This window comes from Spinacia oleracea, chromosome 6 (assembly GCF_020520425.1).
Source record: "Spinacia oleracea cultivar Varoflay chromosome 6, BTI_SOV_V1, whole genome shotgun sequence".
Classification (NCBI taxonomy): Eukaryota; Viridiplantae; Streptophyta; class Magnoliopsida; order Caryophyllales; family Amaranthaceae; genus Spinacia; species Spinacia oleracea.
The window spans coordinates 75,179,575-75,251,663 of record NC_079492.1 but is presented as its reverse complement, the minus strand read 5'-3'; positions in this window follow the sequence as shown (position 1 = coordinate 75,251,663).

Below are 72,089 nucleotides of genomic sequence, written 5' to 3'. Positions count from 1 at the left end.
GGTTATGATACATATAAATCTTATATATTTCATGCGGAAAAACCATAAAGCCATGAATCCAAATTAATTGCCACATAACAATTAGCATAATTTAGGATGCATACTCTTTGTAGCGTGCCCTCCCTAGCTGCTCCGAAGCGAACAAGAACAAGTTTAGGACTCCAAGTGTCGTCCCTCCGTAGATAGTCCACAGCACGTTCGGATCCGCCTTAGATTTAATTAACTAGAATTCCACCTAAGGTATTATGTTTTATTCGAATATTTGAAGCAATATTAACGTTAGTTTTAATCCTTAAAACTATGTGAATACTTGAAATTATGCATATATAAATTGTGAATGCCATCACATATTTATATAGTAGGAATAATGGAATTAGAAGTCTACTAGGTTTCAAGTAATCTAATTCTATTAGAATTAGACTTTAATTAAAACTAGTAACTTTAGGAAATTAATCTTTTATTCTAATCCTAATTGCTTAAGGATTTGATGCATGCACGGACTTCAACACACACACGCGCACGGCCCACAAGGGGCGCAGGCCATGCGCGCGCGCGGAGAAGCCCACACGCTGCTCGCAGCCCATGGCTTACTCGCAGCCCATGGGCGCGCTGGGCCTGGCCTTGCGTGCCTTTGGCTGCAGCTGCGTTTTGCCTTGCGCGCTGGGCTTGCTAGGCGTGGGCCTGGCTTCGTGTTGGGCCTTGCGTCTAGCAAGCTCCTCCGATGTTTATTTCGTACGACGCGCTTCCGATTAATTTTCTGATTCCGGAATTCATTTCCGATTCGAACAATATTTAATATTTCCGATTCCGGAATTAATTTCCGTTTCGAACAAATATTTAATATTTCCGATTTTGGAATTATTTTCCGATTCCGATAATATTTCCGATTCTGACAATATTTCCGTTTCCGGCAATATTTCCGATTCCGGCAATATTTCCATTTCCGATAATATTTTCCGATACGTACCATGTTTCCGTTTCCGGCAACATCTACAACTTGGATAATTTTTATATTTCCGATACGATCAATATTTCCGTTTCCGGCAATATCATCGTTTTCGGAGTATTCATAATTTTCCTTTGACGATTTCAGCTCGCACTAGAACCGAGATCCGTCGATTCCGATTATCCATAAATGGAGTATTTATTTCCTTTAAATACTTGATCCGTTCACGTACTATTTGTGTGACCCTACGGGTTCAGTCAAGAGTAAGCTGTGGATTGATATTATTAATTCCACTTGAACTGAAGCGGCCTCTAGCTAGGCATACAGTTCACTTGATCTCACTGAATTATTAACTTGTATAATTAATACTGAACCGCATTTATGAGCATTAAATGCATACTTGGACCAAGGGCATTATTTCCTTCAGTCTCCCACTTGTCCTTAGGGACAAGTGTGCATTTCCTAATTCCTTTGTCCCTTGATGCTTGCTCTTGAACATAAGGTAAGAGTTGTCATCCTTATTATGTCCAGAGGTGTTTCTCGATTTCAGAGTTCAACTGATCAAATTAACAGATAATCATAGCCTATGATTCATCTGAGCACGACCATGCATTTTACAGTTTCTAGCTCTCCGAGTGGCCTTGTACAACTTTCAGCATCTCATCCTGATTTATGGGAGGACAATCCCAATCTTGCGATCTTGAGATTAGACTTCGTTTGATAGGTGATTACCCAAGCGTTGCCTTTATAGCCTCCTTTTACGGTGCGACGGTTGAAAACGTCAAAGTAACCAGTTTTCAAACAAGTAATCTCAAATCACACAGGTATTGAGGATTAGTGTCTAATAATTTTAATGAAATTTACTTATGACAGATTTTGATCTCTTACAGTAAAGTTTCATAGGTCTGTCCGATACTAGTCTTCCCAAAGTAAGTATCTATGCAAATGATTACGACATTGCCAAGTCCACATAGTTCAAGAAACAGAACTACTAGTCATCTTGCATTCTAGTCGTTTAACGTTTTCTATGCGTCCATCTTTATAGAAAACTCCGACCAGGGACCATTTTCAACTTTTGACATTCAAGTTCACTTGATAGACATTTCTTAGTCACAGGACTGGTCCTGACAGTCTATCTTGAATATATCGTCAATTTGAAGGGACTCATCATTTAATAAACCACAAATTAAATGGAAAAATGAATTCTATTAATTAATGTGAATGGTTAACCAATAACGGTTTACAAAGTATTAAACTCTAAAACTTTAAAACATTAAATAAGGACATCAAAGCCATTCTCCTATATGTTTGATTCCCATAGCTGCAATGTGCGAGTTGTGCTTCGCCTGCGGCAGAGGTTTAGTTAATGGATCTGAGATGTTGTCGTCAGTTCCAATCTTGCTTATCTTGAATTCTTTTTTTTCAACGAACTCTCGTAGAAGGTGAAATCTACGAAGTACATGCTTGACTCTCTGGTGGTGTCTAGGCTCCTTTGCCTGTGAAATAGCTCCGTTATTATCACAATATAGAGCTATTGGTCCTTTAATGGAGGGGACTACACCAAGTTCACCTATGAACTTCCTTAGCCAAATATCTTCCTTTGCTTCTTCATGTGCAGCAATGTACTCCACTTCAGTTGTAGAATCCGCAATGGTGCTTTGCTTAGCACTTTTCCAGCTTACCGCACCTCCGTTAAGGCAGAAGACAAACCCAAACTGTGATTTGAAATCATCTTTATCGGTTTGGAAACTTGCGTCCGTATAGCCATTAATAATTAATTCATCATCTCCACCATAGACCAGGAAATCATCTTTGTACCTTTTCAGGTACTTCAGAATATTCTTGGCAGCAGTCCAATGTGCCTCTCCTGGGTCTGACTAGGATCTGCTCGTAGCACTGAGTCCGTACGAAACATCCGGGCGTGTAAATATCATAGCATACATTATTGAACCAATCAATGATGCATATGGAATCCCACTGATTCGTCTACGCTCATCCAGTGTTTTTGGGCACTGAGTCTTGCTCAGAGTCATTCCATAAGACATGGGTAGGTAGCCTCGCTTGGAGTCTGCCATATTGGCACCTAATTGATATAAGTGCTTTGACTGAGTCCAATCATCTTCTTAGATCTATCTCTGTAAATCTTGATGCCAAGTATGTATTGTGCTTCTCCTAGATCCTTCATCGAAAAACATTTCCCAAGACAAATCTTGATAGAGTTCAACATAGGAATGTCATTTCCGATAAGTAATATGTCGTCGACATATAATACTAGAAAAGCAATTTTTCTCCCACTGACCTTCTTGTATACACAAGATTCGTCTGCGTTCTTGATGAAACCAAAGTCACTGACTGCTTCATCAAAATGTATATTCCAGCTCCTTGATGCTTGCTTCAATCCGTAGATTGATTTCATAAGCTTGCATACCTTTTTAGCATTCTTTGGATCCCCAAAACCCTCAGGCTGTGTCATAAACACAGTTTCTGTTAAAACGCCATTTAAGAAAGCGGTTTTGACATCCATCTGCCATATTTCGTAATTGTAATATGCAGCGATTGCTAACATTATCCGAATAGACTTTAGCATTGCAACTGGTGAAAAGCTTTCATCGTAATCCACACCGTGGACTTGCCTGGAACCTTTTGCGACCAATCTCGCTTTGAAAACTTCTAGTTTTCCATCCTTGTCCTTTTTCACTTTGAAAACCCATTTGCTTCCTATGGCTTGGTAGCCATCTGGCAAATCGACCAAATCCCAAACTTGGTTTTCAGACATGGAGTCTAATTCAGATTGCATGGATTCTTGCCATTGCTTGGAGCTAGTGCTCGTCATAGCTTGTTTGTAAGTCCCAGGTTCATCACTTTTAAGTAATATAACCTCATAGCTCTCGTTCGTCAAAATACCTAAGTACCTTTCCAGTTGAGACCTATATCTCTGCGATCTACGCGGGGTTACATTTCTAGATGGTCCTTGATTCTCACCAGATTCTTCTAAATATCTCTGAGTTTCATCCTGCATATCATCTTGAGCATTCTCTAGAGTTTGTTGTTCGACTCGAATTTCTTCGAGGTCTACTTTTCTCCCACTAGTCATTTTGGAAATGTGATCTCTTTCCAAAAAGATACCATCTCGAGCAACAAACACCTTGTTTTCAGATGTATTTTAGAAGTAATACCCCTTTGTTTCTTTTGGGTAGCCCACAAGGATACATTTGTGAGATTTTGGTTGAAGTTTGTCTGAAATTAATCGTTTGACGTATACTTCACAACCCCAAATCTTAAGAAAAGACACATTTGGAGGATTTCCAAACCATAACTGATATGGAGTCTTTTCGACAGCTTTAGACGGAGCTCTATTTATAGTGAGTGCAGCTGTATTTAGTGCATGTCCCCAAAATTCTATTCCAAGTTCGACCTGACCCATCGTTGATCTAACCATGTCTAGCAAGGTTCTATTCCTCCGTTCTGACACACCGTTCCATTGAGGTGTTCCGGGAGGAGTCAATTCTGATAGAATTCCACATTCTTTCAGATGGTCATCAAATTTATAGATCAGATATTCACCGCCTCTATCAGACCGCAGTGCCTTAATCTTCTTGCCTAATTGATTCTCTACTTCACTCTGAAATTCCTTGAATTTGTCAAAGGATTCAGACTTATGCTTCATTAGGTAGACATAACCATATCTACTGAAGTCATTAGTGAAAGTGATAAAGTAGCTGAAACCACCTCTAGCATTTGTACTCATTGGTCCACATACATCTGTATGGATTAAACCCAATAGTTCAGTTGCTCTTTCTCCAACTTTAGAGAAATTTTGCTTTGTCATTTTGCCAAGTAAACATGATTCGCACTTACCATAATCCCCTAAGTCAAATGGTTCTAGAATTCCTTCCTTTTGAAGTCTTTCTATGCGTTTGAAGTTAATATGGCCCAATCGACAATGCCACAGATAGGTGGGATCTGAATCATCCTTTTTGTCCTTTTTGGTAATTATGTTATAAACTTGTTTGTCGTGATCTAATAAATAAAGTCCATTGACTAATCTAGCAGATCCATAAAACATCTCTTTAAAATAAAATGAGCAACTATTGTCTTTTATTAAAAAGGAAAATCCCTTAGCATCTAAGCAAGAAACATAAATGATGTTTTTAGTAAGACTTGGACATGGAAACATTCTTCAAATTCCAAAACTACCCCAGAGGGCAACGACAAATAATAAGTTCCTACAGCTAATGCAGCAATCCGTGCTCCATTTCCCACTCGTATGTCGACTTCACCCTTGCTTAGCCTTCTACTTCTTCTTATTCCCTGCGAATAGGAACATAAGTGTGAGCCACAACCTGTATCTAATACCCAAGAAGTTGAATTAGCAAGTATACAATCTATAACGAAAATACCTGAAGATGGAACAACTTTTCCGTTCTTCTGATCTTCCTTAAGCTTCAAGCAATCTCTCTTCCAATGCCCCTTCTTTTTGCAGTAGAAGCATTCAGATTCAGAAGTGGGTTGGCTCACCTTCTTCTTTTCAGACTTGGTGCCGCTAGATTGATTAGTCGGGCTGGCCTTCTTGCCACCTTTCTTAGCATTCCTCTTCTTTCCAGAATTCTTGAACTTGCCCCCACGCACCATAAGCACATCTGGCTTATCACTTTTGAGCTTCTTTGCAGCGGTCTTCAGCATACCGTGAAGCTCAGTGAGCGTTTTATCCAGACTATTCATACTGTAGTTCAGCTTGAACTGATCATACCCGCTATGATGGGAATGGAGGATGCTGTCTACAGCCAGTTCCTAAGAGAATTGTTGATCCAGCCGACTCATATTCTCAATGAGTCCAATCATTTTGAGAACATGTGGACTTACGGGCTCGCCATTCTTAAGCTTAGTCTCAAGAATTTGCCTATGAGTCTCGAATCTTTCGACTCGAGCCAGATCTTGGAACATGTTCTTTAACTCACTGATGATCGTGAAAGCATCTGAGTTGATGAACTATTTCTGTAGATCTGCACTCATGGTTGCAAGCATTAAACATTTTACATCCTTGTTGGCATCAATCCAATGATTGAGGGTTGCCTGAGTGACCCCGTCGCCTACGGCTTCGGGCATCGCCTCTTCCAGGACATACTCCTTTTCTTCCTGCATAAGAACTATTTGAAAGTTCCTTTGCCAATCAAGGAAGTTTTTCCCGCTCAGCTTCTCCTTTTCGAGAATTGATCGGATGGTGAATGAATTGTTGTTTGCCATAGTAAAAACTGCAATTGAAAAAGAATAAACAAATAAATAAGCATTCACAGTTTCTCTTAATAAACTTAAATTCTAGCATACATGCATAATTTATCATTTATTAAGCATTTTATTCAAGTTATGTGTTCCGGCAGGTGTGAATAAAATGATTCCAAGATCCTTAAATTATTGAAGAATTAAGCACATTTTGTATTTAGACTTAATTCTAAAATATTTTAGGTAGGCAAAGTGTTAGAATCCAACCTTCCTTTACTTGTATTTCTCCTTTCTATTGCTTTCTAGGATCTTTCTAATAGTTTTCTAGGCTTTAGGAAGAATTATTATGTTACTGTAATTCCAGTGTTCACTGGGCAGATTTAGCTAATTCAAAATAAACCTCTATGAGGGGTATGAACCAATACCTCTCATCAGAAGTTGCCTTTGCTTAATTCATGTGTTGTTGCTAGCCTTTATAGATATTGTGCTGTCGCATGCTTTTAAGCTTTCCAAGACCCATCAAAATCCCTTGCAAAACAGATACACTCCCGTCGTCGGTCCCGCTTGTGCCTGCTGTGCGCACACAAGCGCCTCGATCGACCCTCGACTCTCGCTCTTGTCGCCAATAGGCAAGAGTGCCCATTCTAAAGCAGACGTCCGCTCGTGCCCCAAGCCTTGATATTCACTTTCCGCACAAGGCTTGCGCCCTTGCCGCCCCATAGGCAAGAGCGCGCCGCACGGATCCGGTGTCAAAACACTCGGACCGTGACAGTTGGTATCAGAGCCAGGTTCAAACCCAGGCATCGAGAGACCCAAGCAAGCAATTTGAGATGGAAACGATCGAAGAAAGACTAGCCTGGCTTGAAGGCAAGTCTGAGAGCTGGACCCGACTCGAGGAAATTGTGATTGGCCAAGCCAAAGAGATAGAAAGACTCGAGGGTGCGGTCGATGAGCTCATGCAAGAGAAAGAAGCGCTTCAGGAACAACTCAACTTTGTCCAGAAGCAAGCTGAAGATGCCCAAGATAAATGCGCGACACTGATGCGCGCTGCAAGGACCGACTCGAATGGAGGTGGTGCGATGAAGATCAAACCTCCAAAGCCTCGAGACTATAGTGGGGCTAGAGACTCAAAGGAAGTTGATAACTTCCTCTTCGACATGGAGCAGTATTTCAGAATTTGTCAACTGAGTGACAATCTAAAGGTGGATACCGCGACCATGCACTTGTCGGATGATGCGAAGCTGTGGTGGCGCACCAAGCACGCCGACATCGAAGAAGGGAAAGTAAAGATAGACACCTGGGAAGAGTTCAAGAAGGAACTCAAAGATCAATTCTATCCCGAGAACACCGAGTTTGTTGCAAGAATGAAGCTACAGGAGATCCGCCACAAGGGCTCCATACGCGACTATGCGAAGGAATACTCGGCCTGCATGTTGGACATCCGAGACATGAATGAGAAAGATCGGTTGTTCAACTTTGTTCACGGGCTGCAAGAATGGGCGCAGCGTGAAGTATTGAGGGCGAAAGTGGACACGCTTTCGGCCGCTATGACTGCTGCAGAGCGATTGATGGACTACTCCGCGGGAAGGGGTCATCGCTCGGAAGAAGGAACAAGGGGGACGCCTACAAGCTCGGAGGGCCCGACTCCAAGCTCACCCAAGAGTGCGAGAAGTGACTCAAGGGTGTCGTCCAGCTCAGTCGGGGGATTCAAGAAAGGAAATGGGGGAGGAGATTCACAGAAATCCTGGTCATCACCTTCCGTATCAACAAAGGAATCCAAGATCAGCACGCCCTCGGGAAACATCAGTAGACTCAACTGCTTGCTATGTCGAGGCCCACACAAATGGTGGGAGTGCAAACACAAAGGGGAGATCGACAACCTACAGAGGAAGTTGTCGGCCATGTCCGTGGAGGAAACCCCAAAAGAGACAGAAGAAGAAGCATGCCATGAGGACGAAGAACCCCGCAGGATGAGTTCCGTCTATATGATGTATGCAATGGGGAAAGAGGGCCCGAAGACAAGAGAGGAACCCACAAACATGATGTACGTGGACCTCGTGGTAAATGGGAGGAATGCTCGAGCCATGGTAGACACCGGCGCCTCTCATAACTTTGTGACCGAAGCAGAAGCCCGAAGATTGGGGTTAGTGCTCAAGAAAGGAGGCGGTAGCATGAAATCCGTCAACTCTAAAGCCAAGCCGATCCTCGGTGTGGCAGAACAGGTGGAAGCAAAGTTGGGAGACTGGGAAGGAAAAATGAACTTCACTGCCGTCAACATGGACGACTTCAACCTTGTGCTTGGATTGGAGTTCCTCCGCACCAGCAAAGCAGTTGTAATGCCTCACTTGAATTCTTTGCTTGTAGCAGGTGGACAAACTTGTCTAGTTCGAAGTACAAGTACTCCCACAAAGACAAAAGAGAAGGGCCGATACCTTTCGGCAATGCGAGTGATGGAGCCACTCAGAAAGGCGACATCTCAGATACCCCCTCGCATCAGAAACAAGAGACAAGATGCAAGCTCAAGCCAAGCCGCTCCGAGCCAGAAACCAAAAACAAGGAAGACTTGGATTCACAAGACTCACCAGCCTATCAAGACACAACAAGATTCAAGAAGACTCCAGCAACCGCCATCAACCACCGGCGCAGAGAGGACTACAGAGTTTAGAATAGGAGCTTTTTCTTTCATCTTTTGTAACTCTTGTAAGTCGACGAGGGCGTCGACAGCTTAAGTGGGGGAGGATGTTAGAATCCAACCTTCCTTTACTTGTATTTCTCCTTTCTATTGCTTTCTAGGATCTTTCTAATAGTTTTCTAGGCTTTAGGAAGAATTATTATGTTACTGTAATTCCAGTGTTCACTGGGCAGATTTAGCTAATTCAAAATAAACCTCTATGAGGGGTATGAACCAATACCTCTCATCAGAAGTTGCCTTTGCTTAATTCATGTGTTGTTGCTAGCCTTTATAGATATTGTGCTGTCGCATGCTTTTAAGCTTTCCAAGACCCATCAAAATCCCTTGCAAAACAGATACACTCCCGTCGTCGGTCCCGCTTGTGCCTGCTGTGCGCACACAAGCGCCTCGATCGACCCTCGACTCTCGCTCTTGTCGCCAATAGGCAAGAGTGCCCATTCTAAAGCAGACGTCCGCTCGTGCCCCAAGCCTTGATATTCACTTTCCGCACAAGGCTTGCGCCCTTGCCGCCCCATAGGCAAGAGCGCGCCGCACGGATCCGGTGTCAAAACACTCGGACCGTGACACAAAGCCTTTGCTAATAGTCTAGAAACTACTCTTGGTTAATAGGTACGTCTAAGAACTTATTAGGTAAACCTATTTTATTTGCCACGACATAAAAGGACTCCTTACTTATATCGTTGAGTGTCACCAAAACTATCATGTACTCACAATTATTTGTGTACCTTACCCCTTTAGGATCAATATGTAACACCTCGCTTAGGCAGAAAACTATTACTAAGATTGATGTAAAGGTTATCCAAGTAAGTGTTATTTTGGCATGGCACCTTTTAACTCAATTTTTTTTAAAGTTTGGAACTTAAGGCTCTTACTATGTTGGTTAGATTTTAAGTGAACTAAAATCCGTAATCATGCAACATAATCAAGCCACAATCTCATGCATAATTAAGACATATTTAAAGAAATAAATAACTTAAAGCATGCATAAGATATAATTGTGATCTAGTATGGCCCGACTTCATCTTGAAGCTTCAACTTCAAACTCCGTCTTGAAAATTGATTGGAAACTCCGTATTGAATTTCATTATAGGATGCGCCATTTTCTTCAAATAGGATAAACTATAATTGAAACTAATTACAACTATTTGATGGTACGCAGACCATATTTAAATTAAAAACTTTGGTGCATTAGACCAATTTTACATTCAAATTAATGGTACGCATACCATATTTTCTATCCTATTTGGGCCATACTAGTCACTTTCCATAACCTGCAAAGCCGTACATTTACAATATACCATTCACCCATTCATTTATCAATGAATGGCCCACATAGCTGGTTAGTAGAACATATTATGCATCACATAAATATTTGCATCAATTAATCAAGGGTTCCAAAAATCTACCAATTATTCAATCCTTATTAATTCTAATCAAGTTGTTTTAACCTTAAAGGAATGTAGACCGAATCAAGAGTTTATGACTAAAACCACTTGAACCTAGAAATTTACATGCTTTACTAATTTTAAACATAAAATTGTATTTCCTAGTCTAACCGGAAACATACAAATTTAATTAAAATTTAAAGCTCATATAAGTTATTATTTGAATCCTTTAATTTATTTTCAGTTTATTAAATTAATTAATTTAAATTTAATCAAGGTTTTAATTTTAGTAGAATAATTAGTATAAATAAAATTTATAATAATTAAATTATTCAAAATTAAATTCCGAGAAAAAATTAAATTACGAATTTAAAAATTGATTAAAATCGTTTTTCCAACTGAAAATCAAAATTAAATTAAAGCTTATCAATCTGGTCAAGACGAGGCCATGGGCTTGCGCCCATGCCCCGTCGAGTCCACGAGGCAGCATCGCCCCACTCGAGTGATCGGACAGCAAGGCACGAGCAGCCACGCGTAGACGCAGCAAGCCGAGCCACGCCTACGCGCAGCAGCAGCTCGCTCGCTGTGGGCGAGGCATCCCTCGCTGGGCGAGGCAGCGCTCGATGGTGCGGGGCAGCGCTCGCTGGTCGAGCCAGCTCTCGCTCCCCCGCGCGCGCGCCTCTGCTTGCTTGCCTTGCTTCTTCGCCCCACCAGCCCACTCGTCGCATCACTCGACGCAAGGCAGGGCTACTGCCTTGTGCTCGTGTGCCACATGCTTGCTCGCTGCATTTGTACAGCATGGGTGACGAACTCCCTTGCTCGTCGTCGCATGCCCGCACTATACAACACCCCATAAGGGTTACACTTAGCGTCCATTGGTTTGTGCGTGCAAGATTCGGGAGCGGATTTTATAAAAATCAAAACTTAATAATTTAAATTTATCGACGAATTAATAAATCATATTAATTTCATAAATTTAGGGCGAAAAATCGAAACTTTATTATTCAAATTAATTTCCGATCTAGTTTATTTTCATGGATTCAAATCTAGGTCATAAAATTTTAAAATTTACCAAATTTTAAAAAAAATTATGGTGGTTTTTAATCATGGAATCCTAATTAAATTGTCAATTAATTATGAAAATCAAATCAAATTCTAAATTATTCGAATTTCAACAAATTAATTACAATTACAAATTAGGTTGTATAATTAACAAGATTAGGCATTAAATTTGTTAAATATATACAGTAGGTCAATCATAGATTCAAGATTTACAAACAAGGATCGCAAATATTTAATTTAATATCTTAAAAATTACAAATTTTGCGTTCGAAAAACTAAAACCTCCAAAAAGTCATAGTTAGGCTTCGAATTTGGGAATTTTGGGTTCGGCATCAAATCTTTGATTTTAGTCAAAATTTTAAAACGCTGTTTACATGCGAAATTCACTATAACATTATACCATTAGTGACTAAACTGCCGAAAATTCTGCGAACATATAATTAAATAATCGCACGAATTTGCAATTAATTACAAAAAACGAAATTGATCACCCCTTTAATTCATTGCAAATTTATAAAATTTAACCATGTTAACTATAATTTATTATGGAATTAATTAGAGGTTCGTAATACCACTGTTAGGTTATGATACGTATAAAGCATATATATTTCATGCGGAAAAACCATAAAGCCAGGAATCCAAATTAATTGCCACATAACAATTAGCATAATTTAGGATGCATACATTTGTAGCGTGACCTCCCTAGCTGCTCCCGAACCGAACAAGAACAAGTTTAGGACTCCAAGTGTAGTCCCTCCGTAGATAGTCCACAGCACATTTGGATCCGCCTTAGATTTAATTAACTAGAATTAAACCTAAGGTTTTCAGTTATTCGAATATAATTTGTGGAAAATTATTAGCTTTAGTTTTAACCTTAAAACTTATATGAATACTTGAATTGGGTGATTATAAATTGTGAATGCCATCGCCTATTTATAGGGTTGGATTATTGGAACTAGAAGCCTACTAGGTTTCAATTAATCTAATCCTATTAGAATTAGACATTAATTAAAACTAATAAGTTAATGTTTAATTCAACAACTAACTCTAGTAACTTTAGGAAATTAATCTTTAATCTAATCCTAATCGCTTAGGGATTCGATGCATGCACGAACTCAACGCACACACGCACGCACAGCCCACGAGGGGCGTAGGGCATGCGCGTGCGGAGAGGGCTCGACCCAGCAGCGCTACAGCCCACGAGTGGGCGTGCCAGCCTGCTGGCCTCGCTGGGCCTGGCCTTGCGCTTTGCTTGGCTGGGCCTTGCGATTGCTGGCGGGCTGCCTTGCTGCCTTTGCGCGCATGGGATTGCTAGGTGCAGGCCTGGCTTCGTGCTGGGCCTTGCGTCTAGCAAGCTCGTCCGATGTTTATTTCGTACGGCGCGCTTCCGATTAATTTTCCGATTCCGGAATTCATTTCCGATTAGAACAATATTTATATTTCCGATTCCGGAATTAATTTCCGTTTGGAACAAATATTTAATGTTTCCGATTCCGGAAATATTTTCCGATTCCAATAATATTTCCGATCCCGACAATATTTCGGTTTCTGACAATATTTCTGATTCCGGCAATATCATCGTTTCCGGAGTATTCATAATTTGCCTTTGACGATTTCAGCTCCCAGTGGAACCGAGATCCGTCGATTCCGAATATTCATAAATGGAGTATTTAATTCACTTAAATACTTGATCCGTTCACGTACTATATGTGTGACCCTACGGGTTCAGTCAAGAATAAGCTGTGGATTAATATTATTAATTCTACTTGAACTAAAGCGGCCTCTAGCTAGGCATACAGTTCACTTGATCTCACTGAATTATTAACTTGTATAATTAATTAATACTGAACCGCATTTATTAGACTTATCATTGAATGCATACTTGGACCAAGGGCATTATTTCCTTCAGTACGTACCTAGAATACCCAAGTTCGGGGGCCACTGTGCGAATCCCGACTCACTAGAAATCAATTCCTATAAACACAAAGGAGAAACTTAATTATTAATCATGTTTACTAAATTTCCAGCAACTATTTAAGAAACTAAAACCCTTGGTTTAATTAGAAATTAATCGTTATTCGTCAATTTAATAGTCTCAAATAGTCAACTCAAGTCCTAGCATAAAAACATTGACTCTTTAGCTTTAAAATCATTAAAATCAACTCTTTAAAGCTTAATAACAAATCTGAAAATTTAAGTTGATTCCCATAATTTAAATCGTCATGAAATTATGTGATTAAATCGCATGAACAATCGGAATTGAAATCCTACTAATAGATCATTAATAAAACCATGTTTTGACCTTGAAAATTGACACTTTAATTAACCTTTAAATCTGAAAATTATAATTCTTTTGAATAAAAAACCAAGCTCATCAATTCGAACACGAAATATTAAAACACGTTGTTCATAACTGCTCCCGGCAATTTAAATAATCCAAATAATTAAATAACATCAATTAAATAAATAAAACAATTTAAAACTGAAAAATTGAAAGGTTTGAAAGTATACAATTTGATTATCAACAATCAACAACACACACACACACGCAACAATTGATGTGTTGCGTGTGTGGGCAGCAACGATGAGGCAACAACACACGAGCATGGCACCCGCATGAGCAGCGCGCAACACAGCATCAGCACATCGCTGCGTGTGGGCGAGTGGGCGAGGGGCGCTGGGCGCTGGGTGTTGGGTGAGAGGGAGAGGGGCGCGAGGTGCGCGGTACAGCAGCAGCAGCGAGCAGCGACGAATGCTCGGCTGCGGGCTGCGAAGGCGAGGGAGAGCAGCGACGAGGGAGTGTGGGTATGCGCGTGAGGCGCGGCTGGCACACGAGCACGAGCTTGTGCCTTGTGGCTGAAGCAAAGGGCGGACGAAAGAGGAGAGAGAGGAGGAGAGAGAAAATTCAGAAATTAAGTGGGGATTTAATGAAGTGAAGGGGGTATTTATAGGTTCGCATCCCTTCATGGGCAAGGTTTTAGGTTTTAAGGTTGGGCTTGCTTACGGGCTTGTTTAAATTTAATTCCTTGCAAGCCTTGTTGGGTTTGATCATGAAATAACTGGGCTTTGATTAAATTAAATTCGTTTTCAAAATACGACCCAACAAATCCCGATTAAATAAATTCGTTGAATTTATTTAATAAAATACGGATTTCTTAAATAATTATTAATTAAATTAATTAAAATAAAAACACATTTAATTCTCATTAACTGTAATTAAATTTATAAAAATTCCTATAAATATATAATAAAATATATTTATAAATTACGAAAAATACGAGGTATTACAGTCTACCCTCCTTAAAAGAACTTTCGTCCCAAAACTTGGGCACGGAAATCACAATTTAAAATCTAGACTTGAGACTTTATGAGACTTTAGTGCGTTTCTTTGTAGAATGTTTTAGTTGTTGTACTCTTTAAGTAATTCAACATGACAATAAACAGTGAAACTTCACTGAAACAACAAATTAGGAATACCGTAAGGGGAAAATTAGGTAAATAAGGTAATTAAAAAGCGCACAATTCTACCGCACTCTACCCCACTTAAAGAAAACGAGTTACGGCCCCGTAACTCAACTAACCTCTGGATATTTATTTCTCATTTCTTCCTCGGCTTCCCAGGTGGCTTCCTCAGATTCTTGGTTAGACCATAACACTTTCATAATATTAACATCCTTAGTCTGTGTACTACGCACTTTGCTATCAAGGATTTCGACAAGTCTTTCCTCAAATGTCAAACTTTGGTCTAACTCGATGGTCTCCGGTTGCAGTACATGCGACTTGTCCGGGACGTACTTTCTCAACTGAGATACATTAAACACATTGTGCACTCTATGCAAGTCCATGGGTAAGGCTAATATATATGCTACCTTCCCTATCCTTTCTAGGATCTCATATGGGCCTATATATTTTGGGCTTAGCTTTCCTTTATTCCCAAATCTCATTACACCCTTCATTGGTGAAACCTTAAGCAACACTTTGTCGCCTATTTGGAACTCTTTATCCCTACACTTTAAGTCTACATAGCTCTTTTGGCGATCTTGCGCGGCTTGGATTTTGGATTGAATAGTCCTAATAATTCATTGTGTCCTCTATCATTTGGGGACCTAGTACAATGGTTTCACTAATGTCACTCCAACATAAGGGGCTTCTGCATTTCCGCCCATACAAGGCTTCGAATGGTGTCATTCCAATATTGGCATGATAGCTATTATTGTAGGAAAACTTAATTAGATCTAGGCTATCTTCTCATCCACCTTTAAAATCAATCACACAAGCTCTTAGCATATCCTCTAAGGTTTGGATAGTCCTTTTGGTATGTCCATCTGTGGCTGGATGGAACGATGTACTCATTTTCAATGTTGTACCAAAGTTCTTCTGCACACTCTTCCAGAAATTCGAAAGGAACCTAGAATCCCTATCTGATACGATATCCTTAGGAACTCCATGTAATCTCACTACATGTTTGATGTAAACTTTGGCAAGTTCTTCCATTTTCTAGGTTTCTTTCATTGGTATGAACACTGCCGACTTAGTCAACCTATCTACTACTACCCAAATGGTGTCATCTCCACTTTTCAACTTGGGTAAACAAGTGACAAAGTCCATTGAGATACAGTCCCACTTCCAACTCGGAATTTCTAAAGGTTGGACCTTTCCCTGAGGTCTTTTATGCTCAATCTTAACCTTCTAACAAGTCAAGCATCTTGCCACGAATTCAACCACTTCATTCTTCATTCTTGGCCACCAATAGACCTTTTTAAGATCCTTATACAGCTTATCACCTCCTGGGTGAACAGAATATGGTGTATTGTGACCTTCTCTCATCAACTTTTCTTTCAGTTCACTACACTTTTGAGGAAAGCACTATCGTCCTTTGTACCTCAAACTTCCATCATTGTGGATCTTAAAGTCCATCTCCTTTCCTTGCGAAATCTTTTCCTTAATCCGCTCTAACTTAACATCTCCACTCCGATTCTCCCTGATTTCATCAAATACCGACGGCTGGATGGTTAAGCATTCATCATTCCCTCAAGACATTCACCACTGACTATTTCTAGATTCAATCACTGCATGTCCTTACACAGCTCGTTAGCAACTACTAACGCATTCACACTATGACTTAATTTCCTGCTCAAGGCATCTGCAACTACATTTGCTTTTCCTTCATGGTATTGAATGTCCAGATCATAATCCTTGATTAATTCCAACTACCTTCGTTGGCGCATATTCAAATCCTTCTGGGTGAAAATGTATTTCAAACTCTTATGATCCGTGAATATCCTACATTTCACACCATACAGATAGTGTCTCCATATCTTCAATGCAAACACTATGGCGGCTAGCTCTAATTCATGGGTAGGGTAATTGGATTCATATAGTTTCAACTGTCTTGATGCATACGCAATCACCTTTCCTTTCTGCATCAATACACACCCTAAGCCATTCTTAGAGGCATCACTGTACACATCATAGGTACCACTCTCATCTAGTAAGGTTAACACCGGCGTGGTTGTTAATCGCCTCTTCAACGCTTGGAATGCCTCTAATACCACAACCTAGATCTATCTCTGTAAATCTTGATGCCAAGTATGTATTGTGCTTCTCCTAGATCCTTCATCGAAAAACATTGAAGGAAATAATGCCCTTGGTCCAAGTATGCATTCTATGTTAAGTCTAATAAATGCGGTTCAGTATTAATTAACAAGTTAATAATTCAGTGAGATCAAGTGAGCTGAATGCCTAGCTAGAGGCCGCTTTAGTTCAAGTGGAATTAATGATATTAATCCACAGCTTACTCTTGACTGAACCCGTAGGGTCACACAAATAGTACGTAAACGGATCAAGTATTTAATAGCATTAAATACTCCATCTATGAATATTCGGAACCGACGGATCTTGGTTTCAGTGGGAGCTAAGATCGTCACAGGCAAGAAATGAATACTCCGGAAACGATGATATTGCCGGAAACGGAAATATGGATCGTATCGGAAATATAAATATTATCCAAGTCGTAGATGTTGCCGGAAACGGAAACATGGTACGTGTCGGAAAATATTATCGGAAATGGAAATATTGCCAGAATCGGAAATATTACCGGAAACGGAAATATTGTCAGAATCGGAAATATTACCGGAATCGGAAAATAATTCCGGAAACGGAAATATTAAATATTTGTTCGAAACGGAAATTAATTCCGGAATCGGAAATATTAAATATTGTTCGTATCGGAAATGAATTCCGGAATCGGAAAATTTAATCGGAAGCGCATCGTACGAATAAGCATCGGACGAGGCCTGCCGGACGAGGCCCAGCACGAAGCCAGGCCATCGCCCAGCAAGCCAAGCGCGCCGCACAAACAGCCATGCCAGGCCCAGCGCAAGGCCAGGCCCAGCAGGCTGCGCGCAGCGCGCAGCACGCACAGCGCGCAGCGCGCAGCGCGCGCGGGCGCTGAGTGGGCTGCTGCTCGCGCGCACGCATGGGGCCATCGTGGCTGCCTTGCGTGTGTGTGCAAGTGTTTGTGTTCGTGCACGTTTCCTAAAACATGCAGAGTTCGATTAATGATTAAATTCCTAATTCTATTTGATAAATTAATTAAGTTAGAGTTCTTGTAGGATTCTAGGTTTAATTAATTTGTATCTGAATAGGATTTCGATTCCCTTTCCATACCGCTATAAATATGAGGCTAGGGCTCACAATTTATAACACAAGTTTCAAAGTATTCAAAGTGAGTTTTTGAGAGAAAAATTCAGTCACACATTTGCCTATAAAGTGCCGAAAATAATAGTACCTTAAGTGCGATTCTAGTTGGTCAATCTTAAGGCGGATCCGGACGTGCTGTGGACTATCTACGGAGGGACGACACTTGGAGTCCTAAAGACTTGTTCTTGTTCGGTTCGGGCGCAGCTAGGGAAGGCACGCAACAAAGAGTATGCATCTAATCTATGCTAAATGATTATGTGTAAATAATATGTTTTCCTGGGTTTATGGTTTTTCCGCATGATTTATGAATTGTCATATGTATCATAACCTAACAAACATTTCCCAAGACAAATCTTGATAGAGTTCAACATAGGAATGTCATTTCCGATAAGTAATATGTCGTCGACATATAATACTAGAAAAGCAATTTTTCTCCCACTGACCTTCTTGTATACACAAGATTCGTCTGCGTTCTTGATGAAACCAAAGTCACTGACTGCTTCATCAAAATGTATATTCCAGCTCCTTGATGCTTGCTTCAATCCGTAGATTGATTTCATAAGCTTGCATACCTTTTTAGCATTCTTTGGATCCCCAAAACCCTCAGGCTGTGTCATAAACACAGTTTCTGTTAAAACGCCATTTAAGAAAGCGGTTTTGACATCCATCTGCCATATTTCGTAATCGTAATATGCAGCGATTGCTAACATTATCCGAATAGACTTTAGCATTGCAACTGGTGAAAAGCTTTCATCGTAATCCACACCGTGGACTTGCCTGGAACCTTTTGCGACCAATCTCGCTTTGAAAACTTCTAGTTTTCCATCCTTGTCCTTTTTCACTTTGAAAACCCATTTGCTTCCTATGGCTTGGTAGCCATCTGGCAAATCGACCAAATCCCAAACTTGGTTTTCAGACATGGAGTCTAATTCAGATTGCATGGATTCTTGCCATTGCTTGGAGCTAGTGCTCGTCATAGCTTGTTTGTAAGTCCCAGGTTCATCACTTTTAAGTAATATAACCTCATAGCTCTCGTTCGTCAAAATACCTAAGTACCTTTCCAGTTGAGACCTATATCTCTGCGATCTACGCGGGGTTACATTTCTAGATGGTCCTTGATTCTCACCAGATTCTTCTAAATATCTCTGAGTTTCATCCTGCATATCATCTTGAGCATTCTCTAGAGTTTGTTGTTCGACTCGAATTTCTTCGAGGTCTACTTTTCTCCCACTAGTCATTTTGGAAATGTGATCTCTTTCCAAAAAGATACCATCTCGAGCAACAAACACCTTGTTTTCAGATGTATTTTAGAAGTAATACCACTTTGTTTCCTTTGGGTAGCCCACAAGGATACATTTGTTAGATTTTGGTTGAAGTTTGTCTGAAATTAATCGTTTGACGTATACTTCACAACCCCAAATCTTAAGAAAAGACACATTTGGAGGATTTCCAAACCATAACTGATATGGAGTCTTTTCGACAGCTTTAGACGGAGCTCTATTTATAGTGAGTGCAGCTGTATTTAGTGCATGTCCCCAAAATTCTATTCCAAGTTCGACCTGACCCATCGTTGATCTAACCATGTCTAGCAAGGTTCTATTCCTCCGTTCTGACACACCGTTCCATTGAGGTGTTCCGGGAGGAGTCAATTCTGATAGAATTCCACATTCTTTCAGATGGTCATCAAATTTATAGATCAGATATTCACCGCCTCTATCAGACCGCAGTGCCTTAATCTTCTTGCCTAATTGATTCTCTACTTCACTCTGAAATTCCTTGAATTTGTCAAAGGATTCAGACTTATGCTTCATTAGGTAGACATAACCATATCTACTGAAGTCATTAGTGAAAGTGATAAAGTAGCTGAAACCACCTCTAGCATTTGTACTCATTGGTCCACATACATCTGTATGGATTAAACCCAATAGTTCAGTTGCTCTTTCTCCAACTTTAGAGAAATTTTGCTTTGTCATTTTGCCAAGTAAACATGATTCGCACTTACCATAATCCCCTAAGTCAAATGGTTCTAGAATTCCTTCCTTTTGAAGTCTTTCTATGCGTTTGAAGTTAATATGGCCCAATCGACAATGCCACAGATAGGTGGGATCTGAATCATCCTTTTTGTCCTTTTTGGTAATTATGTTATAAACTTGTTTGTCGTGATCTAATAAATAAAGTCCATTGACTAATCTAGCAGATCCATAAAACATCTCTTTAAAATAAAATGAGCAACTATTGTCTTTTATTAAAAAGGAAAATCCCTTAGCATCTAAGCAAGAAACATAAATGATGTTTTTAGTAAGACTTGGACATGGAAACATTCTTCAAATTCCAAAACTACCCCAGAGGGCAACGACAAAAAATAAGTTCCTACAGCTAATGCAGCAATCCGTGCTCCATTTCCCACTCGTATGTCGACTTCACCCTTGCTTAGCCTTCTACTTCTTCTTATTCCCTGCGAATAGGAACATAAGTGTGAGCCACAACCTGTATCTAATACCCAAGAAGTTGAATTAGCAAGTATACAATCTATAACGAAAATACCTGAAGATGGAACAACTTTTCCGTTCTTCTGATCTTCCTTAAGCTTCAAGCAATCTCTCTTCCAATGCCCCTTCTTTTTGCAGTAGAAGCATTCAGATTCAGAAGTGGGTTGGCTCACCTTCTTCTTTTCAGACTTGGTGCCGCTAGATTGATTAGTCGGGCTGGCCTTCTTGCCACCTTTCTTAGCATTCCTCTTCTTTCCAGAATTCTTGAACTTGCCCCCACGCACCATAAGCACATTTGGCTTATCACTTTTGAGCTTCTTTGCAGCGGTCTTCAGCATACCGTGAAGCTCAGTGAGAGTTTTATCCAGACTATTCATACTGTAGTTCAGCTTGAACTGATCATACCCGCTATGATGGGAATGGAGGATGCTGTCTACAGCCAGTTCCTAAGAGAATTGTTGATCCAGCCGACTCATATTCTCAATGAGTCCAATCATTTTGAGAACATGTGGACTTACGGGCTCGCCATTCTTAAGCTTAGTCTCAAGAATTTGCCTATGAGTCTCGAATCTTTCGACTCGAGCCAGATCTTGGAACATGTTCTTTAACTCACTGATGATCGTGAAAGCATCTGAGTTGATGAACTATTTCTGTAGATCTGCACTCATGGTTGCAAGCATTAAACATTTTACATCCTTGTTGGCATCAATCCAATGATTGAGGGTTGCCCGAGTGACCCCGTCGCCTACGGCTTCGGGCATCGCCTCTTCCAGGACATACTCCTTTTCTTCCTGCATAAGAACTATTTGAAAGTTCCTTTGCCAATCAAGGAAGTTTTTCCCGCTCAGCTTCTCCTTTTCGAGAATTGATCGGATGGTGAATGAATTGTTGTTTGCCATAGTAAAAACTGCAATTGAAAAAGAATAAACAAATAAATAAGCATTCACAGTTTCTCTTAATAAACTTAAATTCTAGCATACATGCATAATTTATCATTTATTAAGCATTTTATTCAAGTTATGTGTTCCGGCAGGTGTGAATAAAATGATTCCAAGATCCTTAAATTATTGAAGAATTAAGCACATTTTGTATTTAGACTTAATTCTAAAATATTTTAGGTAGGCAAAGCTTTTGCTAATAGTCTAGAAACTACTCTTGGTTAATAGGTACGTCTAAGAACTTATTAGGTAAACCTATTTTATTTGCCACGACATAAAAGGACTCCTTACTTATATCGTTGAGTGTCACCAAAACTATCATGTACTCACAATTATTTGTGTACCTTACCCCTTTAGGATCAATATGTAACACCTCGCTTAGGCAGAAAACTATTACTAAGATTGATGTAAAGGTTATCCAAGTAAGTGTTATTTTGGCATGGCACCTTTTAACTCATTTTTTTTTAAAGTTTGGAACTTAAGGCTCTTACTATGTTGGTTAGATTTTAAGTGAACTAAAATCCGTAATCATGCAACATAATCAAGCCACAATCTCATGCATAATTAAGACATATTTAAAGAAATAAATAACTTAAAGCATGCATAAGATATAATTGTGATCTAGTATGGCCCGACTTCATCTTGAAGCTTCAACTTCAAACTCCGTCTTGAAAATTGATTGGAAACTCCGTATTGAATTTCACTATAGGATGCGCCATTTTCTTCAAATAGGATAAACTATAATTGAAACTAATTACAACTATTTGATGGTACGCAGACCATATTTAAATTAAAAACTTTGGTGCATTAGACCAATTTTACATTCAAATTAATGGTACGCATACCATATTTTCTATCCTATTTGGGCCATAACGGGCACTTTCCATAACCTGCAAAGCCGTACATTTACAATATACCATTCACCCATTCATTTATCAATGAATGGCCCACATAGCTGGTTAGTAGAACATATTATGCATCACATAAATATTTGCATCAATTAATCAAGGGTTCCAAAAATCTACCAATTATTCAATCCTTATTAATTCTAATCAAGTTGTTTTAACCTTAAAGGAATGTAGACCGAATCAAGAGTTTATGACTAAAACCACTTGAACCTAGAAATTTACATGCTTTACTAATTTTAAACATAAAATTGTATTTCCTAGTCTAACCGGAAACATACAAATTTAATTAAAATTTAAAGCTCATATAAGTTATTATTTGAATCCTTTAATTTATTTTCAGTTTATTAAATTAATTAATTTAAATTAAATCAAGGTTTTAATTTTAGTAGAATAATTAGTATAAATAAAATTTATAATAATTAAATTATTCAAAATTAAATTCCGAGAAAAAATTAAATTACGAATTTAAAAATTGATTAAAATCGTTTTTCCAACTGAAAATCAAATTTAAATTAAAGCTTATCAATCTGGTCAAGACGAGGCCATGGGCTTGCGCCCATGCCCCGTCGAGTCCACGAGGCAGCATCGCCCCACTCGAGTGATCGGACAGCAAGGCACGAGCAGCCACGCGTAGACGCAGCAAGCCGAGCCACGCCTACGCGCAGCAGCAGCTCGCTCGCTGTGGGCGAGGCATCCCTCGCTGGGCGAGGCAGCGCTCGATGGTGCGGGGCAGCGCTCGCTGGTCGAGCCAGCTCTCGCTCCCCCGCGCGCGCGCCTCTGCTTGCTTGCCTTGCTTCTTCGCCCCACCAGCCCACTCGTCGCATCACTCGACGCAAGGCAGGGCTACTGCCTTATGCTCGTGTGCCACATGCTTGCTCGCTGCATTTGTACAGCATGGGTGACGAACTCCCTTGCTCGTCGTCGCATGCCCGCACTATACAACACCCCATAAGGGTTACACTTAGCGTCCATTGCTTTGTGCGTGCAAGATTCGGGAGCGGATTTTATAAAAATCAAAACTTAATAATTTAAATTTATCGACGAATTAATAAATCATATTAATTTCATAAATTTAGGGCGAAAAATCGAAACTTTATTATTCAAATTAATTTCCGATCTAGTTTATTTTCATGGATTCAAATCTAGGTCATAAAATTTTAAAATTTACCAAATTTTAAAAAAAATTATGGTGGTTTTTAATCATGGAATCCTAATTAAATTGTCAATTAATTATGAAAATCAAATCAAATTCTAAATTATTCGAATTTCAACAAATTAATTACAATTACAATTTAGGTTGTATAATTAACAAGATTAGGCATTAAATTTGTTAAATATATACAGTAGGTCAATCATAGATTCAAGATTTACAAACAAGGATCGCAAATATTTAATTTAATATCTTAAAAATTACAAATTTTGCGTTCGAAAAACTAAAACCTCCGAAAAGTCATAGTTAGGCTTCGAATTTGGGAATTTTGGGTTCGGCATCAAATCTTTGATTTTAGTCAAAATTTTAAAACGCTGTTTACATGCGAAATTCACTATAACATTATACCATTAGTGACTAAACTGCCGAAAATTCTGCGAACATATAATTAAATAATCGCACGAATTTGCAATTAATTACAAAAAACGAAATTGATCACCCCTTTAATTCATTGCAAATTTATAAAATTTAACCATGTTAACTATAATTTATTATGGAATTAATTAGAGGTTCGTAATACCACTGTTAGGTTATGATACGTATAAAGCATATATATTTCATGCGGAAAAACCATAAAGCCAGGAATCCAAATTAATTGCCACATAACAATTAGCATAATTTAGGATGCATACATTTGTAGCGTGACCTCCCTAGCTGCTCCCGAACCGAACAAGAACAAGTTTAGGACTCCAAGTGTAGTCCCTCCGTAGATAGTCCACAGCACATTTGGATCCGCCTTAGATTTAATTAACTAGAATTAAACCTAAGGTTTTCAGTTATTCGAATATAATTTGTGGAAAATTATTAGCTTTAGTTTTAACCTTAAAACTTATATGAATACTTGAATTGGGTGATTATAAATTGTGAATGCCATCGCCTATTTATAGGGTTGGATTATTGGAACTAGAAACCTACTAGGTTTCAATTAATCTAATCCTATTAGAATTAGACATTAATTAAAACTAATAAGTTAATGTTTAATTCAACAACTAACTCTAGTAACTTTAGGAAATTAATCTTTAATCTAATCCTAATCGCTTAGGGATTCGATGCATGCACGAACTCAACGCACACACGCACGCACAGCCCACGAGGGGCGTAGGGCATGCGCGTGCGGAGAGGGCTCGACCCAGCAGCGCTACAGCCCACGAGTGGGCGTGCCAGCCTGCTGGCCTCGCTGGGCCTGGCCTTGCGCTTTGCTTGGATGGGCCTTGCGATTGCTGGCGGGCTGCCTTGCTGCCTTTGCGCGCATGGGATTGCTAGGTGCAGGCCTGGCTTCGTGCTGGACCTTGCGTCTAGCAAGCTCGTCCGATGTTTATTTCGTACGGCGCGCTTCCGATTAATTTTCCGATTCCGGAATTCATTTCCGATTAGAACAATATTTATATTTCCGATTCCGGAATTAATTTCCGTTTGGAACAAATATTTAATGTTTCCGATTCCGGAAATATTTTCCGATTCCAATAATATTTCCGATCCCGACAATATTTCGGTTTCTGACAATATTTCTGATTCCGGCAATATCATCGTTTCCGGAGTATTCATAATTTGCCTTTGACGATTTCAGCTCCCAGTGGAACCGAGATCCGTCGATTCCGAATATTCATAAATGGAGTATTTAATTCACTTAAATACTTGATCCGTTCACGTACTATATGTGTGACCCTACGGGTTCAGTCAAGAATAAGCTGTGGATTAATATTATTAATTCTACTTGAACTGAAGCGGCCTCTAGCTAGGCATACAGTTCACTTGATCTCACTGAATTATTAACTTGTATAATTAATTAATACTGAACCGCATTTATTAGACTTATCATTGAATGCATACTTGGACCAAGGGCATTATTTCCTTCAGTACGTACCTAGAATACCCAAGTTCGGGGGCCACTGTGCGAATCCCGACTCACTAGAAATCAATTCCTATAAACACAAAGGAGAAACTTAATTATTAATCATGTTTACTAAATTTCCAGCAACTATTTAAGAAACTAAAACCCTTGGTTTAATTAGAAATTAATCGTTATTCGTCAATTTAATAGTCTCAAATAGTCAACTCAAGTCCTAGCATAAAAACATTGACTCTTTAGCTTTAAAATCATTAAAATCAACTCTTTAAAGCTTAATAACAAATCTGAAAATTTAAGTTGATTCCCATAATTTAAATCGTCATGAAATTATGTGATTAAATCGCATGAACAATCGGAATTGAAATCCTACTAATAGATCATTAATAAAACCATGTTTTGACCTTGAAAATTGACACTTTAATTAACCTTTAAATCTGAAAATTATAATTCTTTTGAATCAAAAACCAAGCTCATCAATTCGAACACGAAATATTAAAACACGTTGTTCATAACTGCTCCCGGCAATTTAAATAATCCAAATAATTAAATAACATCAATTAAATAAATAAAACAATTTAAAACTGAAAAATTGAAAGGTTTGAAAGTATACAATTTGATTATCAACAATCAACAACACACACACACGCAACAATTGATGTGTTGCGTGTGTGGGCAGCAACGATGAGGCAACAACACACGAGCATGGCACCCGCATGAGCAGCGCGCAACACAGCATCAGCACATCGCTGCGTGTGGGCGAGTGGGCGAGGGGCGCTGGGCGCTGGGTGTTGGGTGAGAGGGAGAGGGGCGCGAGGTGCGCGGTACAGCAGCAACAGCGAGCAGCGACGAATGTCGGCTGCGGGCTGCAAAGGCGAGGGAGAGCAGCGACGAGGGAGTGTGGGTATGCGCGTGAGGCGCGGCTGGCACACGAGCACGAGCTTGTGCCTTGTGGCTGAAGCAAAGGGCGGACGAAAGAGGAGAGAGAGGAGGAGAGAGAAAATTCAGAAATTAAGTGGGGATTTAATGAAGTGAAGGGGGTATTTATAGGTTCGCATCCCTTCATGGGCAAGGTTTTAGGTTTTAAGGTTGGGCTTGCTTACGGGCTTGTTTAAATTTAATTCCTTGCAAGCCTTGTTGGGTTTGATCATGAAATAACTGGGCTTTGATTAAATTAAATTCGTTTTCAAAATACGACCCAACAAATCCCCATTAAATAAATTCGTTGAATTTATTTAATAAAATACGGATTTCTTAAATAATTATTAATTAAATTAATTAAAATAAAAACACATTTAATTCTCATTAACTGTAATTAAATTTATAAAAATTCCTATAAATATATAATAAAATATATTTATAAATTACGAAAAATACGAGGTATTACAGTCTACCCTCCTTAAAAGAACTTTCGTCCCAAAACTTGGGCACGGAAATCACAATTTAAAATCTAGACTTGAGACTTTATGAGACTTTAGTGCGTTTCTTTGTAGAATGTTTTAGTTGTTGTAATCTTTAAGTAATTCAACATGACAATAAACAGTGAAACTTCACTGAAACAACAAATTAGGAATGCCGTAAGGGGAAAATTAGGTAAATAAGGTAATTAAAAAGCGCACAATTCTACCGCACTCTACCCCACTTAAAGAAAACGAGTTACGGCCCCGTAACTCAACTAACCTCTGGATATTTATTTCTCATTTCTTCCTCGGCTTCCCAGGTGGCTTCCTCAGATTCTTGGTTAGACCATAACACTTTCATAATATTAACATCCTTAGTCTGTGTACTACGCACTTTGCTATCAAGGATTTCGACAAGTCTTTCCTCAAATGTCAAACTTTGGTCTACCTCGATGGTCTCCGGTTGCAGTACATGCGACTTGTCCGGGACGTACTTTCTCAACTGAGATACATTAAACACATTGTGCACTCTATGCAAGTCCATGGGTAAGGCTAATATATATGCTACCTTCCCTATCCTTTCTAGGATCTCATATGGGCCTATATATTTTGGGCTTAGCTTTCCTTTATTCCCAAATCTCATTACACCCTTCATTGGTGAAACCTTAAGCAACACTTTGTCGCCTATTTGGAACTCTTTATCCCTACACTTTAAGTCTACATAGCTCTTTTGGCGATCTTGCGCGGCTTGGATTTTGGATTGAATAGTCCTAATAATTCATTGTGTCCTCTATCATTTGGGGACCTAGTACAATGGTTTCACTAATGTCACTCCAACATAAGGGGCTTCTGCATTTCCGCCCATACAAGGCTTCGAATGGTGTCATTCCAATATTGGCATGATAGCTATTATTGTAGGAAAACTTAATTAGATCTAGGCTATCTTCTCATCCACCTTTAAAATCAATCACACAAGCTCTTAGCATATCCTCTAAGGTTTGGATAGTCCTTTTGGTATGTCCATCTGTGGCTGGATGGAACGATGTACTCATTTTCAATGTTGTACCAAAGTTCTTCTGCACACTCTTCCAGAAATTCGAAAGGAACCTAGAATCCCTATCTGATACGATATCCTTAGGAACTCCATGTAATCTCACTACATGTTTGATGTAAACTTTGGCAAGTTCTTCCATTTTCTAGGTTTCTTTCATTGGTATGAACACTGCCGACTTAGTCAACCTATCTACTACTACCCAAATGGTGTCATCTCCACTTTTCAACTTGGGTAAACAAGTGACAAAGTCCATTGAGATACAGTCCCACTTCCAACTCGGAATTTCTAAAGGTTGGACCTTTCCCTGAGGTCTTTTATGCTCAATCTTAACCTTCTAACAAGTCAAGCATCTTGCCACGAATTCAGCCACTTCATTCTTCATTCTTGGCCACCAATAGACCTTTTTAAGATCCTTATACAGCTTATCACCTCCTGGGTGAACAGAATATGGTGTATTGTGACCTTCTCTCATCAACTTTTCTTTCAGTTCACTACACTTTTGAGGCAAGCACTATCGTCCTTTGTACCTCAAACTTCCATCATTGTGGATCTTAAAGTCCATCTCCTTTCCTTGCGAAATCTTTTCCTTAATCCGCTCTAACTTAACATCTCCACTCCGATTCTCCCTGATTTCATCAAATACCGACGGCTGGATGGTTAAGCATTCATCATTCCCTCAAGACATTCACCACTGACTATTTCTAGATTCAATCACTGCATGTCCTTACACAGCTCGTTAGCAACTACTAACGCATTCACACTATGACTTAATTTCCTGCTCAAGGCATCTGCAACTACATTTGCTTTTCCTTCATGGTATTGAATGTCCAGATCATAATCCTTGATTAATTCCAACTACCTTCGTTGGCGCATATTCAAATCCTTCTGGGTGAAAATGTATTTCAAACTCTTATGATCCGTGAATATCCTACATTTCACACCATACAGATAGTGTCTCCATTTCTTCAATGCAAACACTATGGCGGCTAGCTCTAATTCATGGGTAGGGTAATTGGATTCATATAGTTTCAACTGTCTTGATGCATACGCAATCACCTTTCCTTTCTGCATCAATACACACCCTAAGCCATTCTTAGAGGCCTCACTGTACACATCATAGGTACCACTCTCATCTAGTAAGGTTAACACCGGCGCGGTTGTTAATCGCCTCTTCAACGCTTGGAATGCCTCTTCACACTGGTCATTCCACTCAAACTTTGGTTCCTTCTTCATCAAGGTTGTCATTGGTTTGACGATTCTAGAAAAGTCTTGCACAAAGCGTCTATAATAACCCGCTAAACCAAGAAAACTCCGAATATCGGTGACACTCTTAGGTGTAGGCCACTCACTAACAACTTTTATCTTTGCAGGGTCCACTACAACTCCTTCCTTAGACACAAAATGTCCTAAGAATGTAACTTTCTCCAGCCAGAATTCACACTTCGAGAATTTGGCGTACAACTGGTTGTCTCTCAAGGTACTCAACATTGACCTTAGGTGTTCCGCATGATTGTCTTCACTCTTGGAGTATACCAGAATATTATCTATGAAAACCACTACAAACTTGTCCAAGAATGCATGGAATACTCGATTCATTAAGTCCATAAAAATTGCAGGGGCATTGGTTAATCCAAAGGGCATAACTGTGAACTCATAATGACCGTATCTAGTCCTAAATGCAGTCTTTGGCATATCGTGCTCTACGATTCTCAACTGATGATAACCTGACCTCAAGTCAATCTTTGAAAACATTCCTTCTCTTTTCAACTAGTCAAACAGATCATCTATCCTAGGAAAAGGATACTTATTCTTGATTGTGACTTTATTGAGCTCCCTGTAGTCTATACAGAGTCTCATACTTCCGTCCTTCTTCTTCACAAACAAGATTGGCGCTCCCCAAGGCGATGCACTTGGTCTAATATAACCTTTCCCTAGTAATTCCTCAAGTTGACCTTTTAACTCACTCAATTCCGCCGGAGCCATCCGGTATGGGGCTTTCGAGATAGGTGCAGTTCCGGGTATTAGGTCTATGGTAATGTAAATGGGTCGATTGGGCGGCATTCCCGAGATCTCCTCTGGAAACACGTCCAAGAACTCATTTACCACTGCAATGTCCTCTGGTTTCTCTTTCATCACGTGTTCTAAGTCTCTTACATTGCATAAGAAGACAGGGTTCCCTTTACTTACTAACTTCACGAGCTCCATTGCTGTGATGATTCCTACACTTCTAGGTTTCCCAAAACAGCGATAGGATACAACCTTTCCTAGACTAGACTTCAAGTGGATCTTCTGCTTCTCACGGTCAATCTTGCCTTTGAACATTGCCAACCAATCCATTCCCAAAATCACATCTAAATCTCCTAACTCAAACTGAATTAGGCTAGACAAGAATATGGTTTTGGCTATGGTTAAAGGTACATTTCTATGGATCTTAATGCATTTCACTATCTCACCGGTTGGTATTACTATGGGTACTTCAATTCTTTCGGGTTCTTTCAACTCCAACTTTTCTAAGATACCCTTTGATATAAACGAATAAGTCGCACCAGAATCAAATAGTACTTTAACTAAAATAGAGTTAATAGAAAAAGTACTAGCTATGACGTCTGACGAGTTTTCAGCTTCTTGCCTAGTGATTACATTCAGCTTTCCCTGGTCAACTCCTTTGTTATAGCCACCTCCATTGGCATTTCCATTGGTATTTCGATTCCCATTTTGCTGATAGTTTCCCCCAGGCTTTCCATTACTCTGGCCATTGTTGCCATTGTTACCATTCTGGTAACCCATTTGGTTTCCACCATTGTTTCCTCCATTCCGGTTCTGGTTATTCCGGTTGTTGTTTTTGCGGTTGCCTTGGTTGGGTTTCCCATTCTTGGCCCAACACTCAAATTCTCTATTGCCTAGTTTCTCACAGAACCTACAGACAACTTGGTTTCCATTACAGTCCCGTCCTAGGTGATTATTATAGCAACGTCTACACTCATAGACTCCCGTTCCATTCCCTGCGGACTGGTTCTTATCCCCATTGTTGTTGTGGAAATTGCTTCTGCTCCCACCATGATTTCCCTTGAACTGGAAATGATTATTTCCCTTGTTTTTCTTAAAGTTCCCTTGATTCTGTTGGCCACCACCTTGGTTTTGTTTACCAACATCTTTCCTCTTTTCACCAGCTCCATTATTCCTTTACTGCAGACCATACAGATGGGAAGCTTTCCCTTATAGGGTGTCAAGAGATGTAAAGGTCTCTCCAGCAAGAATCAATTGCAAATCCATAGTTAATCAACTCTCAAATCTCTGAGCCCTAAGCTCCTCCGTTGCCACCACTTCATGTGCAAACCTTGACATTTCTACGAACTTAGAATAGTATTCAGTTACAGACATCCCCTCCATCCTTAACTCGAAGAACTCTTGGGCTTTCTGCTTTTTCAGATATGGTGGATAAAACTTGATCCTCAAGGAAACTTTGAATGATTCCCATCCAAATCCAGGTGTCGCTCTTAAAGCATTCTCACACCTTTGCCACCACAAATCATCTTCTCCCCTAAGGTAATACACAACACTATTAACCCTAAGGTTTTCTAGGAAATTCACAGCTAGGATAAGCTTATCGAACTCCCTTAGCCAATTCTCAAGTACAGTTTGATCTATTTCCCCTTGATACAAAGGAGGCTTACTCTGGGCCACCTTCTTAAACATTTCACCAGCTGGATCAAGTCCTTGATTATTTCTATTCTGTGCTAAGTTCTGCACTACTTCAGCTAGTTGCCTAAGCACATCGACAATCCCTTGGGTAGTCATGTCCCTTCTCCTGAATAAAACAGATGACTTACTTTAACAACTGGGTTTGGACACTGCCTTGCTAAAGCATTGCACTAATAAGTCACACAATTAGCACAACATGCACGAAAATTTCGGACCCTTAAGGCTAGATTGGCGCCTACTATTGGGCCAATTCCCGCTTTAATCCGTATCACAACGTTTAAGTGGTGAAGAATTGAACCACCTTGCAAGTACAATTTCATTGAAGGAATACATGAAATTCTTTTGCGATAATCGCTCAAAGAGAACGTAAAACTTAGAATTAGAGGTAAAAGAAAGAACTCAAAACTTTTATTACTTCAATGAGAAAATAATACATCCTTTGGATCGTACTTTATTCGGGAAACCAAAAAACGAACTACTAAAACCATAAATAGTAGCTTGCTACTTTATTGCTTTACTAAAATAAGCACTAGCTATTATATTAGAAAAGTCTTTAAATGCTAGATTCATCTTGACGATCGTTTCTCTCCTTGTAGTGCTCTGGGGTAAAGTCTTGATCATTAGGATCGTCAAAGTCAACCAAGTCTTCCTTCGGATCGGATTCATATTCCATATCCTCATTATTCTATTGTAGCTCACTGTTCACCTCACCACTAGTCTTAGGCTCAATTTATGTGTCGCTAGAGATCTCAATAGTAGGTTCAGGAATGATAGGATTAGGGTTTTCAAACTCAACAACATCATCATCACTATCCTCATCCATCTGGGTTTCCGTATCACTACTAAACTGTGTGTTGTGGATACTTGCCAGCATCTTACCATCCTCAAAACTATCTTCCGCCATCTCTAGAATAGTGGTCATAATCTCCATGTCATACCTCCACCTACCATATGGAGTACCATACTCAAAATAATTAAGAAGGCCACTGTCAGTACGCATATCATGAAATTGTTGCTTCAGACTTATATATGGGTTCCTATGGGGAAACCAATGAATAACCATCTCGGCCATGACTTCCTTTTCCCTTAGTTTAGGCAATTTCTTGACCATAGCAAAATAGTTGTAGGCAAACTAAATCTTTGGTACGTAAATGTACGGGGTCTCACAATCTAGCTTTTCTAGGTGTCCTAGGTTAGCAAACTTTGAAAGCAACATCTTAGTCCTGAAAGTATACAACTAAAAGTCTTATTAATGCGTTCCGAAACAAAGAAAGTTCGTGGAGCCATACAATCTCAATGCACACATACATGCTTAATCATGAATTGTGATACAATTAATCACATAAAGCAACATGAACATGATTAACTTAAGGCATAAGCATACAATCAATACTTAACACTTAGCATTTAGTCACATGCATACTCATATTAAATGCATACTCAACCTAAACATACCCTTCTTAATCTACCCTTTCTCACTTGGAAATAGGAATAATTTTCGAAATTAATTAAATAAATAACTTCAAACATACGCGAAATTATAAAATTAAAATAAGTAATCGAATAATTTAATTAATTAATTCGATTATTTTCCGAAAATAAATAAATAAACAAATAATTCGGAAATAAAAATATATTTTAATTTTTTTTTTAAATTCGGTAAATCCGAATTTATTTATTTTTGAAACATTCGAAAAAATCCGAAATTGCAAAACAAATCCGAAAAGAAAAATTTCGGAATTTTGAAAATTTAATAACACTTGATTTGAATTTGATAAATCGATAAATTTTCAAATAACTTAAAATAATTAGTATTTGACTTTTCGAAATATTGAGTACTCAAAATAGCATCTTGACTTTAGGAAAACACTTTTTAAAAATCCTAAAGTTCCGCAAATACCACTTTGTAGTATTACTACTGTTAGGTTATGATACATATGAATAAACATAAATCATGCGGAAAAACCATAAAGCCAGGAAACATATTATTAACACATAATCATTTAGCATAATTCAGATGCATACACTTTGTAGCGTGCCCTCCCTAGCTACGCCCGAACCGAACAAGAACAAGTCTTTAGGACTCCAAGTGTCGTCCCTCCATAGATAGTCCACAGCACGTCCGGATCCGCCTTAAGCTTGACCAACTAGAATCGCCCTTAAGGTAGTATGAAATTCGGCTATTATGGGGCAAGAGAGTGACTGATTTTTCTTGAAAATCTTACCTTTGAATACTTCAATTCTCGATGTAAATATGTGACCCTAGGCACCTATTTATAGAGTTATGGAAAGGGACTTGGAATCCTATTAGGATAGTAATTTATTTAATTAGAATCTTATTAAAACTCTTATTAAACAAATTCTATCTTTATTAGGATTTAGGATTTAATCATAAAACAAATTCCATTAGCTTTAGGATTTGTATTGAAACACAAACGTTGCACGAGCACGAGCATCTCACAAACCCGCGCAAGCCTTGCGGCCCACACAAGCTGGCGCTGCTCGCAGCCCACGAGCATCAGCCCGCGCGCGCGCCATGCCTTGCTGGGCCTGGCCTTGCGCTGGGCCTGGCGTGGCTGGCGTGTGTTTGTTGCGCTTCGGCGTGCTGGGCGATGGCCCGGCTTCGTGCTAGGCCTTCGTCTGGCAGGCCTCGTCCGATGCTAATTCGTACAATACGCTTCCGATTAAATTCTCGATTCCGGAATTCATTTCCTATACGAACAATATTTAATATTTCCGATTCCGGAATTAATTTCCGTTTCTAACAAATATTTAATATTTCCGTTTCCGGAATTATTTTCCGATTTCGATAATATTTCCGATTCTGACAATATTTCCGTTTCCGGCAATATTTCTGATTCCGGCAATATTTCCATTTCCAATAATATTTTCTGATACGTACTATGTTTCCGTTTCCGGCAACATCTACGATTTGGATAATATTTATATTTCAGATACAATCCATATTTCCGTTTCCGGCAATATCATCGTTTCCGGAGTATTCACTTGCTTGCCTTTGACAATCTCAGCTCCCACTGAAACCAAGATCCGTCGATTCCGAATATCCATAGATGGAGTATTTAATGCCATTAAATACTTGATCTGTTTACGTACTATTTGTGTGACCCTACGGGTTCAGTCAAGAGTAAGTTGTGGATTAATATCATTAATTCCACTTGAACTGAAGCGTCCTCTAGCTAGGCATTCAGCTCACTTGATCTCACTGAATTTATTAACTAGTCAATTATTACTGAACCGCATTTATTAGACTTCACATTATATGCATACTTGGACCAAGGGCATTATTTCCTTCAGTCTCCCACTTGTCCTTAGGGACAAGTGTGCATTTCCTAATTCCTTTGTCGCTCGATGCTTGCTCTTGAACATAAGGTAAGAGTTGGCATCCTTATTATGTCCAGAGGTATTTCTCGGTTTAAGAGTTCAACTGATCAAATAAACAGATAATCATAGCCTATGATTCATCCGAGCACGGCCATGCATTTTACAATTTCTAGCTCTCTGAGTGGCCTTGTACAACTTTTAGCATCTCATCCCGATTTATGGGAGGACAGTCCCAATCTTGCGATCTTGAGATTAGACTTCGTTTGATAGGTGATTACCTGAGCGTTGCCTTTATAGCCTCCTTTTACGGTGCGACGGTTGGTCAACGTCAAAGTGATCAGTTCTCAAACAAGTAATCTCAAATCACTCAGGTATTGAGGATTTAGTGTGAGGGGGGTCGAAAAAAGCACGAGGCTAATGCGTGACCTCGTCCCTCGTGGGTGTGACGCTTCTTTTTGTCAAATCAAGTGTAATTGGATTTCCTGTGAGTTTACACCCAATTGACTAGTAATATAGGAGTCGCCATTCAGTTTTTAACGACAATGAGAAAAATCGACAAAACCCGGTTATCGTGACATAAAGGGAGTGCAATTATGTTTGACCACGACGGCCGTAGGTTCCCTTGTGATCCCTGGTGGTGGGGATCGCTCAACGTACACCCGCAGGGTAGAGATTGAGGGTTCGGGGGACTGTAACTACCGAGAGGAGTACTCGCTCTTCGATAACTCCAGAGGCAGGATATCCTTACTAGCTCAGCATAAATAATTGAAGGGACATGCGTTAACTATTAAACTAATCTGAGTTGATTTTAATAATATGCAACATATAGTACTAGTTCTAGGGCGATTATCTGATTTAGATTGTTTTAAGGGACCTAGCATGATAATCCAATTTCCCAAATATATCATATTTATTAAGCGTGATCGAACAATCAGATTTAGTTAGTTTAACAGTTCATAAAAGGGCGAGGAAAGCAATTAAACCATGGAAAAGGGACACATTACGACGCACCCTTGAGAGGTGCGTCACGGTTCTCAGAAAAATAACCACTTTGACTTTGCTATTTCTCCTTTTATTTAACGAATCTCAAATTATGGGACAGGATATGTTCTGTTCGATTTATGGATCGATTGCGACAGAACGCGTGATCAGTTTTGCAGCGCGAGGCTTAGGCTTAGGGGTTTAGAGTCAATACTCAGAATAATAATTGTGTGTTTGTTATCCTTTCACGTCGAACTTAAGGCCCTATTTATAGAAAAGAGTTCGTGGAAAGATAGAATTGCAGAACTCTAATCCACGAGGAATTAGGAAAAAACACGTACCAGGTATTTTCAGCGCCCAGGCCTGGGCGCCGAAGATTTCGGCGCCCAGAGCCAGGCGTTAAAAATAGGATATGGGCTGTCTTTCTTAGTCAGATTCGGATTCCTAGAATCCGGAGTATTTGAGATTTAATTGAGTCTTTTAGTGCGTATTAACCTTGTGACGGGATGCGGCTGGGCCCGTTACGAACTCTAGGCTCGTTAGGATTTTAATTAATACGTGACTCTTACTTTCGAATCATATTAGGAATAGGATTCTCTAGCAATTTCTATCTCATTTAGGATTTATGTTGGAGTGCAGCACCTAATTCTGACTGGCTTCTATCTTTTATGACTTGCCACTTTTAACAACTACCCATTACGGCAATTACTTTTTTTAGCAGGTTTCCATAAATAGCAGGTTTCGGGTGAAATGAAAAGGGGTGATCGAGATTCGTTATTTTATAGGAGATGCGTTGTCAAGTGGAGATTTATGATTTCATCATCGAACCTTCCCTTTCGGGAATGGGGACAAAAGTAGGTGTCTACAGTTAGCCCCCACTTTGACTGAGTCTTGGAGTAAGACGATGGTCAAAGTATTAGACGGAGTGCGTCGCACAAGCCATGGTGGCCTGTTTTGGCTAGGGTCTCACGAGCCCCCGAGTGATAACATTTGACTTAAGGGTCATCACTTGAAGTGTTGACATATCCTTCACGTGTCATTGGGATTTGTCAACGGATAGTATAGAAACTTCCTCACTTTGTCATTGGAAGGATCTAAAGGTGCGCAGAAACTCCCTCACTTTGTCATTGGGAGTAACTACAGATGTTTTCGAAATCAAAGCTTAAAGTGTAATTGGGCCTGGCCAAGCCCAATCACGAGGTAAAAATGTTTTTAAAGGTTCTCATTTTCAGGGTTAGCTAAACGAGAAAACCCCCTTGTTTTTATGGGACGTAAAACGAAGGAAAATCCAGCACATCGCTCTTTTTTGGAAAAAACGGAAAACCAATCCTTTTAATTTTTGGAAAAGGGAAAACCAGAAAAAGTTATCGCTGCAGCATCTAAGGACCTGCGCGGTTAGTGACGCTGACCCCGCCGGCTAAAGATGGCCAGCCTGTCCGCTAAGGGTGGACGAATCTATTTTTGAAATTTGAAAATAAGGACCTACGCGGCTTGTGACGTAGACCCCGCCGGCTAAAGATGGCGAACCTGTCCGCTAAGGGTGGACACCCCGTCCGATAGAGGTGAAGGAATCTCATTCGAAATTTGTTTCGTGTTCATATTTTTTTTTAAAATAAGGACCTACGGGGTTTTGCGCCGTAGACCCCGCCGGCTGAAGATGGCGAGCCTGGTTCATTTTGAATTTTGAAAATTTCATTTTTGGAAAACTGAGGACCCGCGCAGCTAGTGACGCAGACCCCGCCCGCTGAGGGTGGGCGAACCCTGTCCGCTGAGGGTGGACGTCCCTGAATTCGTTTTTCGTTATGGAACTCGCGTGGTTCGTGATCTTTGCCAACTGAGGTGGGCAAGTTTCCTATTTTTTCATCATGATTTCTTTTTTTGAGAATTTTTGTTTATTCTTGCAAGAGAGAATTCTTTCGAGGGATGCTCGAATTTAGTTGTAACCTGAACGTGGGTTGACAACGGGTTCAGACGGACCTTTGTCTTGCGACCGTCTGCTTTCGTGGTTTTGAGCTAGTCTTTATGGCTCGATTTTTGCCACCACTTGGTCTTTGATCAGAGGACCATGTACAAGTGTCCGTGACGACCCTTTTCTGCGGTCGAACCTGTTCTTTTGAGATCATCCAAACATGGGACGCCGTATAGCGCAGTCCGGGAATGCGATTTCGATTGCGCGCTTTTTGTTGGAGTATACTTTCCGCGAGCCCCCAAGCACTTGGGCTTTGTTAGTCATTTTTCGCATACTTCATAACGTCTTTTGATCATGTTTGGGTTCGTGCTCGTATGTGCGAGCGACCTTTCATAGTGGTGTGCTATTTTTGCGAAGTCGTGGGGTGCAACCTCAGTCAGGAAATCGGCAATTTTCGAGTCGAATGGATGCGGCAAGGCCCAATAGAAGTTAGGGTCTTTTTTGAGCCTGGGTTCATTTTCGGCGCCCAGGCCTGGGCGTTGAAATAATTCACGCCCAGGTGGGGCGTTGAAAGTGTTGTTTGGGCTGGTCTTTTGATGACACAGTTGGCCTCTTGTTCATTCGTTTATTTCACTTTGGAAGTTCTATGTATTCTCTTTTCTTTTGTTTTTTTTTGTTTTTTTTTCTTTATTTTAGAACGTGATGATTTTCTCGAGAAGCCGTAGCCGATTGGTGGACTACGGTGCCTGTCGCTTTGGGGCGATTATTTGAAGGAACTGTTGCTCTTAAGGCGTACAGTTATTGCGATAGTTGGGCGAGTCTATATGGCCCGAGGAACATACCTTGAGGCGTAAGACTTTGACCGCTCTTGTTGTTGTATATTTTTCCTTTTGAACGCGTTCGTGAATGTTCGATACTTAGAATGATGATATGTATGTGCGAACAAGCGTTCATAGAATGGTCGTTGTGTGCGGTCCATTAATCAGTTTGCTTGAATCATTTTTTTTTTGAGCAATAACTGATTTTGAATACTTTGCTTAGAAGCTTGATAGGGTTCAGGCCCATTCATGAAGTGGGCTCAAACATCGTACCATTTCGATTGTTCAAACATTTGCTTCGAGATTTTTTTATTTTTCTATGGTTGTTTCTTAGCTTGGAGCCCCCAAGTATGCATGTTGGGATGCTTCCTTTTGGCGTACGATTTTTGTAGGTCCTTTCGAGACAGATGCCCTGGGGTTCCGCTCGTGTAGGTGCGAGCTATCCCTTTCGTGGTAGGTAATATTTTGCTACTTTCAATCCTTAATGTAGAAGTCGTGTGGCTTGCGTTTTGAATTTGGGCGTTAAGTAGTCTTTGCCTCTTTTACACGTGTTCTTGGTCGAGCCCGCATTAGCGCAATATGCCTTATTCTCTTTTTTTTGGACTTGTACCGTGGGATGGTTAAACTTTATGGTGCGACGTAGGCTTGTGTGGCCTAACAATATGTATTAGAACATTTCTCCATGTGTTGGGATATCATTATTATTTTTTGCATTGGAGTATTTTGTCATGCCTCATTCAGGTGTTCGAACAAGTGTAGCACCTTCCGCGTGGGTTTGCACGGCTTATTACTTCGTTCGATGCGAGGATCCATAAGTGTTTTTTTCTTATTTTTATATCTGGGCAAAACTTGGCTAGCAGAAAGATTCAGCGCCCAGGCTAGGGCGTTTAAAGATATAGGCGCCCAGCTCTAGGCGTTGAAAATGATTTCCGGGTATATTTTGACAGTTCTTATCCTTGATTTTTTTTTCTTTCGCTTTTGCTTTGGAACGAGGTAGACTGTGTAACAGGCGCTTGTAGGGCGAGCGTTATGTGCAGTAGTTTGGTCGGAGTTTTGGTGACTCGCGATTTTCAGTTACCCTTGTTAGTGGGGTGACTTTATATATTCTAAGTAGTGCTTTAGAATTTGGGAGGGGTTGTAGCCATTCTAAGGTTCGTTTTACACGATTAAAGCTTAGGATTGTGCCCCTATGACGTGTGTATAGCATTAGCGTCGAGAATTTGCGATGAAATCGTCATTTCGAGCATTTTTAGAGTGTTTTTCTCAAGCCCCCAATTGTAGCTATGGGATTGGCTTGGTGCTATAATGCTTGGCATACGTTTTTATGCATTCATGGTGACATGGATCATGAATAGTTTGAACCAGACTCGTTTAGTGCGAGGTACGTTCGAGTAGTGACCTGCTACTTCTCTTGTAAATGTCGTATTATGCGACATCGCCATGGTCAAGGTAGTAACATGTGGAAGTGTGCCTTGACCAAAAGTTAGGTGCCTTTCTTTACCCATAATCATATTTAGAAATCTTTTTTACTCACTTGCAACATCGCATACTTAGATTAAACCAACAACTCTTTATTATGTTCGAAGAACTCTTTGAAAATTATTTGGAAATTATTTAAAATCCGAATCTTACTGTGTACAGTCCGAGGTGTCCTAAGTAAGTTGACTTATAGAAGGGTTCGTACAGGATTACATGAGTGGATCAAAATACTGTTACGATTTTTGGAATGCTGTCTAAGAATTGGCCTGAAGCCAAGGTGCAGGCGTCAAAATATTACTTTTGCCCGTTTGGCATATACTTTAGGCTTTTAGGGCCATTTTTTCCAGAATTGCGGGAATATAAACCGTTTTCAAATTGACTTAGATTTACTTGGTGTATGTCTGCACAAAAGGTCAAGGTATACTTAGTTCTTTCCCTAGCTCTTTCATTTCAATTTTTAGCCCCTAGTTGCTATTATGTCCTCCCATTAATAATGCTTTTAGATTTCGATTTTAGATGCCCGTGTCATATGTCTGGGTAGGGTGAGCCTTGGTTAAGTGCCAAGTCCTATTGAAAATGCCTGATTTTTTTCAAAGGGGATTCGCGAGCATTTGAGTTACCATGAACGGGTTCCATGAGCTCGAAGGAACGATGGGGCGACGCCATAGAACAATCCTCTTTATTGCAAGCTTACTGCCTTTACTACTTGTTGGCGATTATGACTGTGTCTAGTGGTGAAAGAAGGTCTTTAAGAGAACGACTATGTCTAGTGGTGAAAGAAAGTCTTTAAGTGAGTTAGTTCACTTTAGGGAGGGTCAAGTCGAGTACTTTAGAGGTCATGGACGCTTGCGCTAGCCCCCATTCAATTGAGGCAAAGCGATCTTTTTGAGTCTTGGCTAAGTGCCTAGGAGTGTGAGTGCTCCTTCTGGCAAGGGTACGTGCCCTTATTATTTTTCGATGTGTGCTTATTTTGGCATCTTGATGACTTGGATTCTTCTTCGTGCTTTCAATTTTTCTTTCGACTTGGATTGCAAGTAATTAAATTTCAATAAGGGACTTCTATTTTTATTCTTGTTTTTATATAGGCTTTAATATTTTTGCAAATTGGTTGGACCGAATCATGGATTGCCTACGTATCTGCCTTAAATAGATTTAATTTGGAATCAGGTCTTGCGTAGTTCTTAGCCTAGAAAATGGTTTCTTAGAATGCCGATTTTAAACAAGTACGTTATGAGGTGGAAACATATTATTTGAAACGGTAGAATAAGTGAAGTTTATTATTATTTCAATCTGCTGCCTTGCCGTAAACCAAAAATTTGTTTTATATTTTTTTTTATTGAGTACATGTATTTTTTGGTGGTACGTATATCTGAATATGTGCTGTACCCCCCCAAGTGTTCGTTATTGTTCCGTGTATGTGCGGATAAAATGACGAGCACTTCTGGACAAATTTTAGCAAGCAGAGAGATTCAGCGCCCAGGCTGGGGCGCTAAAGATTTCGGCGCCCAGCTCTGGGCGCTGAAAATGATTTCTGGGCGGATCTTTTTTTGTGCGCTAAATGCTTCTTTTTCTTTTTAGACTAACTTTAGAGGCGCTTTGCAAAGTTTCTTTTTTATTATTTATTATTATTTTTTTTACGTTAAACGTAGAATGTACTTTTCATTTGTTTTTTTTTTATTTGTGACTCAAGACGGTTTGAAAGATGGGTTGAATGAGATAGGGTAATTTGTATAGGTATTGGTCAAGCATAAGGATTACATCTGCTAGGATTCACATTTTACGGCCTCAGGCTAGTGTCACGAGTTTACATCAATCAAGGCCAATGAGTAGCATAGGGACGGCTCAAGGGTATATCAACAGGACGTATCCAAACCAGTTAAATGGTCATTATGCTAATGGTGGTGTAAGAGCAAGTTTGGATTTTGGAAATGATGGGCATGACGCACGTGTCAATGGCCGTGCGTGGTTTGCGGTTGATAATAAGTTAAAAAACAAGAGTTGAGGTAATGGTTTCTTGGGTTATGGCAATGAGAACATGGATGGGTTAAATGAGCTGCACAGGGACCCCAGAGGGAAAGTGTCTAAGAGCATAAGGATTGGAAAGGGTAGACATCGTATAATTTTATGATTTGGATTGGTTGACTCAATTCTTTTCCTTCGTTTACTTGGGTAGATTTCGCACTTTGGGAGGTATGGGATAAGTATTTCATGGCTCTTTTCGCTCTCCCTTTTCTCTTTCTCTTTTTTCTTTTTGCTTGGGATTTCTCCCCAACATAAATCCTTCAATCAATTTTTGTTTGGGCTAAAAGGTAGATGGTTGTGGTCTTTGAGTCACGAGGCGAGACTGAGTGAGCCTCGTTTGGTAGGCCTATAGTGGACCTTTTATTTTAGTGGGTCTAGGGTGGACCTTTAATTTTAGTAGGCCTAGGGTGGACCTTTTAAATTGTCTTACTTTGCAAGCGTATTTAGTCGTTTCTTAACATGTGCAAATAGCGTAGATTCAAAATGTTATTTTTACCTTATTGAAATTTAACGAAAGAATTACATCGAAAACAATTTTTTTTTGCTTCTTTTCAGATTCCAGTTTTCGGGATTTAATTGGAAGTTGTGATTTAGACTCGAACTTTCATTAACTTTTCTGATTATAACCTGTGTATGAATACAAGGAGGTGGCCTAGACTCAAAATAATGACGTGGCGTAAGCCTATAATACTTGACCAAGCAACTCTCAGATTTAGGCTAATTGGACCATAACTTTCGTTGGTTGACACTTTAGATTTTAACCCTTGGGTGTTGATTTGTCATGCGCCATTTTGCTTAATGTTGGCAAGGTAGTTAATTGGGGAGATCGAATTTTTATTTTTGCAAGGCTAGAATCATTAGTGCGGCTTCTCTTTTAGTGTGTATTGCTTTACCCCAATGGTAGCCTTATGGCATGCCGATTTGGGTATTTTCATGGTTTGTCATGTTGCATTCATGGAAAATCTTTTAGTCCGTACTTAGGAGTATTTCAAGGAGCGAGTTGCTTGAGAGGACTATGATGGTCGTGACCTAATGTGATCATACGCCTTAAGGCCATTAATTTTATTTTTTGCCAATGGTATTGACGCCTTAGGTTCACTTTGGGGTTTGTGCGACTGTGGAGGAATGATTTTCAGAATATGACTGTTTCCATTTTGCAAATACTTGAATTAAATAATATGTTCTTTTTATTGGTGAGAGAGAGTATTGAGGCCGTGAATTCTTAGCAAGGGATGACAATTACATATGGGTGCTTAATGATTTAAATGTTAGGAAGGGAGACTCAATATGGTTTAACCTTTTAACTTGCAAAACGACACCAAGCATTAGGACCGATTCTATGGATAAGACAACTAAGACTTAGGATTTAGATTGTACTTTGGCATAGCCTAGTCTAGACTCGGATTTATTTTTTATTCGAACATTATTTTTCCTTGAAGACTCTATTTGAACATTATTTTTTGAATACTTTGCCCGTGTGACATTCATAATTATTAGCATGCTCGGTTTTTGTGCTCGAACATTGTCGCCGTAGGAGGCCTAACAACGACACAAAGAGTTTTTTTTTTTTTATAAGTCGCTTTTAGAATCGAGTGCTTTTTCATACGCCCTCGTAGCAATTTTTTCCACGAAAAGTTTTTTTTTTTGCTACGTATTTTTTTTGCGCGGGCACCGAGGCTGCTGTGCCTGACCAAAAGGCCAAGCAGCAACTTCAGCGCCCAGTGATGGGCGTGAGAAATTTTAGCGCCCAGCCAGGGGCGTTGAAAATGCATCCCTGGCTGGTTCTCGTTTTCAGTTTTCGTCTACTTTTGTTTTTGCGACTTTAACTTTGCGTGCTTGCCTTATAATGTCCTTACGCGTTGCAGCGTTTTGTGGGATTCGTTACAGGCCATCCCGAGCGTCGCTTATTTTTGTGGCGATCGTTCGGGTTTGCGGAACATGTATTTTTGTATAACTCTTTGGCCAATTGGTTTATGAATGTTTGGGCAATTTTTAAGGTCGTTGGTTTTTCTAGGATAGTTTGTCACACACAATCATATATTTCGCTACACATAACTAACATTCCATCATGAGGCAATAATAACATGTCATGTAGTTTATGATAGGCTTCTATGGGTAGTATTTGCGCCTGGCTTGGTACCGCTTCTATCGCAGATCCACCACATGCCCCGGTCGGGGTAGTGCTTTCAACAGACGAATTTCGTCCCAGAAGGCCAACCCGCAAGTGCAAGCCAAGGGGGCATGCAGGCGAGAGGGACCTAGTGGGCGAGCGATTGGGTTTGGGACGGGTGTACTACTAGCGAAAGGGACGAGTGGACAACATTCGAAGCGTATGCACCCCCCGATTGGCGATGGGTATCCTTAGTCCAAACTCCCTGAGGGAGCCAAGATTCATTATGCGGTTCTGCCCGTTCACATTAATATGTTCATTTTCAGGTCGTCCCAACTTGATGGGGAAATAAACGCGGGGTAGGATCGTTTCACCCTTCGGCTATTTTGATTACCTACAAGCACGAGTATTTCCTTCACTATCCCCAGTGGAGTCGCCACTGTGAGGGGGGTCGAAAAAAGCACGAGGCTAATGCGTGACCTCGTCCCTCGTGGGTGTGACGCTTATTTTTGTCAAATCAAGTGTAATTGGATTTCCTGTGAGTTTACACCCAATTGACTAGTAATATAGGAGTCGCCATTCAGTTTTTAACGACAATGAGAAAAACTGACAAAACCCGGTTATCGTGACATAAAGGGAGTGCAATTATGTTTGACCACGACGGCCGTAGGTTCCCTTGTGATCCCTGGTGGTGGGGATCGCTCAACGTACACCCGCATGGTAGAGATTGAGGGTTCGGGGGACTGTAACTACCGAGAGGAGTACTCGCTCTTCGATAACTCCAGAGGCAGGATATCCTTACTAGCTCAGCATAAATAATTGAAGGGACATGCGTTAACTATTAAACTAATCTGAGTTGATTTTAATAATATGCAACATATAGTACTAGTTCGAGCGCGATTATCTGATTTAGATTGTTTTAAGGGACCTAGCATGATAATCCAATTTCCCAAAAATATCATATTTATTAAGCGTGATCGAACAATCAGATTTAGTTAGTTTCACAGTTCATAAAAGGGCGAGGAAAGCAATTAAACCATGGAAAAGGGACACATTACGACGCACCCTTGAGAGGTGCGTCACAGTTCTCAGAAAACTAACCACTTTGACTTTGCTATTTCTCCTTTTATTTAACGAATCTCAAATTATGGGACGGGATACGTTCTGTTCGATTTATGGATCGATTGCGACAGAACGCGTGATCAGTTTTGCAGCGTGAGGCTTAGGCTTAGGGGTTTAGAGTCAATACTCAGAATAATAATTGTGTGTTTGTTGTCCTTTCACGTCGAACTTAAGGCCCTATTTATAGAAAAGAGTTCGTGGAAAGATAGAATTGCAGAACTCTAATCCACGAGGAATTAGGAAAAAACACGTACCAGGTATTTTCAGCGCCCAGGCCTGGGCGCCGAAGATTTCGGCGCCCAGAGCCAGGCATTGAAAATAGGATCTGGGCTGTCTTTCTTAGTCATATTCGGATTCCTAGAATCCGGAGTATTTGAGATTTAATTGAGTCTTTTAGTGCATATTAACCTTGTGACGGGATGCGTCCGGGCCCGTTACGAACTCTAGGCTCGTTAGGATTTTAATTAATACGTGACTCTTACTTTCGAATCATATTAGGAATAGGATTCTCTCGCAATTTCTATCTCATTTAGGATTTATGTTGGAGTGAAACACCTAATTCTGACAGGTTTCTATCTATTATGACTTGCCACTTTTAACAACTACCCATTACGGCAGTTACTATTTTTAGCAGGTTTCCATAAATAGCAGGTTTCATGTGAAATGGAAAGGGGTGATCGAGATTCTTTATTTTATAGGAGATGCGTTGTCAAGTGGAGATTTATGCTTTCATCATCGAACCTTCCCTTTCGGGAATGGGGACAAAAGTAGGTGTCTACATTTAGTGTCTAATAATTTTAATGAAATTTACTTATGACAGATTTTCATCTCTTACAGTAAAGTTTCATAGGTCTGTCCGATACTAGTCTTCCCAAAGTAAGTATCTATGCAAATGATTACGACATTGCCATATCCACATAGTTCAAGAAACAGAACTACTAGTCATCTTGCATTCTAGTCATCTAACGTTTTCTATGCGTCCATCTTTATAGAAAACTCCGACCAGGGACCATTTTCAACTTTTGACATTCAAGTTCACTTGATAGACATTTCTTAGTCACGGGACTGGTCCTGGCAGTCTATCTTGAATATATCGTCAATTTGAAGGGACTCATCATTTAATACTAAACCAAGATTAAATGGAATATGAAAATACATTTCATATATGATAAATGTTCAACCCCAATGTTTTACAACCATGGGCCTCAAACCCATCTTTAAAACTGTTCATGGAATTCAAAGCTATGCTTGATTTCCAGTGCCACAATGGGAGTGTTGTTTCTCACTTGTTGTATTGGTTTAGTTATCATGCTTTTCCAATCTTAATATCCTTTTCATCGAATGTTCTTCGAGATATGATGATAAGATCTTTTGAGTATGTTTATTTTGTGATCTAGTCTTTCTTGCTACATTAGTGGTTCTACGCATTTTGCAATGAAGAACCATTAAGTCAACAGACATGTGATCTTCGCAAGTTCAATGAAGAACTCATTAATATAAACAAATCTGTTTTATTGCTTCTTAGGCAATAAGTACTTTTACTTCAACTGTTTAGGTTGCTAGTGATGCTTTGTTTGGATTTACTTATCCAAGCAGTTCACAGATATGTGGAACACTTTCCAACTGTATCTTTGGAACATAGAAATTAATATTTTAATTTCCCATGCAACAACTCATGGTCTCCAACCCATGTTGTCATTTTCAAAACACGATGCTCTATAGCTCGTCCTTGCCAATGGTTAACTCCAAGGGAATCTTGCTTGATCCTTTGCTAGTGTTTATGCGTGTAGCATCAATATTTAGCATATCTTTATTTCCTAGAATCAAGAACTACTCTTATGTACCTTTTCAAGTACCATAAGTTTTTCTTGATCTCAATCTAGTTGATCTTTTACTTAGATCAATAGAGATTTGTATATGTTCGTCATGCCTAAAGTCATACGAAACATTTTTGGCGATCCTCATATTATATCATACATGATAAATTCTTTTGCAGAATAATTCCCAATTTAATTCTATTCATGTAACTTTAGCTCATCTAGTTTTAGTAGATACTAATTCCAGCTAAATTCTCTGACATATAATATAGGTTAAGAATCTCATCTAGATCCTTTGATGTTTAACTTAGTAAATGCTTATACATAGTTCAAACATTCTTTACTTAGATTTATTCACATGGGTCGAATATCTCCAATGGAGTCTTTCGTGTTTGATTTAGTAAATGCCATTACTTAATCTAAAACAATATTATAAGATCTTTGTAAATAGATCTTAATACCCAGTATGTACTAAGTTTCGCCATGGTCCGTCATTGATGAATAATTTCAAATCTAAGTCATTAGCATTTGAATGTCATTTCACAATAGAGAGATATGTGTGTGATACACATAGGACCAATTAAGTTTTATGTACTCCCACTAAAATTCTTATACATCTATAAGAATCATGTACATTTTTAGTTTAAAAAAAATCCAGCTTTCTCTCTCTTTCCATGGTGTGCGCACGATAAGGTCTTCTGCTATCGTACACCCACCATTGAAAATGGCGAGGAAGAAGAAGAATCAGAAACAAGAAGTTCGTGAGATCAATGAGGAGGCCTCGGCGCTTCTTCATACTGCCTCTTTGCGCCCAATGAACCAGCATCAGTTGAGAAACACCATACCCAGCAATGGAGATGATGCTCGAATGCTGCCGATAATCAGAACGCCATTCCCATCGCATCCTTCTGCTGGACCACCTTCACCACACACTCAAGAAGCTATTGCGGCATACCATGCTGCCATCAACTACTCTCCTTCGCACCAATCGGAAACCAGGGGTATTCACCCCGAGATTGTGGGAGGTATGGAGGAAGTACAGGGGGGTGGGAGATTGGGTGGCTCTGCTCTGGAAAAGGTGAAGGAGATGGTGAGAAACGTTAATGTTGTACTGGGTTTGACAAACGGTACGGAAACCCTCGCAAGCAAAGGGGATCTTGAATCCTCTGAAACAGAGCATGATGGTAACTTTGGAGACCTTGGAGGGGATGGACCTAGACCTCCATTAGAACAACAGCACACCAGTATTGACCCAAAATCACCTTGGGTGAACTTATTTCGAGGGCCTCAACTCACTGGCAAAGGTAAATTCCTCTCCTTTATTGCTCCCACAATTTTGGAAGGTACTCCTGTTGCTATGCTTGACAAGGGATAGAGATGAGGTATTGGTTGCTGGGCTTCACACATTCTTTGGTAGACCTATGATAACTAAACCATGGTCATCAGATTTTAATTTCCAAGAGGAGATTCTCAGGGTAATTCCAGTTTGGGAGAAGTTCCCTAACTTGCCTCTGAGTTGTTGGGGCATGGATTCTCTCAGTAGGATTGGGAGCCTTGTTGGGGTTCCTTTATTTGCTGATGAGTGTACCTCTAAGCAGTTGAGGATTTCTTTTTCTAGACTCTTAATTGAAGTTGATGTTACTAAAAATGTCACCAAGTTTGTTCAGATACAAGACTCTTGTGGTAGAACATTTAATCAGAAAGTGGAGTATGAATGGCTTCCACCTTTTTGTAAGGAATGTAATATAATTGGGCATGATTGTTCAGTTAAAAAGGGTCAAACAAGATATCAACCTGTTACTCATGTTCAACCAGTGCAAAAAAAGGTGACTAAGGTCTGGAAACCAAAGAAGGTGGTGAATGTTGCTGTTCCTGTACCTGCACCTGCTGTTTCTGAAGAGACCAATCCAAGTTTGATTGCTGCTACCCCTTTGCACCAGGCACAGGTGAGTGAGGTTCAAGATGATGGATGGAGAGTAGTGTCCAGGAGAAGGAGAGAGTCTAAAAACTATGATCATCCTTTGGGATTGGCTCAGGTCCCAAAAGTAGTTGATGTAGTGGAGGGATTTTCTATAGAGGAGGAGGGTGAGGATGCAGAGGTTGAGGAAGGAGATAGGTATCCACCATGATTGTTTGCACTTGGAATGTTAGGGGTCTAAATGACCCTAATAAAGTGGTGGAGGTTAGGAGATTACTGGAAACCAATAAGATCAATGTTATTGCTCTTTTAGAAACTAGAGTGAGGGAAAATAAAGCTAGTAAGATTCAGAATAAACTAGGAGTTTGCTGGAAGTGGGAAATGAACTATTCCTATTCTCCTAAGGGTAGAATCTGGATTGGATGGAGGCATAGTGAGGTTACCTTTACTATGGGCTTAAAAACTGACCAAGTTATTCATGGTGAGTTAGCTGCAAAGGATGGGAATTTTACTGCTCAGTTCACTGCTGTGTATGGCTTGCATACAATTGATCATAGGAGGCCACTTTGGACCACCTTCACTCAAATTGGACCAAGTGTGATACACCCTTGGTTTGTCATGGGTGATTTCAATTCAGTGCTGCATGCAGGTGATAGAATCCATGGTAGCCAAGTTTCTGATGCAGAAACAAGAGATTTTGATGCTTGTATTGATGCAACAGGGCTCATAAAGCTCAAGAGTTGTGGAAATTTCTTTTCCTGGAACAATAAAGGGCAAGGTGATTTGAGAATACATTCCAGAATTGATTGGGCCTTTGGGTGTGGTAACTGGCATACTAGTTACCCAGATGTATGTGTGGACTATCTAAACCCAGGTTTATCAGACCATTCCCCTCTTCTTCTGGATTGTAAGGTGGTGAGACAGAGGGGAAGCAGACCATTTAAGTTCTTCAATTACATGGCTGAGCACCCTAAATTCCATCAGATTGTGCAAGAAGGATGGAGATCTGCTGTCTCTGGAACTGCTATGTTTCAAGTGTGGCACAAACTGAAAATCATCAAGCAGGGTCTGAAAACTTTGCATAGAGAAGAATTTGCTAGGCTGGAGGATAGAATTGATGGTATTAGGAGGGAGCTGGATGACACTCAGTCTCAGTTAGCTGCTTCCCCTAGTGATATTGACCTTCAGCTGACTGAAAAAGAGTGCACTGGTAAGCTTAAAAAGTTTCTGAGTATTCATGAAAGAGCTCTCAAACAGAAATCAAGAATCTAGTGGTTGAAAACTGGTGATTCAAATACAAAGTTCTTCTTCACAGCAGTAAAGGAGAGACATGCTAGAAACAGTATTGATGTTCTTTATGATGCTAATGGGAGGAAGCTCACCACTGCTGCAGAGATTAAAGATGAGATCAAAGCTTCCTATCATGGTCTTATTGGTTCTGTTGCAGACACTTTGGAGGGTATTGATGTTACAGTAGTGAGACAGGGCAAACAACTTTCTGCAGCTTCAGCTAAATCTTTAGTTCTTCCTGTCTCAACTGCTGAGATTTATATGGCACTGAAAGGGATTGACAGCAATAAAGCACATGTCTTAGATGGGTTTAACAGTTTCTTTTTCAAAGAAGCTTGGGGCACCATTAAAGATGACATTTATGTGGCTGTTCAGGAATTCTTCTCCACAGGGAAACTACTGAAACAAACAAACAACACTGCTGTTACTCTAATTCCAAAAATCCACAATGCTACAAGTATCAAAGACTTCAGGCCTATTGCATGTTGCTCCATTGTTTACAAGTTAATTTCAAAAATCTTAACTCACAGAATGCAGTCAATAATTGGTGAAGTGGTGAATGATTCACAGGCTGGCTTCATTCCTGGTAGGAATATTGCTGATAATATCCTACTGGCTTCTGAGCTGGTGAAATGTTATTCAAGGAAATACATCTCCCCTAGGTGTATGATAAAGGTTGACCTCAAGAAGGCTTATGACTCTTTGGAATGGCCCTTCCCGAAGTCAATGATGCATGAATTAGGATTCCCTGACATTTTTATTAGGTGGGTTATGGAATGTTTAGGAACTATCTCCTACTCTATTCTTGTCAATGGATTTCCTACCCTTCCTATTCCTGCAAAAAAGGGATTGAGGCAAGGGGATCCAATGTCACCCTATCTCTTTGCCCTGGGTATGGAGTATTTGTCAAGATGTTTGGCTGCCATGAGTTCACAAAAGGAGTTTAACTATCATCCAAGATGTAAGAAATTGAATATCACTCACATGATGTTTGCAGATGATCTACTCATGTTTGCCAGGGCAGATTTGCCTTCTATCACTGCTCTTTTTGGAGCTTTTACCAAGTTTTCAAATGCTTCTGGTCTCAGTGCTAATCTCCATAAGAGTGAAGTCTATACAGCTGGTGTTTCTGATGTTGTTTCTAACCAGATTGCTACCACAATTGGCATTCAGAAAGGTGTTTTCCCCTTTAAATATTTAGGGGTACCCTTGACAACTAGAAAGTTGAGCTTCTCTGATTGCAAACCTCTTATTGAGAGAACAATTGCTAGAATTAAGAGTTGGTCTGCAAGATTCTTGTCCTATGCAGGCAGATTACAGCTGGTCAAGTCAGTTCTGTTTGGAATGCAGCTCTACTGGTGTCAAATATTTGTAATGCCCAAGAAAGTTATGAAGGCAATCCAAAGCATATGCAGGTGCTTTCTGTGGACAGGGTCAGATATTGGCTCAAAAAAGGCTCCAGTTTCTTGGGATCACTTGTGCCTCCCCAAGAGTTGTGGTGGGTGGAATCTAAAGGATTTAACAATATGGAATAAAGCTGCTGTTCTCAAACACTGCTGGGCTTTATCTATGAAACAAGATAGACTATGGGTGAAGTGGATCCACACTTACTATGTGAAGCATATGGATTTTTGGACCATGCCCATCCCACCAGGGCTAACTTGGTCATTAAGAAAGATCTGGCAGTATAGAGATGTTCTAATGCAAGCAGGAGGAGTGACTCAGTTTGTCCATAATGACAAGTTCAAAATCAGTAAAATGTATAAGCATCTTCAGAGTGGTGCTAGTCATGTGCATTGGAAAAGAATCACTTGTAACAGCAAGGCTAGTCCTAAAGGGACCTTCATTACTTGGTTAGCCTTACAAAACAGGCTACCTACTAAAGACAAATTGATCAGTTGGGATATAGACATTAGTGGTGAATGTGAATTTTGTCTGGTACATGAAGAAAAACTGACACACTTGTTCTTTGAGTGTCAATATTCAAAGGAGATTTGGAGTAGAGTTCTTACTCAATTGGGGATACAGAGAACAATTCAGACCTGGGATGATGAGGTTAGATGGGCAGCTGTTCAGAGCAGGAGCACCAAAGAAAGAGCCAAACTGTGTAGTATTTCCTTCATTGAGACTCTCTATGCTGTGTGGATTCAGAGGAATTCTAGTGTGTTTAGTGATCACTATGATCCTATAGAGACAGTTGTAAGTAGAATTCTGTTTTGTGTGGCTTGTAGAATTTAGTTTGTGCCTGTTGGGCTTTGTGTTTAGTCGTAGTGTTCCCAGGTTGTTGGGAACTTAGTGTTGGTATTTGTGATTGGGTGTTCTCCTTACTTTGGTAATATAATCAATTTTATTTGCCAAAAAAAAAATCATGTACATTTTATGAAACTAAAATGCTTATTAGCTTCACTAAAATACAGTTCCAATTCCCAATTGCTTGCTTAAATCTGTACTTAGATTTCATAAGCTAGCTTTCCTTTTCAAGCATTTATTTGGATCCACTAATCCTATGACATGTCACGTACATAGTTTATTCCAACATTTGATTGAGGAATACGTTTTTGTCATCCAATTGCCAATCATTGCTTGATTTGTAGACTTGAGCATTACGATTATGCATGAGGTTTCAACACAATCCACGCCGTGAATTTGCTTGTAACCTTTAGCAACTAATCTAGCTTTGTGTGTGAATACAATTCCATGTTTGATGGTTTTTATCCTTAAAACAGACTTGCAACAAATAGGTGTGAAACTATTCTTGTAAATCAACAAAATTTCAATTTTGTCATCAAAACATTGGTTATGTTTTCTGGCCTTTAACCATCTAAAACATTTGAGTCTATATATGGCCTCTAACCATTTTAGGGAATCTAGGTTTCCTCATAACTTTCTTACGAGCCACAAACTCATTAATCTACATGATAATAGTTTGACTGTAAGTTGTAGGTTTCTTCACTATCTAATAGAAGAATTGCATAGTTTCAGTGATTTGAACTCTATGCCTACTAGGGTATTGAACATCAAACAATAGAATATTAACAGACACTTTGAAAGTCCTTTGAATATTCTTTTCTCCTTGAAGCACTTGTAAAGACTTCTAAGAGATGTCTATTCTTTAAAAGCCACTTCTAAAGTCCTTAAAGAATACGTGTTCGGATTTTCTAAAGAACTTCGAAAAGCCTCCGGAATGTCCGTTTATGTTTGTTGTTCCCCTCGAAGACTTTCGAGGTCTATTTTCTCCCACTTGTCATTTTGGAAATGAATCTCCAAAAGGACATTATTTCGAGCAAACAAACATTATGTTCTCAAAAATTTGTGGTAGAAACAATACCCTTGTGTCTCATTTGAATAAATCACAATGAAACGTATATCTATACTTGGGCCTTAGTTTGTTGAATAACAAACACGAAGCTCCCACTAAGTTTAGGAACTCTTTAGATATATGATGAAAAGATATTCTGAAATTACTTTTCAATAGCTTTGACGAATTTTGGTTTAGTTTGGTGGTAGTTGAGCATTTTGTTTTAGAAATTATAGGAAATGTCTTTATGATCCATCATTGATCGAATCAAGTACTAATCGACTTCGATCATTCCAATTTAGATATGTCATATCTTATGGAGCTAGATTGTGAATTTTACTACACACAATCATTGATGATCATTCTTGACTTAAGTAATCATCAATATGATCTAACCTAGATCTTTATGATTTCTTGCCAAGTGGGATTTATACTTCTGAATCTTTAAACTAGCCAAACAGATTCAAACTTATATCACATTGAGTAAATAAACCAATATTCACTCAAATCCAGGTGACACAATAAAGTCATAAAACCTTCTTTAGCTTTGAACTCTATCGTCTAGGCGTTCTAACAATAGTTCATATCTTTTGTTACTTTCAACAAGTAAGACTAGCTTGTCTTGAATTGATCTAGAAATCAATCAACTTTCAAAAGTCCATCAAAATAGAGCTTATGAATGTTAACTTGTTGATATGGTCTAAGCAACAATGGCAAAGATTAGTGGAACTCAAATCAAGGGTTTGATTTGAACCTAGTAAAGTTTTTATTGTTAAAGAGTTGTTTGTTTTAATCAAGCATATTGACTCATCCCGTAAATGACCATTTCATTCAAATAAACAAACAAACATTGTTTTTGTTCTTCTGAATGTGAGTCTTTCTGTGTTTGAAACAGAAATTTAGGTATGCTGATTGTGGAACAAAATAGCCATTAAGTTCCAGCCTTTGAAAGGACTTAAAACAAACTAGATGACCCTACAACTAATGTAGCATTGCCGTGCTTTATTTCCCACTTGTAGGTCAATATTGTAGCCTAGCTTCCATTGTTTGAGTTATTACCGAAGTAAAAACCTCAAGCGGTATATGATACCAAGGAGGTTTGATTGCTAGGTCACTTCTCTTTAAACATAAACTTATAGGTAGAAAAGGAATCGTAAATTCCTTTCATTTGTTCCTTGTTTTCCTATTTCTTGTACCCTTTCTTATAGTCTTAAGAATTGAATTCTCTAGTGTTGAATTTTATACTTTGTTAGACATGTCCAATGTTATTCCAACAAAGTTCTTACCATTTATGTTGAATATTTTGTTTCAACTAGATGATCTTACCAGAAACTTCTAAAGTTCTCTAAGCATCGATCTATTCGAATGTCTATGGACTAGACTCATTCGAGAATTAAATGGAAAAAAATATTTTAGGTTGTTTAACCATTGGTAAAGCTGAGCGTTTAAACTCAATGCTTTATGATCTCAAAACTACAGTGTATTTTGATTTCACAAGCACCAATTGGTTTTCCATTCGATTTTGATATTCGAAAACAACCATAAAAGTCGCTAAAAGAAACGTACATTTTAAATTTCTCATTTTCTCTCATTTCCGTGAATCGTTCTTGGATTTACTACCAATCGAGGAAATTTACTGTTACCTTCTAAAGGATTTACTGCAGTGCAAGATATTTAATTATAAACAATAATTAAAACATACATTGAAGCATGCAAAGTCTAAACATTTATCATGAGTAATAACTTGAAAATTAAAGCATTCATGCAATTTAAACAAGTTATTAGCATTTTATTCGAATTTATTGTTCCCGCAGGTGTGAATAAAATGATTCCAAGACCCTAAAATCATTGAAGAATTAAGCACATTATGTATTTTGACTCAATTCTAAAATGTTCTAGGTAAGCAAAAGCCTTTTGCTAATAGTCTAGAAACTACTCTTGGTTGATAGGTACGTCTAAGAACTTATTAGGAAAACCTATCGAATTTGCCACGACATAAAAGGACTCCTTACTTATATCGTTGAGTTTCACCAAAACTAACATGTACTCACAATTATTTGTGTACCTTACCCCTTTAGGATCAATAAGTAACACCTCGCTGAGCGTAAAACTATTACTAGATTGATGTAAAGGTTATCCAAGTAAGTGTTATTTTGGCATGGCACCTTTTAACTCAATTTTTAAGTTCGGAACTTAAGGCTCTTACTATGTTGGTTAGCTTTTAAGTGAACTAAAATCCTTAATCATGCAACATAATCAAACTTTCATGCATATTTAAGACATATTTAAAAGCAATAAATAACTTAAAGCATGCATAAGATAAATGTGATCTAGTATGGCCCGACTTCATCTTGAAGCTTCAACTTCAAAGTCCGTCTTGAAAATGGATTGGAAACTCCGTCTTGAATTTCACCGTGGGAGGCGCCATTTTCTTCAAACAGGATAAGCTATAATTAAACTAATTACAACTATTTGATGGTACGCAGACCATATTTGAATTGAAAAACAAATTTGGTGCATTAGACCAATTACATTCAAATTAATGGTACGGAGACAATATTTTCTATCCTATTTGGGCCATACTAGTCACTTCATAACCTGCAAAACAGTACATATACAATATATACCATTCACCCATTCATTATCATGAATGGCCCACATAGACTTTGTTAGTAAAAACAAATTGTATGCATCACATAAATATTTGCAGCAATTAATCAAGGACACCAATAATCTACCAATTATTCAGTCCTTATTAATTCTAATCAAGTTGTTTAACCATAAAGGATTTGTAGACCTAATCAAGAGTTTCTGACTAAAATTGCTCCCACTTAAACCAATAAATTCATATGTTTTACTAGTTTTAAACATAAAAATGTATTTCTAGTCTAACCGGAAACATACAAATTTAATTAAAATTTAAAGCTCATATAAATTTATAATTTAATCCATTTTATTTATTTAATTTTCAGTTGAATTAAATGAATTTAAATTAATTCAAGGTTTAATTTTAGTAAAATAATTAGTATAAATAAAATTTATAATAATTATAATATTCAAAATTAAAATCCGAGAAAACAATTTAATTATCAATTTTAAAATTAATTAAAATTATTTCCGAACTGAAAATCTCAAATTAAAATTCAAAAAGATTCAATAGTAACACGACGAGCACTTGAGCATGCGCCCAAGTCCCATCGTGTGCACGACTCGTCGATGCACAAGGCACACATAGCTCCACGCAACACGCAGCCACAGGCCACACGCACACGCAGCCATCGCTGGCCACGCTGCGCGCAGCCTCTGTGCTGTGTCGCGCCTGCTGCTGCTTTCCCTCGCGAGGCATCGCTCGCTGCACGCGAGCCATCGCTCGCTGCGCGAGCCAGCGCTCGCTGGCGCGAGGCAGTGCGCGCTGTGGCGCAACTCGCTTGCTGCCCACACGCGACTGCTCGCTTTGCCCTGCCCCTCGCCCACGCCCATCCCATAGCACACACGGCCAGCACCTTTGCTTCGCGCTCGTTCCATGCTATGCTGCTCGTTGCAGTCGTACCGTATGGGCGACGAGCTCCCTTGCTCGTCGTCGCGTGACCGCACTATACAACACCCCTTAAGGGTAACACGTAGCTTCCATTGCTTTGTGCGTGCAACATTTATGGGCGTTTTCATAAAAATTTAAAATTTTTAATTTAAAATTAATGACAAATTAATAAATCATATTAATTTCATAATTTTAGGGCGAAAAATTGAAAATTTATTAATCAATTAATTTCCGATTAACATGGATTCAAATATAGGTCATAAAAATTTAAAATTTAACATAAATTAACAATTTTTATGGTGGTTTTTAATCATGGGTACCTAATTAAATTATTAATTAATTATGAAAAACAAATCAATTCTAAATTATTCGAATTTCAACAAATTAATCATAATTACAAATTAGGTTGTATAATTAACAAGTCTAGGCATTCATAATTTTTAAACATATACTGTAGGTCAATCAAAAACTCAAGATTTATCAACAAGAATCGCAAATATTCAATTTAACATCTTAAATTTACAAACTTTTGCGTTCGAAAAACTAAAACCTCCGAAAAGTCATAGTTAGGCTTCGAATTTGGGAATTCTGGGTTCGGCCGAAAAACACTATTTTTGTCAAAATTTTAGAATGCCTTTACATGCGGAATTGACACTAAAATCACTCGATTTGGATGAGTAACGAAGAAACTGCCGAAAAACTGCGTACATATAATTAAATAAACGCAATTTGCAATTAATTACGAAAACTAATCACCCCTTTAATTTCTTGCAAATTTGTAAAATTTAACCATGTTCATGCAATTTAGATTATGAAAATAATAAGAGGCTCGTGATACCACTGTTAGGTTATGATACATATGAATAAACATAAATCATGCGGAAAAACCATAAAGCCAGAAAACATTTTTTTTTGGCAAATAAAAGGGGGAATTTTATTACCAAAGAAGGGAGAATCAGGCAACAGCCTTACAAGCACAAAGCCAAACAGTGTACAGATTACAAGCTAACAGCTTTAATCCAACAATTTAGTACAAAGATCAGAAGTACATCTAGCTGCAACCCTAAACTGAATGTCCTTAAACAATTCAGCAGGAGTTCTGCAATGTTGGTTGTACAGTTTATCATTCCTGTTGAGCCAAATAGAATAAACTGCTTCAGCAAAAAACATCACCAATAGCTTCTGCCTAGCTCCATTCTTCTCACTGCATTTCAATATCCACTCTAATTCATCATGAAAACCAGCAGGAGCCTTATTAAACTGAAGGAGAGTGAGAACCCTTTGCCAGACTTGAGATGTAAATCCACACTCAAAGAAGAGATGCTCAACAGATTCAGAGGCAGTATTGCAGTAAAGACAACTATCACAAGTGACAATTGACCATTTCAGCAACCTGTCAAGGGTAGGGATTCTCTTCCAGATCACCAACCAGAGAATGAATAAACTCTTAGGAGTAGCATGGTTGTTACATGTTACCCTTCTCCATGGAACCTTAGGAAAGCCACCACATAGTTTCTTATACATCAGATTGATGGAAAATTGATCATTCTTCATTACACTATCCCATCCACTCACACTCTCCACCAGAGGCAGACAACCAAAAATCTTTTTCAGAGCCCATGACATGTTGCTAGAGCACTGAAAACTACCAAGAGATCTCCCTTTCATGTAATAGCTATCAACCCATCTCACCCAAAGTTTATCTTTTTTATGAGAAAGTGCCCAGAGGAGCTTACAAACAGCTGCCTTGTTCCACAGTTCCATGTTCTTAATGTTTAAACCACCAGCAGTTTTGGGAAGACATAGAGTTGCCCAAGAAACCAAAGCTTTTTTTGAGCTAGAAGTGCTACCAGTCCACAAGAAGAGCCTGCAGTACCCTTGAATTTCTTTTATAGCTTTTTTAGGAAGGACAAAGATCTGGCACCAGAAGTTTTGTAAACTGAGTAGAATAGTTTTGATCAATTGTAACCTGCCAGCATAGGAAAGAAATCTTGTAGTCCAAGACTTGGCTCTGACAAGAACCTTGTCAATTAAAGGTTTACATTGAATATAGGATAGCTTTGTGGTAGAAAGAGGGACACCCAAGTATCTGAAAGGGAATTCACCCATTGGAATATTAAGACTTGAGAGAATCTGGTTCTGCATTGCACTTGTAATACCACATAAATAGATATTGCTTTTATCCAGATTAGCTTCCAATCCAGAAGCAATAGAAAAATTCTTGAATTTCTGAAACATCATGGAGATAGAGATAGGATCCCCTCTACAGAACATGAGGAGATCATCAGCAAACATCATATGAGTGATGTTCAATCTTTCACACTTGGGGTGAAAATTAAAATTAGGATCAGCCTTGAGCATGTTCATGTTTATTGAGAGATACTCCATACCCATAGCAAATAGGAAAGGAGAGAGAGGGTCTCCCTGTCTAAGACCATTCTTAGCAGCAAAGGGAGGGTATGGTTTTCCATTCAGTTGAACACTGTAGGATACAAAAGTGATGCAAGCAAAAATCCAATCTAGAAACACAGTAGGGAATCCCAGTTCAGTCATAACACACCTAAGAAAACTCCATTCAATGGAGTAATAAGCTTTTTTGAGGTCCACTTTGATCATACATTTAGGGGATAAGTGCTTCCTATTGTAGCCTTTAACAAGTTCAGTAGCCAGCAATATATTGTCAGCAATATGTCTTCCAGGTATGAAACCAGCTTGGCACTCACTAACTACAGAACTCACAACTCTCTGTAATCTAGCAGTAAGAATTTTTGAGATGATCTTGTAAAGAACTGTGCAACAAGCAATTGGTCTGTATTCTTTGATCTTGGTGGGATTAGGGACCTTAGGAACTAGAGTAATAGAAGTGCAATTAATCTGCTTCAGCATTACTTTTTTTTCAAAGAGCTCATGAACTGCAGAATAAATATCATTTTTAATAACTGGCCATGCTTTTTTGAAAAACACAGCATTCAACCCATCAATACCAGGTGCCTTACAATCATCAATACCTTTCAGTGCAAGGTCAATTTCTGCATTAGTAACTGGGCAACACAGATAAGCTCTATCTTCATAATTCAGCTGAGGTCCACTCCTCATAGTGGGAATATCAATCATAGGAAGACTTTGGGCAGCATAACCCAAGAGAGAAGTATAGAACTGAACTATTTCAGTTTGAATATCTGCAGGTCTCACCAGCTTATTATTAGCATCATCAGTAAGTTCATCAATCCTGTTGGTCCTGTGCCTTTCTTTGACTGCAGCAAAGAAATAACTACTGTTTGAGTCACCATCCCTCAACCAATGGAGCCTAGCCTTCTGCTTCAGATCACTTTCTGAGATCTGATCTGAAGTTGGTTTTGAACAATATCTAACTGAGATCTAGCTTGGTCAATTTTGTCCTGGATCCCTTTGAATTCTTGCTGGTGCAGAGATTTGAGCTTTACTTTAACCAATTTGAGTCTTTCCCACACCTTGAACATAGCATACCCATGAACATTCTTTTCCCAGCCTAGTTCCACCATAGTGAGAAAGCTAGGGTGATCAGCAAGATAGTTGAAGAACTTAAATGGTCTTCCACCCCCCTTAAATTCTGGAATACATTTGATAAGAAGGGGGCAATGATCAGAAAGAGAAGCATTGACAGAACAGATAGCACTCTTGTTATGCATCCACTCAGCATTGCCTAAGCATCTGTCTATTCTGCTAGCAGTTTTAGTAGAATCCCCTCCTTTGTGCCATGAATAGAAGTGACCCCTACTTCTTAATTCAGAAAGTTTGCAATCATCAATAAAGGCAGCAAAGTCCCTAATTTCAGCCCAAGAGACTGGTGCTCCATTAATTCTATCTTGGACATCAAGACTAACATTAAAATCTCCAGCAATGAGCCATGGAGTATTACCAATTCCATTCCCAATTCTACCAATCTCACTCCATAATTGTTTCCTGTCATCAATAGTGTGCAAGCCATACACAGCAGTAAAATAAAAAGCAAAATCACCCTGTGCATCAATGATCTCACAATGAATGAATTGCTCATGAGTCAGGATAATTTTAACTGTGACAAGGCCAGGTTGCCACCCTAACCAAATCCTTCCCTGCTGCAAAAAAGATAATTGTGTTCCCACTGCCATTGAGTGCCAAACTTTCTGGCAATGATCTGAAATTTGATGTTCTTTACTCTAGTTTCTAGAATAGCTATAATAGTAACATTATTGTAACTTAGAAGTTATTTTACCTCAGTAACCTTAGAGGGGTCATTCATCACTCTAACATTCCATGTGCATAAACTTAGCATAAAGGATCTGGAGGAAAAACAATCCCATCCCCTTGTCCCACAGCAGCATCCCCATCAATATCATCATCAGTATCAGAGTTATCAGAATCATCCTCAACCAAAGTGCAGAAAGTATTGCTAGTAGAGACAGGCACACCCCTATTTCTTGTGCTCTTTGTAGCAACCCTCCATCCTGCATCAGCACCAAAATGTGTGGCTGCAACTGGTTGGTTCAAAGGGGTGGATGTAGGTGTGGGTGCACTAGCAGCTACAGGTTGTTGTTTCTTGGGAACCCACACCTTCTTCACTATCTGTGTTTCTTTCCTGGTGGGCTGATGGTGAGTGTAGCTCACTGCTTCACAATTGTGGCCTGGCATTTGACATTGGTGACAGTATGTAGGCTTCCAATCATACTGAACCTTCTTCTTGAACACATTGCCACTGATATCTTCAATCCAAATGTGCTCTGGAAGTTCAGCAGTAACATCCATTTCAACCAAAAGCCTTGCAAATGATACTCTTTGTTGCTTGGTAGTGCAGTCATCAGCACAAACAGGTACTCCCAGTAAACTGCCAATCCTGCTCAGTGAATCACAACTCCAGCAATTAAGGGGTAAATTAGGCAACCTAATCCACAGGGGTATGACCCTAAGAACCTCTTCATAAAAATCAAAATCTGATGACCAAGGCTTGATGATTATTGGTCTACTGAAGAATGTATAAGGACCTCCACTCAGCACTTCATTTCTCTCTTCAATAGAGTTAAAATGTACTACAAAATACCCATCATCATGTAAATAGATACTAGGGGAACTAACATGGCTCCAATTTGCAGCAATATATCCTTTAATAGAGGCAATAGTAGGTACTTCACCCACTATGTATAACACTAGAGATCTAATCCACTTCTCAGTCAAGGCATCAACCTCTGGTTTCTGCAATTGAGCCATTTTCTTCCCTTCCTTCAAAATTGGAGCAACAAATTGAAGGGAAGCACCCTTACTAGTTAATGGTGAACGTTGAAATAGACTGGACCAAGCAGGAGCAGTTGCAGCAGTTGCCACAACAGGAGGATCCTGCAAATTCAGCCTTCTTTGAACCTGCTGGTTTCCAACAACTCCTTGAATGGGTTCACAGATCTGATTACTTCGAACCAAAGTTTCCTCAAGTTTCACAGCCAAGTTTCTAATCCTCTCATTAACCTCCTCCCCTCCTTGAGATCCTCCCCTATTTCCACTAGCATGACCTGAAATCCCACCCCCCTCCAGATTTGAACCCAACGGCTCATTTCGATTCACAGTAGGAACATGGATGCCAAGAGAGTGATGATATTGTAAAATAGTATTGTGAAGTTCAACAGGTATTAAACCAGCACTAGCATGAACCAGGGGAGAAGAAATCAACTCACCCGACGACTCCATGGAAGCAGAGCTACCAGTTGCTTGAGGTTAAGATGTAGCAGAATTATGGCCTAAAGTTGCACTTTTGTGCGTTGCATTGTGTTCCAGAGACGCATTACTAGCTTGAGGTGAAGAGCGGTTCGTAGATTTCTTCTTCTTACCCATTAATGGAGGTGGGTGCACGATAGTAAGTTCGCCCTAACGTGCGCCACCAGAGAGAGAGGAAGAAGAAAACCCTTTTCCTTTAATGAGACCTGCAGATATTCAAACTGAAATAGTTCAGTTCTATACTTCTCTCTTGGGTTCTGCTGCCCAAAGTCTTCCTATGATTGATATTCCCACTATGAGGAGTGGACCTCAGCTGAATTATGAAGATAGAGCTTATCTGTGTTGCCCAGTTACTAGCATAATTCAGATGCATACACTTTGTAGCGTGCCCTCCCTAGCTGCGCCCGAACCGAACAAGAACAAGTCTTTAGGACTCCAAGTGTCGTCCCTCCGTAGATAGTCCACAGCACGTCCGGATCCGCCTTAAGCTTGACCAACTAGAATCGCCCTTAAGGTAGTATGAAATTCGGCTATTATGTGGCAAGAGAGTGACTGATTTTTCTTGAAAATCTTACCTTTGAATACTTCAATTCTCGATGTAAATATGTGACCCTAGGCACCTATTTATAGAATTATAGAAAGGGACCTGGAATCCTATTAGGATACTAATTTATTTAATTAGAATCTTATTAAAACTCTTATTAAACAAATTCTATCTTTATTAGGATTTAGGATTTAATCATAAAACAAATTCTATTAGCTTTAGGATTTGTATTGAAACACAAACGTTGCACGAGCACGAGCATCGCACAAACCCGCGCAGGCCTTGCGGCCCACACGAGCTGGCGCTGCTCGCAGCCCACGAGCATCAGCGCGCGCGCCATGCCTTGCTGGGCCTGGCCTTGCGCTAGGCCTGGCGTGGCTGGCGTGTGTTTTTTGCGCTTCGGCTTGCTGGGCGATGGCCCGGCTTCGTGCTGGGCCTTCGTCTGGCAGGCCTCGTCCGATGCTTATTCGTACTATACGCTTCCGATTAAATTCTCGATTCCGGAATTCATTTCCGATATGAACAATATTTAATATTTCCGATTCCGGAATTAATTTCCGTTTCGAACAAATATTTAATATTTCCGTTTCCGGAATTATTTTCCGATTTCGATAATATTTCCGATTCTGACAATATTTCCATTTCCTGCAATATTTCTGATTCCGGCAATATTTCCATTTCCAATAATATTTTCCGATACGTACCATGTTTCCGTTTCCGGCAACATCTACGACTTGGATAATATTTATATTTCCGATACGACCATATTTCCGTTTCCGGAGTATTCACTTGCTTGCCTTTGACGATCTCAGCTCCCACTGTAACCAAGATCTGTCGATTCCTAATATCCATAGATGAAGTATTTAATGCCATTAAATACTTGATCCGTTTACGTACTATTTGTGTGACCCTACGGGTTCAGTCAAGAGTAAGCTGTGGATTAATATCATTAATTCCACTTGAACTGAAGCGGCCTCTAGCTAGGCATTCAGCTCACTTGATCTCACTGAATTTATTAACTTGTCAATTAATACTGAACCGCATTTATTAGACTTAACATTATATGCATAGTTGGACCAAGGGGATTATTTCCTTCAACTACAAAGCAGCCTTAGGCTCCTGATTACCACTTTGTAGTATTACTTACTACAAAGAAGAACTGAAACCTGGCTCTGATACCACTTTGTAACACCCTAATAATTCCTTGCTTTTTATAAAACATTTTCCAACTTAAAACAAAGGAATTACCAAGATATTACCGCCACCGTGATAACGGTTAAGTCTATTTACCAGAATTACGCAGCGGAAATAACTAACTTTCAAAACGTATTAAATAGTTAAGGAAAAATTACTTTAAATAATCCAACCTTTCAACGATTTTTCGCTAATAAACCAACCTTTGGATTATTATCTAATAATCCAACCTTTGCAACCCATTAACTTTTATTACTCCCAATCGGTCATCAATCTGATACAATAGGTAACCTGTACACGTGTCATTTAACTATTTGTTATAATTTATTTGTTTTATTAAAATTATTTATTTATATTTTCCTTTATCCTTTTGGATTTCTTTTATTTCCTTTCTTTCTTTAGCTATCTCTGATTCTCTTCTAATTTTCTAAACGAATGGAGGAGATGAAAAAACGACAAATTGTTTCTATGTCCTTCCTTCCTCAATCCTCATTGACTTCCACCAGATGCAAGGCCATGTCCAAATCGCTTTCAGCAAGGCCATGTCCAATCGCTTTCAGCAAGTACCCTAAGGCCCTTGTGCTACCAATCCTCAACACTTGTTGTTACCTTAGTAACTACACCACAATCACAAAGCCTAAGATCGGGCTTCAGTTTAACGGAAAATTCGAGATTGTGTTGTTTGCATTAGAGATTGTCAAGGGATGGGGGATTTGTTAATTGTTGTTGGGGGAGGTGGATTTTTGAGGGATGCCTACTAACATGAATTAGATTATTTGAATTCAATTTGAAGAAGTAGAGTTTTGGGGGATTTGTTAATTGTTGTTGAGGGAGGTGGATTGTAGGTTTTCAAGCTCGTTTAGGAGGTCGGCGATGGGTGTAACGGTGGTAACGAAGGTGGGGAAGGAGCTGAGAGAGCGAGGAGGCTGGAGGAGGAAGGTGGAGGAAGATGACCATTTTTAGGGGAATTCGGAATTTGGGAATAGATATGAATTTAAGGATGGTGAGTGGAGACAAGAGGAAGGTGAGTTGACTCATCCATTAGAGAAGGGCAGAAGGCTATGGAATACGAGGAAGGAGGAGGTAGAAAAACAATTAAAAATTATAATAATAGAACTTGACATTTCTAGCCGGTTTCCGGTCATTTGGGTGCAATAAAAGTTAATGGGGTGCGAGGGTTGGATTATTAGATAATAATCCAAATGTTGTATTATTATCGGAAAATCGTTAAAATGTTCGATTATTGAAAGTAATTTTTCCAATAGTTAATGGCCAATTAACAACTTGGAACCACTAAGGCCCAAAAACCAAAGTATTAAATAGTTTAAAATCCATTAACTATAGTCTAATTAAATTAAGTAGTCATGACTAGAAAATAAAAGTCGAGTTTGTAAAGTACGGAAGAGAAATAAACTCTCAAACACGATTCCCATGATAACTTCTCCCGCAAGTTATCTCTACAAACCTGCTTTATTAAAATCTACTCCCCAACAACGCAAATGCAATGATGGATCATCATAGGGTCATTAAGGCGAAGGCCATGACCAAAACACATGAAGCTAGAAGTCAGCATAAGCTTAGTACGAACAAGCTAGAATAGCATTCTATCCTAACATGCTCTAAACGAATTAATAATCCACATGCAAAAGCCAATTAATAAACAAGTAAACATGGAGACAAGACTCGACACTTGACACGACTCTTGACTCACAGTTTAATAAAGAAGTAGCTTCGAACGGATAAAATAAAATATCCCCAAAAGAAAAGAAAAGGGTGATGGGAGCCAACCATACACCAAATAATAATAAGTCGGACTCCTACCGACAGTCGGGCCATACCGACGGAATTCCAATGCATAACAGCATAAAAAGAAGAATGAAACAACGTCTTGTATCATTCATGGAGTACAAGTTTTCCGGCAAGACTCCCCCCATTGTTCATACTCGAGTTATATACGTTCCAAGAGTTTTGAAGCTCATTCGGGTTGCACTTTACGTTAATTAGTATGTTATGTTCAAGACTCAACCCAAAGACATAACTCATAAATAGTTCAACAATTACACCAACACATAATTCAACAATGACACTTTATATGATCCTTTAGGACTTGTGATCAAAGATAAGACTCAAGTGAAATTACTCCCATTGTTCCTTTTCAAAAACACTATTTGAGATAACCCGACATTGCCTATTAACAAGCAGGGTGTCCCCATAGCACGAATAGTCCTTTTTCAATTCACATAGACTCTCTAAACGTATTCTACACTTGCGGTAGAATAAACAATGCACTGCGGCAATATTCAATAGGCTCACTGTATGCTAGACATCCCGTACTATAGCATAATCATAATCACTTGCATGCGCAACACTCATACATGCATACCAACTTGAACAACATGCTTGACATAATTCAGCGATTATAAAAGTCTATAACATGATAGTTCAACAGAATCTATAAAGCATTAATCAATTCATAACATGCTCGTTCACATAGATTCAATAACAATTCTCACATGCTTGTCTACACATCAAACATAAATTCCCAACACATAAGTTCACATGATTCGCATTCAATATACTTCATAAAGTCCTCACGGGATGGGTGGTCACCCTAGTCTAGTACGTACCTGGAATACCTAAGTACGAGGGCCACTGTGCGAATCACGACTCACTAGAAATCAAGTCCTATAAACACAAAGGAGAAACTTAATTATTAATCATAGTTACTAAATTTCCAGCAACTATTTAAGAAACTAAAACCATTGGTTTAATTAGAAATTAATCGTTATTGGTCAATTTAATAGTCTTAAATAGTCAACTCAAGTCCTAGCATAAAAACATTGACTTGTTAGCTTTAAAATCATTAAAATCAAATCTTTAAAGCTTAATAACAAATCTGAAAATTTAAGTTGATTCCCATAATTTAAACTATGTGAATCAATCGATTGAACAATCGGAAATGAAATCCTACTAATAGATCATTAATAAAACCATGTTTTGACCTTAAAAATTGACACTTTAGTTAACCTTTAAATCTGAAAATTATAATTCTTTTGAATCAAAAACCAATCTCATCAATTCGAATACTAAATATTAAAACACGTTGTTCATAACCGTTCCAAGCAATTTAAATAATCCAAATAATTAAATAACCGCTATTAAATAATTAAAACAATTTAAAACTGAAAAACTGAAAGGTTTGAGAGTATACAATTTGATTATCAACACTCAACAACACACACACGCAACAATTGATGTGTTGCGTGTGTGGGCAGCGACGATGAGGGAACAACACACGAGGATGGCACCCGCACGAGCAGCGCGCAACACAGCAACAGCACAGCGCTGCGTATGGGCGAGTGGGCGAGGGGCACTGGGCGAGAGGAGAGGGGCGCGAGGTGCACGGTACAGCAGCAGCAGCGAGCAGCGACGAGTGCTCGGCTGCGGGCTGCGAAGGCGAGGGAGAGCAGCGACTAGGGAGTGTGGGTGTGCGCGTGAGGCGCGGCTGGCACACGGGCAGGCACACGAGCACGAGCTCGTGCCTTGGGGATGAAGCAAAGGGCGGACGAAAGAGGAGAGAGAGAGGAGTGAGAAAAGTTAGAAATTAAGTGGGGATTTAATAAAGGGAAGGGGGTATTTATAGGTTCTCATCCCTTCATGGGCTAAGTTTTAGGTTTTAAGGTTGGGCTTGCTTACGGGCTTGTTTAATATTAATTCCTTGCAAACCTTGTTGGGTTTGATCATGAAATTTAACTGGGCTTTGATTAAATTAAATTCATTTTCAAAATACGACCCAACAAATCCTGATTAAATAAATTCGTTAAATTAATTTTTTAAAAATACGGTTTTCGTAAATAATTAATAATTAAATTAATTAAAATAAAAACATATTAAATTCTCATTAAATGCAATTAAATTCATAAAAATTCCTATAAATATATAATAAAATATATTTATAAATTACGAAAAATACGAGGTATTAAATATTCTTTCAGGTTCTTTCAACTCTAACTTCTCTAAGATACCTTTCGATATAAACGAATAAGTCGTACCAGAATCAAATAGTACTTTAACTAAATGGAGTTAATAGAAAAAGTACCAGCTATGACGTCGTATGAGGTTTCAGCTTCCTGCCTAGTGATTACATTCAGCTCTTCCTGGGCAACTCCTTTATTATAGCCACCTCCATTAGCATTTCCATTGGTATTTCGGTTCCCATTCTGCTGATAGTTTCCCCCAGACTTTCAATTACTCTGGCCATTATTGTCGTTGTTACCATTTTGGTCGCTCTTTTGGTTTCCACCATTATTTCCATTGTTTCCTCCATTCCGGTTTTGTTTATTCCAGTTGTTGTTCTAGCGGTTTCCTTGGTTGGGTTTCCCATTCTTGGCCCAACATTCAAATTCTCTATGGCCTAGTTTCTCACAGAAGCTACAAATAATTGGGTTCCCATTACAGTCCTTTCCTGGGTGATTATTATGGCAACGTCTACACTCATAGACTCTCGTTCCATTCCCTGCAGACTGGTTCCTATTTCCATTGCTGTTGTAGAAGTTGTTTCTGTTTCCATCATGATTTCCCTTAAACTGGAAGTGATTATTCCCTTTATTCTTCTTAAAGTTTCCCTGATTCTGTTGGCCACCACCTTGATTTTGGTTACCAACATCTTTCTTCTTTTCACCAACTCCATTTCTCCTTTGCTGCAGACCATACAGATGGGCAGCTTTCCCGTACAGGGTGTCGAGAGAGGTAAAGGTCTCTTCAGCAAGCATCATTTGCAAATCCATAGTTAATTCACTCTCAAATCTCTAAGCCCTAAGCTCCTCTGTTTACACCACTTCAGGGGCAAACCTATATAGCTCTATGAACTTGGAGTAGTATTCAGTTACAGACATCCCTTCCAACCTTAGCTCGATGAACTATTGGGCTTTCTGATTTTTCAGGTACGGTGGGTAAAACTTGTTTCTCAAGGCAACTTTGAATGATTCCCATCCAAATCCAGGTGTAGCTCTCAAAGCCTTCTCACACCTTTGCCACCACAAATCAGCTTCTCCCCTAAGGTAATACACAACACTATTTACCCTAAGGTCTTCTGGGCAATTCACAGCTAGTATAAGCTTATCGAACTCCCTTAACCAGTTCTCAAGTATACTCGGGTCTACTTCCCCTTGGTACAAAGGAGGCTTACTCTAGGCCACCTTCTTAAACATTTCACCAGCTGGATAAAGTCCTTGGTTATTTCTATTCTGTGCTAAGTTCTGCACTACTTCAGGTAGTTGCCTAACCACATCGGCAATCCCTTGGGTAGTCATGTCCCTTCTCCTGAATAAAACAAAAGGCTAACTTTAACAAGTGGGTTGGACATGACCTTGCTAAAGCATTGAACTAAGAACAAGTCACGCAATAGCACAAATTATGCATCAAAATTTCGGACCCTTAAGGGAAAATGACGCCTACTTTTGGGCCAATTCCCTCTTTAATTCGCATCACAAAATTTAAGTGGTGAAGAATTGAACCACCTTACAAGTATGATTTAATTCATTAATTAAAAACATGAAATTCTTTTGCGATAGTCGCTCAAAGTAAACTCAAAACTTAAAATTAGAGGTAATAAAAAGAACTCAAAACTTTTATTGCTTCAATGAGAGAATAATACATCCTTTGGATAGTACCTTAATACGAGAAACCACAAAACGAATTATTAAAACCATAAATAGTAGCTTGCTACTTTATTACTCCACTGAAATAAGCACTAGCTGTTACATTAGTTTAAATGTTAGAGTCATCTTGACGATCATTCCTTTCATTGTAGTACTTCGGAGTGAAGTCTTGATCATTAGGATCGTCGAAGTCTTCTTCCGGATCGGATTCATACTCCATATCCTCATTATTCTATTGTAGCTCACTGTTCACTTCATCATTTATTTCAGGCTCAACTTCGGTGTCGCTAGAAACCTCAATAGTTGGTTCAGGAATGATAGGGTTAGGGTTTTCAATCTCAACAACACCATCATCACTTTCCTCATTCATAGGGGTTTCCGTATCACTACCAAACTCTGTGTGGTTGATACATTCCACCAATTTACCATCCTCAAAACATTGCTCTGCCATCTCTAGAATAGTGGTCATAATCTCCATGTCATACCTCCACCTACCATATGGAGTACCATACTTGAAGTAATTAGGAAGGCCACTGTCAGTATGCATATCATGGAATTGTTGCTTCAGACTTATATATGGGTTCCTATGGGGCAAACAATGAATAACCATCTCGGCCATGACATCCTTTTTCCTTAGTTTAGGCAATTTCTTGACCGTAGTGTAGACACCTACTTTTGTCCCCATTCCCGAAAGGGAAGGTTCGATGAAGAGAACATAAATCTCCATTTGGCAACGCATCTCCTATAAAATAACGAATCTCGATCACCCTTTTCATTTCAGCCAAACCTGCTATTTATAGAAACCTGCTAAAAATAGTAACTGCCATAACGGGTAGTTGTTAAAAGTGGCAAAGTCATAAAAGATAGAAATCTGTCAGAATTAGGTGTTGCACTCCAACATAAGTCCTAAAAGAGATAGAATTGGCAAAAGGAATCATATTCCTGTTATAATTCGAAAATAAGAGTTACGTATTAATTAAATTCCTAACGAACCTAGAGTTCGTAACGGGCCCAGACGCATTCCGTCATAAGTTGATACGCACTAAGAAACTCGGGCAAGTCTCAAAGCTCCGTGATTAAGAGTCCAAAACTGACAAAAAGCACGGCTCAGATCCTATTTTCAACGCCTGGATCTGGGCGCCGAAATCTTAGGCGCCCAGCCCTGGGCGCTGAAAATACCTGGGGCTGTGTCGTCTCCGAATTCTCTTTGGGTTTGGATTCTAAAGATTTATCTTTCCACCAACTCTTTCCCTATAAATACAGCCTCAAAACCGACGTGAACACAACACACAATTCATAATCTGAGTATTGACTCCAACCCTAAGCCTAAGCCTCACGCTGCAAAATTGACCCCGCGTTCTGTCGCAATCGACCCAAAAGTCGAACAGAACGCATCCTGTCCCTTGTAGCTGATGATTTAAGCCTAAATACTGGAACATTGCTTGGAAACACGAGATTCGTTAAATAAAAGGAGAAATAGCAAAGCCAAGTGGTTAGTTTTCTGAGAACCGTGACGCACCTCTCAAGGGTGCGTTGTAATGTGTCCCTCATATGATTTAATCGCTTTCATCACCCTTTTATAAAATTGTCAAACTATTAACTTGATTGATCTATCACGCCTAATAAGATAATACCTTGGACAATTGAATTATCATGCTAGGTACCTTAAACCAATCTAAATAAGATAATCACGATCGATTTAGTGTTATGTGTTGCATATTGCTAAAATCAATTCAGAATAGTTTAATAGTTTAAACGCATGTCCCTTCAAT